This window comes from Pipistrellus hanaki (genome assembly GCF_964339955.1).
Source record: "Pipistrellus hanaki genome assembly, chromosome: 11".
Lineage (NCBI taxonomy): Eukaryota > Metazoa > Chordata > Mammalia > Chiroptera > Vespertilionidae > Pipistrellus > Pipistrellus hanaki.
Genome location: NC_140513.1, coordinates 14228659 through 14298669, shown reverse-complemented (window position 1 = coordinate 14298669; position 70011 = coordinate 14228659). Strand labels below are relative to the sequence as shown.

The following is a 70011-nucleotide window of genomic DNA, read 5'->3' as shown; positions in this document are numbered from 1 at the left end:
CGCCGAGGCAGTCCCGTCTGGGTCCCCCGGCGGCGCGTCCGAGCTCGCCCGGGAGGCTGAGGCTGCTGAGGCTGTCGTTCCAGGTGTGGTTTCAAAACTGCCGGGCGCGCCATAAAAAACACACGCCGCAGCACCCCGTGCCGCCCTCCGGGGCGCCGCCGTCCCGCCTCCCCTCTGCCCTCGCCGACGACATCCACTATTCCCCGTTCAGCAGCCCCGAGCGGGCGCGCATGGTCACCCTGCACGGCTACATCGAGAGTAAGTGACGGCGACGCCCGGCCGCCGGGGCCGCGGGGGAGGAGCGCGCGTGGGCGGCGGCGGCGGGGGGAGGCCACGGAGCTCCATTGGGTGAAGCTGTGGGCTTCGCAGTGTCTCGGGGGTGGGGAGAGGGGCTGTTCCCTGGCCCTGCCTCAGAAGCAAACCTTCAACCATTCAACAAGTCCTTTCCAAGCGCTGGTTCAGTACCGGGGTCGGGGGGGACTTAGGGAAAGAGCAAGATGGGTCAAGTCCTTGTTCTGGTGGAGCTTGCATGGAAGAGTAACCAGGTAGAGAGATGAGCGTGTGTGTTCATGGCCGCGATTCCTCTAGGAAAGGTGCTGGGTGGGAGTGTGGAGATTCCTATAGGAATGGTGGGGAGGATGAGTGAGACACAAGGCGTGGGAAATAGGAGTGCCTGGTGTCAGAGGAACTGGGTGTAGGCAGGTCTGCAGCCTGACACAGGCAGCGTGTGGCATTGGGTGCATCTGGGGTTGCAGAAGGCCAGTGTGGAGGGAATACTCAGGGCTGCGAGGCCCTGGGCAAATCACCCAACCACCTTAAACCTCAGTTTCCCCATCTGTAAACTGGGACATTAATAATGCCTACCTCGTTGTGAAAATCCACTCATATCCCGTAGTTATTTTTAGAGTGCCTTTTGTATCCTGAGCACGAGGATATACCATAGAACACAATAGACCAAGGCCTGTGGCTCATGTTCCAGGGCGGGACACGGGTGGAAAGACAATAAACTAATATGGGAGGGAGGGCAGGCATGGCAGTGGGCACTGAGCACTGTGGGCAGATGGAGGGCAGTCATGTGGAGAGAACCTGGAGCAGGAACCTGGAAGAGAGAGGGTGTGGTGATGTGCATTTCAGAGGGACACACAGCCAGAAAAATAAAAGTGGCTACAATATACTCACAAACTCAAACCCTCTTTTCTGTGGCTCTGGTAAAAGGAAGAGGTCAGAGAGACGCTGCTGTTTACTGAGCCCCTGCCAGGTGCCAGGTGCTAACTATGGTTCTAAACATTAGAGATCACTGTCCCATTATACAGGTGAGGGAACCAAGGGTGGGAACCCGTATTCTTTGATGATTGAGTGTGGGCTTTGACATTAGGCTTAAGATCCCACCCCTGCCACTTCCTGGCTGTGTGACACTGGCCAGGCTTCTTAGCTTCCCTGAATACCAGTTTCCTCATCTGTAAAAGTGAAGACAATAAGAATACCTATCTCAAATCAGTGTTGTGAGCATTCAGTGAGATCATTGACTTAAGTCTTCAGCCTTTGGTAAGTGCTGGATAAGTATTAGCTGCTCTGTGATAGCGGCGGTGGTTCAGGTTGGCAGAGCTGAGGGTGCAGAGTCCTGCCCGCTGTACCAGCTGCCAGTCGAAAATTGTCTCTTTGTACTGTTCCAATTCTGAACCATCTGCTCAAGTAGGAAGAGATGGGTTTCTCCCTTTCTCTTTTACACGATGCCTTATGTTCAGGCTACACAGAGCCGGTAGGAGATCTGGTTCTTCTGTGAAAGCCACCCAGGACCAAGGGCTCTCTAGGAGCCAGGAGTTTGCCCTGCCAGTTAGCATTTGCTGTGGAGTTCGTAATGGATCTAAGGGATTCCCTTGAGAGGGGACCATGGCCTCCAGAGTCATGCCAGAACTCTGCCCTCACACACCGTAGACCAAAGATCTGCCTTTGATGTCCAGCTTGGAGCAGGAGCTGTCAAGGGTATTTGGACCTGCTGCCTCTTGCTGCGTGACTGAAGGTCCCCCTTTGCTTTGCAGTTAACTAAATCCATAGGACCCGAGTTTCCTGGACTCTTAGAGCTTAGTATCTGATTTAAAAAAAACAACAACAAAAATCTTTGGAATCGGACCCCAGAAAAACGCGCGCGTGTGCGCGCGCGCACACACACACACACACACACACAGTTTTCCAGGTCATCACAGGCTGTTCATGGACTCCTAGAACACCCCAGGTTAAGAATTCCCAATCGGATTCAACAGACGAGGGAACTTGGCCTAAGAAAGGCACAGTGACTTGTCCCAAGTTACATTCCAATTGTAAGTCTCTGGACAGGGCTCTTTTATTGTTGTTGTTACCAAAGTAGATGAAGTGCGGGGAGGAGGAAGCCATGGACTTCTCTACTGCAGTGGTAAAGAGGCTGAAACATGAGCAATTTGGGTCAGACATTAGGACGGACTTTCCCTCAAGTTTTAGAGGATAGACTAGGGTATGGAGACTTGCTCAACAAATATTTAGAGTACCTGCTGGATGCCATGCCTCATTCTAGGTAATGGAAATCCACAAAAATCTAGAAACAGGAAACAGACAGAAATTCCTGTCCTCACTAGAGCTCGCCTTCTAGTTGGCAGAGATAGGTAGTGTGGGGGTGGTTGGGTTGCAATTATTAACAGGGCGGCCAGGGAGAGCGTCATGAAGAAGGTGCCATATGAGTGCAGAGTCCTCTCAGGTGTGCTTGGAAAGCTTCGGTGATACCTGGGAGGGAGATAAGGTACAAGGCACCAAGGGAGGATCCTAATAGATGGGGTACAGCCTTGCATGTAGGAGATGTTCAATATATATTCATTTGTTTATCAGTCAGCTGGACAATTACATAGAACTTCATAGGTTATAAAGCCTTTCACATAGACTCTATGTCATAGAGCGTTGCAATCAACCGTATTGAAAATTTCCCCAGGGTCAATCAGCTGGTAAGTAGCAGAGGTGAAGGTGGTCCAGGTGGGATCCTGCATGGAGGCTGGGCATGGGCTCCAAGGCGTCCTCTCATCCACAGGTCAGGTACAGTGCGGGCAGGTGCACTGCCGGCTGCCTTACACCGCACCCCCCGTCCACCTCAAAGCCGATATGGATGGGCCGCTCTCCAACCGGGGTGAGAAGGTAAATGGAGCCAGGTTGGGTCTGGTGGGTCAGAGCCATCCTGCGGGGAATGGGTTTCTGGCAGCATCCCTCATCATTGAGCAGGCACCAGGCCTCTCTGCCCAGCACGCTCTGTGCCACCCAGGCCGTCACTCCAGCAGGGGCCAGTGTGTTCAATGTGCACAGCCCTCCTTGAAGGTCTGCACTGTCAGCCGGCCGCCTCTTTTTCCGGTTTCTGAATTTAGTTACTTTGCTAAACTTTGTGGTTCCAGAGAGGGCTCATATGACACACCACCCTGCCTCCCACCATCTTTGGTACCTCCTGCTTTCTCCTCTGTATTCCTGTCTGCTGGGAATAGCCCCAGCTTGTGAAGCCCAGGATGGCAGGCAACAAGGGACCTTGGTCAACTGGCAAGGTCTCCTTTGTGGTCTCCTGGTTTCTGGTTGTCTCCACCCTTAGGACTACATATGCAGAAGGGTGCTTCGACAGCACCGCCCAGGGGCTTGAAAGTTTTGTTTGTAAGCACTGGAAACCTTTGTTAAACCTTTTCCATAATCCATAATGGAGATGAAAGTGAATGGAGCTGCTTTGGGTGAAACGGCAGAGGGAGTTCCCCACTCCCCAAGCTCTAAGACACCTCCCACTGAGGCTGAAAGCCACTGCTTTAAGACACCTACCCCCATTTTTGAAAGGGGAAAATCAAGGCTCAGGTAGCTCAAGGTCACAGAGCTTGAATGAAAACCTGTGCAGTTACTCATTCATTTGTTCATTTATTCCCCTGACATTTTCTGTATGCTGACTGTGCCCAGGAGCCCTGCGTCAGTTGCCAAGAGCACAGAGATGAGGAAAGCATGGTCCCTGCCCCTGAGGGGGGAGCAAAGGGAGCACCTACTATGTGCTGGGCTTGCTGCTGGGCACCATGGGGGAAGGCAAATGGTATGGAGGTACAGATAACCTAGTTGAACAGATAGGTTTATAAGTAACGGGTAGTGCTCAAGACAAAATCCCACAGTACTTGGTGATGGGTGAGCGTGTCCCAGGAAGTTCCCCTGTGGGACTGCCATACTCACAATAGGAGCTGCTCCTCTGGTCACGGCAGAAACTTACACACATTGTCTGATGCCTCCCAACCCCTCTGTGGGTTTGAGGACGGCATCCGCATGGTAAAGATAAGAAAACAGAGGCCAGAGAGGCGACGACGACTTGGCCAGGGATGTAACCAGTCTGTCGGACTCCGGAGTCCATCTCGATCAGTAACCACATCCTTTCACGGAGCACTTTACAGTTTACACAGCCCTCTCTCTGACCGTGGCCCCTGGGAGGATAGTTACATTGACTCCGTTTCACACCCGCTGACACTGGGGCTCAGACAGCTGTACTGGCCCAGGGCCACAGAGAGCGTGGGAAGGGCTGGCATCCATCCTAGGACTGCCTGCCTCAGAGCTGCCCCTCGTGCAGGAGAGCATTCGCCTCACCAGACCTGGTACAGGCCTGCAGAGGCCAGCTGGCACGGCCCCGGTCCTCTGGGAATGTGTGGCTTAGGGCAAGCAGAGGGTAGCTGCAACCCAGGGTGACAGGGCACTTGAGGTGAGGGATGAACATGGCCTTCAAGGACCCAGAAGAGGGAGTGAAAGTTCTAGAGGAGAAGCAGGGGATGAGGAGAAGGGCATTCCACATTGGGAGCAGAGAACATGCTAGTCACAGAGGCATGCATGGGGGAGTCTGGACTTGAGGGACTAAGGGGTGCTTAGTGTGACTGAGGCCAGGGAAGTGTGTGTGTTGGGGGGCACAGCGGTCACATAATGATGGGCTGGACTGTTGGTGAGGGGCTCGGGTGTTGTCTGGAGGGGGTTAGCCTTGGGGGTATTCAGGGCTGCGCTCAGCTTGGAGAGGAGCCCTGGCCTTCTGGTTGCTCAGCTAAGCTTGTGGTTATGTCTGGTTCAGCCTGAAGGCGAGCCAGCCAGGGCTCTGGCAGCTTTGGCTGTAGAAGGTTTCTGGCCCCTGGGTTTGGCTGCTGAGCCAGAGCTCTCTTGCTGGGATGCGTCCCCAACTTCACATCCAGCAGCTCTGCAGAAAAATGCCCTCCCCCCTTCATGATCTTTCTCCCTCTCACTGTCAAGCCTTCCTGCCAGCTCCAGGGGGCCTTTCCTGTCCACATCTTGACAAATTCCTGAGGGCTGGTGGGCTGTGGGTGGTCAGTCGGTGCAGAACTGTATGGGCTTTCTCCCAAGTCATTCCAGGCCTGAGCCAGCCTAGCTGTAAGGAGACTTAGTGCCCCCTGGGGCAGGCCCCTGACCCCACTCGTGGAGAGCATCACTGGCCTGGCCAGGAGAACGGTCCCTGAGCATTCAGGAGTAGCCACCTCTGCCCCCCACCACATCTTCATTTGGCCACAAAAACCAGAGCCACATTTCTTCCAAATCATGGCCCCCCAGTCCCACAATTTCAGAACTTAGAAGGTGCTTAGAAATCAGGGCCGAGCTGTCACTGATAAGATGGAGAGGCTGAGGCCCACAGAGGGGAGGGGTCTTACCGGAGACTGTCCTTTAATAAGAGCCCAGAGCCAGGTGTCCCGGAGCCAGAGGAGAGCACTGCCTGAGGCCGGGTGCGTGGATGAGGCAATGGGGTGTGAGCTGAGCCAGGCAGACTCAGAATCCCAGCTCTGCCACCTCTCACTCTGAGACCTGGGCTTCTCTGAGCCTCAGTTCCTGTAGCCGCAGAATGGAGAAAAATAACAGGTCCCACAGCCAAGCTTGTTGCTGAAAGCAAATGCAGTAATGTATGTAAATAACCTAGCTCAGCCCAGCCAGTGTGTCTCAGCGGTTGAGCGTCAACCCAGGAACCAAGAGGTCTTCAGTTCAATTCCCGGTCAAGGCACATGGCCAGGTTTTGGGCTGGATCCTCAGTTGTGGGATGTGCAGTGGCAGCTGATAGATGATATTCTCTCTTATCAATGTTTCTAAGTCTCTATCCATCTAACTTCCTCTCTCTAAAGATCAGTAAAAATATTTAATGGGGAAAAAAAGAACCTAACACAGTGCCTGGTACACAGAAAGTAGCCGTAGATGGTGGTTATTGCTATGCTTTCCTCCATCTCCTCCTCACGGTAACCGATTCGGGCAAGTAACCTTCCTGATCAGAAAATGAACAGCCATATGGCTCTACTCACTTGATGTCCCAAGAACAATTAACTGTGGTCCACCTGACCCTTTACGGAGATATCACATTGACCAGACAGCCAGGAATCCTCAACCTGACCTTCAGGGAGCTGGCTGTGTCAGCAGCATGAGAAGTCGCCAGGTGCTTTGGGTGGAAGAGGAGAGGGACAGGGCCAGGCAGTCCCTGATCACTCGCCAATCACTCGCCGTGTGTCAGGTACCTGGCCTGTCTCAGCCACCTGCCTCTCGGCTTTGTGAAGACTAAGTGCACATGTAGTGCTTGGCCCGTTGTGTGGTGTGTTATAAGCATGATGACAGCTTCTGTGGTGATGGTGGAGAGGTAGAGGCGGTGTGACACAATGGAGAGAGCCCACTCTGGAGCCAGGCCTGGGCCACAGTGCTGGGTCCTCCTCCTCCTAGCTGTGGGACCTATCCGCGGCTCACTGACTTTCACCTCTCTGAGCACCAGTGCCCTCCCTCTAAAATGGAGATACCGGTGGGACACCTTCGAGGGGTTGTGATGAGGCTCCACAAATGCAGGTCAGGCGCTTTCCGCAGTGCCGGGTGCCGGATGCAGCACCCAGCAGACCTTTGCTGCTGTTCTCGTTTCTCACCGAATCCTCCCCATCCTGAGAGAGAGAGAGAGAGAGGTCTTGTCATCCCCATTTTACAGAGGAGGAAACAGGCTCAGAGAGGTGAAGTGAGTTGCCCAAGGTCCACAGCAGGTAAGTACCAGAGCCAGGATTTGAACCCAGATCTGGGCCCTGGGCCATCCGCATTCTCTATGCCTTCAAAGGACCTCTGGGGAGCTACTGGAGGGGCAGGCCCCCCGCTCAGCCACCTCCCACACCCTCCTTCCGCAGGTCATCCTTTTTCAGTACTGACGCTCCCTGCACTTGCGCATCTGTCCACGGGCACCCCACAGCTGTCCCTCAGCCGCTGAGCGCTGCCAGGAATCCACCCACCTCTGCATCCACCCCTCATCTGCCACCCCGCCTGCCACCAGCTGGGCCCCTGGGCCTGGCTGTTCTCCCCTCTCCTGCTGAGAACCAGAACCCGCCCGGAGCACCGTGGAGTCCTCCTCTTGGAAGGCAGAGCTCCCTGAAATTTGGAATCAGGGTGACAACAACAGCCCAGTTTTCCCATGTAGACAGGACTCATCTTCAACGAAGCTGATTACCATAGCAAAAGGCCGGATTGAGTTGTGCAACGCCAACAGCCTTCTAATTTACAGGTTTTCTCTCCTCCCATGTTGGCCTTTACTCACTACTTCCTTGGAACCATCTCTGAATTCTGAAAGCCGAAAACCCCCAGTGTCGTCCACTCTGTTGCTTTTGTCTGAAAAACTCTACAGTGTCTGTGGGATGTCCCCAAAGGAAAGCTTACGTTCTGGTTTTATCATTTCCATCTGTCTGGTTATGTCAAGTTAAAGAGAGAAAAGAGAACACTGACCAACCCTGAGAGGCCCAGAAGGGCAGACATGGAGGCCTGCCCAGACCAGGGGGTGGGGACAGGCAGGGGCTGGGAGGCACAAAGACACGCATTGGTTTGGAGCTTGAGGAGAAGGATGTGGCACATGGGGCTGGGAGAGGAGAGAGAAAACTCGGGGTATAAGTGGGAGACCCTCTTCCTACCTAGTTATCCAGTACATATGTATACAGATGACATCACAGGGATGGTGTATGAACTATGTGATGACATTTCCAAATGTTTGGGCAGGTTAGAATTGGGGGCCCTTTTTGGCCACTCATGGAATCCTAGTAGGGGTGCTGGGGTCACGTCTTTTTTGGGGGGACCTCTCATGGAGGGCTGGGGAACAGAGTCCAGGGAAATGGCAGTCAGAATGTTAACTCTGGACCTATATCTGAATAGAGAGAGGGTGCCCTATGCCTAGGTGAGCGTGCCAAGCCCGAGATTCCAGCTGGCCCTCTGGGCTTCCCCACCCACTGCCGAGAACAGAGGCCAGACACAGCTGTGCTCCTACCCACCCTGTCCTGCTGCAACTCTTCAACCCCAAACAAAAGGGCTTGGGCTACACAAGACCATAACTTATGTTTTCGGAGGGACACCCATTTGTCCCAAGTTTACCCTGTGATTTTACAAGTACTTGGTGTCCTGGTGCGTTTCCCACTAGAGGCTGCCAGCAAGCCTGGCTTAGTCCAAGTCCTCCTTCCCGCCCTGGTGAACCTGGTACTATGTTGCCTTTGGAAGGAGGCTCTAAGATGGGGAAATCAAGCCCCTGGCACCTATGCATCGACTGTCCCTGCTCTTTCCCAGGGCAGACTGTGCTAGTCAGTTACAGTATCCTGTGTTACTGAGTCTGGAGACGGTTTCAGAATTCAGATGTTTGAAGTTGGCACTTAACCATGAATGCCTACACAATATGTCACCCTTTCTCTGAGATCTGGAGGAAGGCAAGGCCTGGGTGCAGCCTGAGAAGGGGACCTGCTTCCTTTCCCTTCTGAAGATCGTTCCGGATGGCTCAGGGCAAAGAGAAGGCGCCACTCGGAACACGGTTAGCACAGCTGAGCTCAGAACTCATCCGGTGAACGTCTACTGGCCCTGTCCTGGGGGCTGATGGTAACAGGAGCGGAGTGGGCCTGATCCCTGGTCTTCGGGAACTTGGATTTTTGCTCCTGAGGCCTCAAAAGCAACCATGTGGTTGATGGCCAGTGGCACCTGACCCAGGGTCACCCAGTTCCCACTCCGCCTGGGGCTCCCCCGGGGTCTGTTCCTTGCGTGGATCATGTGGTCGTAGCATGTTGCAGTTCAGACATGTCTCCACTAGCCTCTTAGAGCAGCCTGGGAATGTACAGGCCATCGAGACTATTTATTTAAATACAGAAGGGGGAAAACATACACACACATACATGGAAAAAATATTGTAAGCACTTTTTTGTAAAACCAATGTTTGTTTTGTTACATACCTTTCATGTTGTGCTTTGTAAATGTCTTATTTGTGTAATAAATAAAGTTAATGCAAGTAGAAGTGCTGGCACTGAAATCCAGAACGCGATGGGATTCCATTTCTTTCCTGCTCTCTTCAAGGCTCAGGCCCCTGGACCCCAGTGCAGTCCCCTTCCTGGAAAATGGGTGCTGTTTCCCCAGTTAGTAAACTGATTGTCATAAAGGCGTGACCGTGTGCTTCTTCTCGAAGTAAGCTTTGTAGGAAAGCTGGCTGCTGTCCTCTATCCCACTCCTGGGCTGGCTCGCTCTGTGGGACCCTAAGAAGAGCCAAGCTGAGCCGACTGTGCCCTGGAGGAGCTCTTGATTTGGCAAATGCTGGGAACAGACAGATCCCACCAACGTGGTGTGAGAGCCAAAGGGATCTAATTGGATGAGGAGTTCACAGAATAACTGCAAAAGAGGTGTTGGGGGTGGGGGGCAGGGTTAGGGAGGGTGGCACAGAGGAGCCTGTTTGGAAGATGGGGGAGAATTTGATATGTTGATGTGAAGGGAGCTAGGGCTTGGACTTGGGCACAAGTCCGGGTCTCATGTTGGCCTCGCTGGGTTCCAGAACCACCACGTAATATGTAATCTGGGGAGTGAGAGAGTACCTTTCTGCTGGCTGCCGCCATCATCATCATCATCATCATCATCATCATCATCAGAACAGTTTATTCAAGCCAAAGCTCTGCAGGAGAGGAGAGGCGTGGCCTGTCTGGTGCGGAGGCTTCCCCAGCATTTCCCTCCCACATGCCAGGCGCCATGGCCCTGCGCAGTCGTCTGTAAACCTCAGCTCAGGGTGTACAAGGCCATCGCCCCTGCAGGCCCCCCCTTTATTTTATTAGTTGTTGCACCTCTCATCCCTGACCCCATCTCTGCCTCTTCCCCCTCCACCCATCTATTTGTCAGATGTAGATTTAGATATATATGTGTCTTTGAAAATAGTTTAGTTTTGTGTGTGTGTTTGCATGAATGGGTGTAATTTCTGTCTTCAAAACCCAGTTTGGAACTCCCCAGTGGAGCTCCACTCTATCATTCTACTGAGGTGGTGTTGCACCAGAGGAGAGAGGTGACCCCCACCCCCACCCAAGACCCCTCCGTGATGTAGCTGAATGGGCCCAAGCTGCCCTTTGACTCCTGACTCTGCCCCAGCATGCCACCTCTGGCTCCCTAGTTTGAGAGCCAGTTTCCTGGCTCCACCGAGTCCTCCCTGACTCCCTCTTGGGCAGCTCCTGATGAGCCAAGGGACAAGGCACAGGAACCTGCAAGATCCAGCAGCCTCTAAGGAGGGACAGCTGTACAAGGATCCAGGATTCTTGTGGCCCTAGAACATGTCACTGCTTCCTCTTCTGGCTGTCAGCTGGCATGCGATCTCTGGGGGGGTGATACATTATTCTTTAAAGCAAGCACTCATTGAATACCTGCTAAGTGCCAGCTCCTTAGATTATCTCATTCAGTCCACACAGCTACCCTATTGTTTTCAGCATCATTATACCCTTTTCACTGATGACGAAAAGGCTCAGAGAAGTGAAGTGACTTGCCCAAAGTTACATGATACCTGTGGTTGAGCTGGGATTTACATATAGGTGTGCATGATGCTGAAGCTGCATTTGTTCTATAGCACCACACTGATTCTGTGCTCTGCCAGAATGGAGCAGCTGCCAGAGGGAGAGAGAGCCCTCGGGTAATCATTCCTGGGCCTACCCAAAGGTACCAGCTGGGAGTCTGGGCACAGCCATCCCATTCTATTGCCCTGTGCGACCAAGACTGGTAAGTCAGGCAACTCAGTATAATAAAAAGAATCCTTGTCTTCAGAAGGACTTGGATTCAAATGCTGGTGACCTGGGGTAAGTCACTCAGTCTCTCTGAACCTCAGATTCCCTCTCTTGAAGGCTGTAGTGAGGAGCAGAGATAATACACACACATACTACCTGCACACATTAGTATGTTGCTCTGTCAATTACATATATCTATTATTGTAAGGTGATAGTTCTCAAACCTCCACGTGCATAGGGAATACGAGGAAGTGCAAATGGCTAGACCCCATTCCCAGAGATTCGGATTGGCAGGAATATGTAGTCCACAGATTTGACCAGGTGATTCTGATGCAGGTGAAATGAGGATCCTGTTCCAAGAAATAGTTTAAGTACACTGGAGCCACTAACTGCAGAAAGCCTTTATTCCCGAGTCAAGTTCAGGTTCTTAACTACAGCCTGCCACCAGGGCCAGCCGATGCCAGTAGAGCAGAGGGAAGCCTCTGGCCGAGGTAGCCACCTCACAGCAGAGCTCACAGCGTGGGCCTGTGACCCACAAACTCGTCCCAGCCCTTCCGACACGTCCGGATAATCCACTCATGCTCATCATCATCTGCAAGGGAAGAGGAAGAACAGGTCATCACGGGGGCTCACAGTGTGTGTGTGGGTGAATTCCAGCGCCCCGGGGTGGCCTTGGGAAGGAACAGACCTTTCACTATCAGTGGATCCTTCAGTTGCCCGTGAGTGCCTGGCCTTGGGGGAATTGAACACAAAAGGGTTTATAGCTGAGGGATGCTGCTGATGGAGGTAGGAATGACATTGTCTGACCACTCTAAGCTGGGCAGCCTAACAGGTACTCACAGGGCAGCTCGCTCCGGCATCTGCCCAGTTTGACATCCACAAACAGCACCCCCAGGACGGTCCAGGTCCTGCTGGCAGTACAGGGAGCCAGAGCTTGCAAGTACCTGTGGTTCCCAGGGGGCTGACACCCTGTTTACTCAGATCCTTCCAGTGGGCAATGAAGAGCATCTGATGTTCGTGAAGGCCCGACGTGTATTTATCTCTTAACTTAATCCTGTGACCAAATGACTGCAACGACCCCACCGTTCTGCACATGGACAAACGGGCTCAGAAAAGTCAAGCCACTTGTCCACAGCCAGTGTCAGTGTGCGGAAAGCCCGAACTCCAACCTCGAGCTGTTTGACTACAAGGCCTGACCTGTTCTCTAAACCTGAGAGCGCGCTGAGCGTAACCCGTTCTTCAGCCCACAGCCCACCACCGTCATCTCTCTATTCCAGGCCCCTCTGCAGACTGACTTGATTTTTATTTTTCCCCTTATCCCCTCGCCCCCAACCAGCCCCAGCCCCTCCCCATCCGTGACAGAGACTCGAATAGTGGGATATGTACCCCTAAATATGCATGCAGGTCTGTACAATATGTACGTTTGTTTTGTGTGCGTATGTGGTTTTAATTTACACAAATGGCATTGTGCTGTGCATTTCATTGTCTTCATTTTTTCACTCAGAGGTACATTTTCAAGATCTGTTCTTGTAGCTACACATACATCTAGCTTGTTGCTTCTTGTGCTTATGCTGCTGCATCGGCTCTGATCCTGGTGACCCTGTGAATGAGTGAGGGCCACACTGCCCTGTCCCAGCAGTCCTGCTCGGCTCCTGTAGATTCACACCTATGGCTTCTTTCACAGAGCCAGTCCATCTCATATTTGTCTTCCTCTTTTCCTGCTGTCTTCTGCTTTTCCCAGTAGGATTGTCTTTTCCAAAGAACCCTGCCTTCTCATGATGTGTCTGACAGGACAGCTTCAGGTTTGTCATTTCTGCTTCCAGCGATGCTTTAGGCTTCATTTGCCCCAGGACCCACTGCTCACCAGCGCTCCCCTACAACACTGTATTTCAAATGAATCATTTTTTTTTTCCTGTCAGTCTTCCCCACTGTCCATCTTTTGCTTCTGTACATAGTAATTGGGAATGTGAGGGGGTGGATGATCTTAGCCTTGGTCTCTAATGACACATCGTTGCTCTTGGTGATCTTTCTTAATTCTTCCATTGCATGGCTTTTTTTTTTTTTTTTTTTTTTTTTTTTTTTTTTTTTTAAAGTGCTGCCTAATATTCCACAGTGGACTTCCATCATGTGTTGTTATCCATCCTCCCAGTGTTGGACATGTAAGTTGCCCCCGGCTTCCGTTACCAGGAGTAATGTTGGGACAAGCGTTCTTCGGCACACCCCTTCATGGACACGTGGGAGAACTTCTCTGGGCTACACTCCATGAGAAGGGTCATCGAATCTTACATGTGCTTCCTTCTCCACGTTCCCAACTAAACCCTAGTACCACCAAGCTGTCTGCCTGCTGGCCCCCCCTCATCCCTGCTTCCCCCTGTGCCTGGCCCTGGGGACAGAGAGAAGCAGCCCAAACCCCTGCCCTCAAGCAGTTCTCAGGGCTACAGCTCTTGCCTAAGAGAGGGAGGAGAGGACCAGCTATCTTCCTTGAGTGACAAATGGCGGTAGCTGGAGAACCAGGGGACTCCCTGAGAGCAAGACACAAAATTCCTGCCCTCAGAATCAGATCCCCCTGCCCACCGTCCTCTGCTGTGGAAGCGCCATGTCCAAGATCAGGGAGAAAGCGGCATACCGACAGCCTTCTGTGTGCTTTGTGCTTTACAAACACCTGATCTCACTGATTCTGTGACCGCCCAATAGGGCAGGAGAGATGCCCCCCATTTTACAGAGGGGATGAGCCTCGTCCCAGGTCTGCATCCACTGGAATTCAAACCAAGGCTCATCAGCCTCCAAAGCCTGACTCCCCGCTCCAAGGCAGAAGTGACAGTGACGGTGTCCCCACCCCCACTGTTTCTTCACGGGTGGCCTAAGGGGAAGGCTGGCTGCCCCGCATGCTTGGAAGAATACCCTAAGCAGTTAGGGGGCCTCAGTTTCCCCTGGGGAGGCTGCCTGGGAATCTGAGAGCGGCTGCCAACCCCGGGGTGGGGGTGGGGGTGGGGGTGGGGATGGGGTGGGGGGAGAGTGGCGGCACACAAGGAGTTAAGCGCTGGTGAAGCCCACTTTTGCCACCACACGGAGCAGCCTGGTTGGTAATTACAGTTCTGAAGTCTCCGGGCTATTCGAATCAGTGCAGCTGCAACCTCTTCAGTGGTAACCCCTGAAACCAGACAAACCGGGCGCTTTGTGCGGAACCAGTCCTCGGCCCCTCCCTGATCGTTACAAATTGACAGCAATGGACTTAACAGCCCTCTTCACTACCCCTTTCACTCTCTACCTGGCGGCACAGCCACCAATTTGAATCGCAGATGCCTCCCCTCCCGGCAGCTGCTCACCAACCCTCCCTCCACCGCCCTGGCCCGCAGAGGCTCCGGGCCCTGCCACGCCAGGGTGAGGCATCCCGAGCACATTTCATCAATATTTAAAATGGAATTAAACCTGCCGCTTTGATTAATGCCTCCCAGATCCCGGGAGTTGTGATTACTATTTTGCGAACTGCAATTGTTGGAATATGTTAATATGATTGTCTGAGAACATCTTCACCTTCTCAGATAATTTCTCCCCTTTTGGGCAGGAGGGGGGAGGAGAGGAGAAAAAATGATGGGGAAAAACACCCCACAAACTCTTTAATCAATTGTAAATTATTACCCTTGGCACATTTGCTGGTGGTTCAAAGGGAGGCGAAGGGAGATTTCTGGTTTTGTGCATTTATTTTGAAAAGTTTTGGCCCCCTGGTCAGCCCAAATATTCCACTTTGGGACACTATCCTGAGGGAATAATCTATTTCGAATCAAGAAAACTGAAATAAGCTGCATTTGTAAAAACAGCTGAGTGATTACTTTGTCATATATTCATTCATTTAACAAATTATTTCCAAATACCAACGATGTGCTAGGCATCGAGTTAAATTGGGGAGCTGGTGGAGGAGGGGGACACTGAGTCACATTAGGGGATATTTAGCAGCAGTTGAAAATATATGGCTATGAAGTCTGTAGTGCAACATAGGAAAATGTTTTTATATGATAAATGAAAGGTGGGAAGAAGCAAGACACAAAATTACACAGCATAATCTGTGTAAAAACTGTGCACAAGAGAAAAATTAAAAATAATAAACTGAATGTGACTAATAGTCAGCTCTGAGCAGTAGGACTAGAAAGATTTATTTTTGGTAGTTTCAAGTCTCTCATTAAAGTGTTTCGACAATAGGAAAAAAATAAAAATAATCATTGGCTTTTTATTCCTGCTCTCCAACTAAATGCCTTGGTAATGCACTGTAGTAATTGAAATAAAATATCTGTAGGTTTCTCGAAATACCAATAGGGTGCTTGAACTTCTAAACAGTACAAAGACCCAGCAAAAAATGTTGATAACGCAAAAAAACCCAGAGACTAGGCAAATCTTCTATGTAGAAGAAGTCCAAGTGGTTTACGGGATTGTGCTACCTTCAAGGAGATGGCACATAACCCCACTGCTTCCGTGTGGGCTGCATAGCGACCTCCTCCCAAAGAGGACCCTCGAGAAAGCGAGTGGCAACCATTACAGGGAGAAACCTGGCAGGCGCACTCCAGCCAGGTGGTCAAGGGCAACACCAACAGTGATTGGTCGTACAGACAGTGTGTAGCCTGGATCTGACGTGATGCAAATGGCGCTTTCTCTCTATAGTCCCAAGGCTTGACTCCGACATTCTCCAAGTTTAGATCTGACTGTATTGGGGGCAGAAATATTTCTCTGTCTCCTTCTGCAGCTTTAGGAGTGACCTTGCTGCCACCTGCATATGCCCTCCTCCCACCTCCCACCCAATGGCTCTCACCAATCACTAGGAGAAACGGGCTTCTTACAGAGAAGAAAAGGAACCTGCTGCAGGAGACACCCCAAACCTGACCACGGGCTCCCCTCGGAGAAGCCTTCCCTGGAGAGGCTCTCCACTCCTCTGCCTGGGCTTCAGGGCCCTCCAGACCCTCCTGCTCCTGAGCCTGCCGCCCTCCCCCAACCTCCTCACACTGTAAAATGCAGCCACCTTAAGGTCTGCAGTTGCCCGTGGGTACATGCTCACCAGCGCCTCTGGGCCTTTGTCCATGCTGTTCCTCATTGGGGAACACCCTTCCTTTCAGACCCGGTTCAGGTGGAAGGCCTCTAGTATCTGGGCCTTAGTGTGTTTGTAAGGAAAGACCTAAGCGAGAGTGTAACAATTGTGGTATGTTTTACACATGTCCCCTTGACAAACAAATGCTTTTAACATAAGCAACCAAATGTGATATAAGAGTGTTATTTCAGTATTTCTTTCAAAGAAGTATAAGTCCACATTAGAGGCCATGTGACTGCCGGGAAAGGAGGTGTGAATTTAGAGTTGCCTGATACACGTGATTTTCTTTTAGTCCTGTCACAATCCAAACTGAAGGACCCTCATGAATGTGTGTGGCTGCGGCCCTGCCCTCCTGGCTGTCCTCTGCCCCCATGGGTCCTGCTCGGATGTCACCTTCCCTGACCCAGGCCAACGTCATGCTGTCAATCACAGTCACCGCCACCAGCCCGGGGCAGCCACATCTGATTCACTTCAGGTCTTCAGGCCTCAGCACAGGTCTGGTACTTAAAATGTACCTAATAAACATATGATGAATGTACTTTATCCATTTGGGGACATAAAAGCAATAGGCCTATTACCCTGTGGGATTTGGACAAAGGGGGAAGAATTTCTTCTCCTCCCTCAGCAAACGGAGCTCCTGAGGGCAGAGCACATGCCAGGGCCGCCAGCTGCTGTTTCCTTCTCTGACCTGAGGCCATGGATTGAGCAGCCCAATCGCACCAGGAGGACGGGTTGTCTGGGTTCATACCTGGGCGCCAACCACACTCAGAAAGCTCAAAGCCCTGGCGGGCCTGGGGCCTGCCTCACAGTGAGGGTGGGAGGGGCAGGCCAGCGCAGGCCACTGCGCGGGGCCCAGGTCACCCAGGGTGTCATTAGTGCAGTCTGCAGGTCAGTGGGCCGGTGGGGAAGGAGAGTCTGAAAATCTCACAACAGATGCGAGGCAATATTGGCCCCTAGCTGGGAGGCAGCGTGGCATGATGGGTAAGAGCCCAGGCTTGGAGCCCGTCTTTGGGTCTCTTCCTCATCTATGAAGGAGCCTGCCTGGAAGGTTTCTTGTGAGGAGCAAGTGAGATCATTCCTCAGAAGTACCCAGCACAGTGCGTGGTGATCAGGGAATGTTCCAGACTAGAAACAAAGGCAAAGGTTGTCTCTGCAACGTAGACGTCAGGGCCCGCGTGACAGCACAGCACGGCCTGGGAGTTCTGCGTCCTACTGAGCCCCCGTTGCCACTTTCTTGGTGACTTTAGACAAATCACTCTCCCTCTCTGAGCCGGGCTCCCTGTCTCTATGGGGGCTTTAACCAGCCTCCCGCAGAGGGCAGTGAGGACTGGTCAGGATGGATAACACGAGGGGGGCACTCAGGAAGTGGGAGCTAGGATCACCATTTTGATGGGTGCCTTCAAGGGTAAGATCTTGAGGGACTCGTCAGAGCACCCCTGGGACTTCTGGTTCCTTGTGGGGAAGGAGGAGACCTTTACACAAGGATCATCACCCTAAGGATGAAGAGCGGCAGCTCAGCTAATGGTTTTTGTTCAAAGCAAGGTGGGCAGGCTGGGGCAGGCAAGCCCAGAGAGGGCAAATGGGCGGGTTCAAGTTCATGGGACCCACAAGCTGAATCTGCTACCTCATGGCACGCCTTTGAGTCAGGCACGCCTGCGGTCAGCAGGGCTATGCAGCCCCCACCCTGGGGGTGCGGGGTGGGTGGGGCAGAAAAGGGAGGACGCCTAGATGAAACAAGACGTCTGGCTTTGGGGGAAGGGCAGAGCTCACGCTGCCCAAGCTCCTAGGAGGCGCCCAGCTCTGTGGGCAGAGGGTCATGTCTGTCCTCTCCTCGGTGAGTGAGATGGGGTTGTCCCCATTTCAGATGAGGAAACTGAGGCTTAGAGGGTGAATCAATTCACCCACCTCATTCCACCAGGGCAGAAAGTGTGCAGGTGCAAAATCCACACTCCGTGAGTCTGTGCATGGGCACAGACGGACATGTTTCCAAATGAGTGAACGCGAGTGAGAACCTGCGGGTGGTGCGTGTGCAAGTGTGAGTAGGTGTGTACTGTGAGTGTGCAAGTGGTGATACTGAGGTGAAGTGGAGAAAGTGTGACACGCAGTGTGTGGCTGGCCTGGGCAGTGTGTGAGTGCCTGAAGTCTGAGCATGTGTGTGATCAGATGCTGAGGGAGGAGGGACATCCAACCCGCAGAGATGGCTCAGTGCTCATCCAAACTGCCAGGCAGGACAGGCTCTGGGGAAGGAGGCTGTGGCGTGGGGGCTGCACTCTTGTCCTGGGGTCAAGACCTCTGTGTGAACCATGGCTCCACGCCAGCATGGGAGGTACACCGCAGACAGGTGCCCGACCCAAAAGCCGGGCCACACCCTCTGTGCAAATGCAGGGCTACGTGAGCTGGTGGGGCGAGGTCAGGCCCTGAGAGGGACCAGGGCCTGGAGTGAGGGTGGCCACACCCTCGTCACAACTCCTGACAAGAAAGAAGCTTTGAACTTTGCTGGCAGTGGTGGTGGCCAGAGGCCAAGGCCACAGCATCACCAATATTGGCTGGGTTTGTGGTCTAGGCACAGCCTGCAAAAAAAAAAAAGGGGGGGGGGGGAAAGAGGGGCTGCTCTTGCTTTTCCCTGCAGAGGAGCATCCTCTGGGTGTGGCGGGTGAAAGGTGGATTAGCCCCGGCTGCTTCGCCCACTGGGAATGAGAAGTGCAGGGTGTAGCACCCACAAGTTTTTCAAGGCCTGTGCAAATATAAGAGGCTTGGGAAAATGATTGGCTCCAAAATTAAAAGCTGAACTTAATGTTATAATTAATGCATTCAGGCTTAATTAATTATTAAATTTAGAAATCAAAACTATTTTATTACACTTGAAACCAATTTGTAGGCTTGGTTTCCTTGTTGTTGTTTTTTTTTAAGAATTCTCCAGTGTGCACTTGGCTCTTCAGAAGTCACAGCCGGATGTTAAAGTCTGGTGGTCACACAATTTACCAAGCAAAGTTTAAAAAACCCTTTCGAAGTGTTAAAGCAAAAAGTCACATTTAACGTGGTAGTGTGGATATGTGTTGTTTAAAAACGTTGAAACGATTGGGGAGTGGCCTCCAAGGTCAGACCCAGGGCTGGATTAGGGCTGTGGCTGGGGAGGGCTGAGTCTGGGCGAGGACCATGGCTACCCGGTAGTAGGAGCCACTTCCATGTCCAGGTGCCGTGCCCTGCCCTCGGCAGGCCTGACCTCACGCAGTCCTCATAAACCCCTCCGTCACAGGCACAGCTCGGGCAGCCCCAGACGGGAGCTTTAGGACCTTCAGTTGATGGGTAAAGGAAAAAGTGTGCATCGTCATGACGACCCTTGGGAGTCTCTTAGGAAGTGTCTGTGCAGTCATCTCATTGAATCCAGTGTTCTGACATTGTTGGAACAGTTATTTCTGTGAATGAGGTCCAGATGCAGACCACATACATATCCTCAAATATTAGAGTCATCTTGAGTGTGGCAAGGTGCTCACGTGACAGGAGGCATAGAGGGCCCAAGACCAACTGAGCCATGTCTCCCCCATTCACTCAAGAGCAAGTGTGTGCTGAGCCGAGGGAGGGGGGGATACGGCGGGGGGCGGGGGGGGGGGAAGTGGGCGGAACAAGGGGGAATGAGATCACATCACCAACATCAGCACCACTGTTGCTATTCTGCTTGCTTCCCCGATCCCCACTGTTATTTTTCAAGCACTCATAACTGAATTTGCATGCCCTAAACACACTCATGATGCCACTGCACACAGGCAGCTCTGGGGGCAACGTACCGGGGCCAAGGTCACTCGCTTGGCCTGACTCTGACCTCTGCTCCCTTCTGTCCCTGCTCTCCAGCTGGGTGTGGATGATGGACCGAAGGGCAGAGACCTGGCTGTTGGGACCTCTGTCTTCCTGCTGGCAGAAGCTGAGGGCTGAATTAAGGCTGGGGCAGTGAGACATTGGAGCTCCGTGAAGGTCTGTGTCTGGGGAGACCCAGAACAATGCTGAGGGTTGGAGAGAGAGCGAACACCCGCAGGCCTCCAGTCCAGTCTTTGAATCAGAAGCAGGTGGGTGGAGGTCAGAGGGCAGTTTGTCAAGGTGACACTGGCTCCTCCCTTTGGAGCACAGAGTTAAGGAAGCCAGCACCCCCACACCAGGTGTAAATAATGGCAACTGTGATCGCTGATGTGCACTCAGCTCCTCATGGACCAGGCACGGCTCTCGCTGTGCCCCCTGCATCATCTCAGTGATGCTCACCACAGCTAGGAAGGCCCTAGGTTCTACCCCCATTTTTCAGATGAGGAAACAGAGGCTCAGAGAAGTTAAGAGACTCCCTCAAGGTCACACAGCTGGCAAATGGCAGATCTGGCTGTCTCTAAAGCCGGCCCCTAACCACGCCTGCTTCTCCTGCCCTGAGGTCTAGCAGGGCTCTCAGCCAACTGCCTTGACTCCCAGAGTTTTGGCTGAGGAAGAGAGGTGTGACTTCTGCCCCTGCGCTCCGGCCTGGCATTCTCCTGTGACTTCTGAGATGACTGCACGGGCACTTCCTAAGAGACTGCAGTGCTGGCCTGGGTGGACTCCAGCCACGGAAGGGGAAGCTGCGTCCTCTGGATGCCTCTAGGAGGCTGCTATAGGGGGAGGGGCTGTTACCAGAATCCGATGGGCACAGGATGGAAGGGGAATTTCCAGGAGGGCAAGGGGCAATTCCCGAAGGTCAGGCAGGGAGAGGCAGCGAGCTGGGGCAGGTGGTTATTCCTGGAGCAGGGATCCCGGAGGGGCTGATTCCAAGCTCTGTGGGCAGAATTCTCTCTGTGGGTTCAAGTGCACTTCTCTGGGGAGGCCCACAGCGCTGCCTAGATTCTCAAAGGGGGTCGTGACCCAGAAGAGGCCACAGCACATCCTGTTGGTTCAGAGCATGGCCTCTGGTGTCAGGGAGACCTGTGTCCAATGCCAGTTCCTCCTTTCAGTAGCTGCACCCGCCGGTAAATAACTTACTCTTTGATCCTCAGTTTCCCCCTCAGCCTGAGGGATAGTGATAGATTCCTGGGAGGACTGGGAAGGGAATGAGTCCCTGGCACCATGGAGGTACTCATCCTCTTCCTTTGTACCCGCTTTGCTCGTCGCCGATGCCCAAGCATGCTGGCGGGAGGTGTGAGCTGTGCGGGCATTTTACTTGGCAGTTACAAGTGGGATATTATCCCTCACAAAGCCTTCATTATGGCGCCGCTAACAATACCACAGATAAGGCAGGGACGCTCCTGCCTGCCAGCCTCCAGGTGATTATACATTTAGGTAAATTGCCTTTTGTCTTGCTGAGAGATGACAGCGGGAGGGGCTGTGCGGGAGACTCACTGCCCCCCTCCCCCCCCCACTACCCACAAGGGAAGCCTAGAGACAGACAGGTTTGCAGGAGGAGGCCTGGCTGGCGGTGGGAAAGCGGGGCCCACGCCACGGCCGCGGTCCCGCGGGCAGGCTGTGTAAGGTCAGGCCGGTGTTTTTTCCTCTCTGGGTCCCCAGTTTCTCACCCACCAGGTGAAGGCAGTGGCTTCAAGATGAAAGGAGTCTGGGTTTGTTGGTGGCATGGGAAGACCTTCTTTTTCTTTGGCTGGTTTGAGCAATAAAGTCGGCAGAGATCTCTAGAGTAAGGTGACCAGACGTCCCGATTTTGGCGGGACAGTCCCGATTTTTAACAATTTGTCCCGCATCCCGCAGTGTTTTAAAAAAGTCCCAATCTTTAAAAAAAAATTGGGACTTTTTTTGAAACACTGCGGGACACGGGACAAATTGTTAAAAAACTGAACATCTGGTCACCTTACTCTAGAGAGAAAGAGTGCCCTATGGCCATCTTATCGTCCTGGGGTCTTTTTGTAGGTCTGGGCTATCAGGAAGGTGTTCCCTCTGGTCTTTCTTTCATTAGTAAACTACAGCTTCTTGTTCAGAACCAGCTAAACGTCATCTTCAGTTCTGAGTCAACTGGACCTGCGTTCCAAGGCCAGCTCTGCCGCCTATAACCTGTGTGACCCTGGGCAGCGCATTTCACCCCACCTCCGTTCTGTCGTCTGTACGGTGGAAACGCTGTGATCAGGACCACTAGTTCACAGCACAGCCATGAGGACTGGGTGAAACCAAGTTAAATAAAAGATGGGAAGTGCTCAAGCCAGGGCCTGGGACATAGTTAGTACTCAGTAATGCTGACGGTTAAGCTGTCCTGCTTTGTCACCTGCATAAACTATGGGCACCTCTGAGTATTAACAGAACCATTTCTTCACTCCCATGCTAACGGCTGCATTGCATCTGATGCTAAGAACATACCATCTATTATTCAATCAGTTCCCTCCTGTTGGGCATTTGGGATATTTCTGGTTTTCAACTGTTTAAATAATCCCGGAGAAACTTCAGAGGGCCACGTGCTCTTTCATTTCTAGGGGTTCACTCTACAGCTTCTCTCCGGCTGGATGGGAGCAGAGACATGCCACTGTCTGGGAGCACCACGCCCTGCCTCTGTGGACAGACGATCCTGGAGCTGGCCTGGCCAAGAGGGAAGAGGAAAACCTCTCGGAGCAGGGGATCCCACTTCCTGCCAAATTTCCTTGGGAAATTCTTTAACCCCACGGACCCTACTTCCTCATTGGTCAGGCAGGGATCATGCCAATATTCCCTTCCCCCTTAGCTGAGTGTCCCGGGCCTGGCAAATGCTCAGTCAGAGTTGACTCTCACCACATGGTGATCTTCATCCTCCTTCTGCATCTGTCCTCACCTGGTGAAGCTGGAGTTACCTCCCGAAGACAGCAAATCACACAGGCCACGGGGTCCCTGTTGGGACCCCAATTCACACCCTTTCTTCCCATTGTCCATTTAACTGAGCACACATTCAAATGAGGCTTGCGGTTTGATTTTAAATTCTGTCTGGAACCCACAGGTTCAGGCACAGAGGGGCCCTCTCTGCAAGTAATCACCCGTATGTGATATTTTTAAGAAGCCAAATCCATTGTTTCTGATTGAAGGAAAGTTGGTGCTATTTTGAAGAGAAGCACGATTAAGATTAAGCGGTGGCGTTATCTCTTTAACCATCGAATTACACGCTGTTTGAGAGATTTGTGAGCTCTAGGACATTTGCCAGATGTGCTTGATTCGACATTTCAGACAACAAAGGGGATAATGTTGGTGGGAATCTTAACGGCATTTCTGATGATCAGGATATTCTTTGAGGCTGGTACTGAGACCTTTCGGGAAAGAATCTCAGCTTTTACATAAACTAATTTGGGATGCTCACTCGCTGTCTTCCACAAAGCAAATTTAGTTCATTGTTAGCTGTATATGTTAAAATGGTTATGAGGGTTTTTTTTTTTCCTTTGAATATTAATAATGTGCCTTTCAGCTGAGACACTCGCCTGGGGTGTCATTAATTGCGGGGAGGGAGGAAGGATTAGTGGTGCAGTTATTCTGTAAGTGATTTCTGCTAGTAGCATTGAGGCAAGCAGCAGCTACATGAAGAGATGTGTGTGCAAGCTGCCAGCAGCTCTGGCTGAGCCTTCCTGGGAGGAATGAAAGTGGGGGGTGGGGGGTGTGCACAGAGGGGAAAGGGGCAGAGTCCATCTCTCAATTTCCCACCATATTAAAGGTAATTATCCCACATACTCTAAGTGCTTCCTGATTGGCCTGCAATGTGTAAAGGACCCTTTATAAAATAAGATAGCATTTCGGTTTGGGAACTGCATGGTGTTTTTATCTTACGACTCTAAAATGGACCTCTGCATTCATTTAGGAACATTGCTGTGCCAGGATCTGTGTGTGGTGGAGGAACAACTGTGAATGAGTTGTGTCTAGGAGCGGAGATAGCTGAGGAAAAAAATAAACTACAGAACACGGCTGACAAGGAGAATGATAAGAACAGAGTTGGGACCAAGTTGGGTTCGATTCTGACTGTCACCAGCCGTGTGATGGGGAGCAGGTTACTAACCTATCTGGGACCAGGTGTCCTCACTGCAGATAACCCGCTGGGATGGTAGAAAAAAGCAGAGATAAGTAGGTAAGGTGCTTAGCAAAGGCCAGGCAAGGATCCCACGGGGGACCATTCCTTTCCCTGCTTCATTTCCCTGAGCTGTGGATGGGAGGTGCTGGTTTGAGACCTCTGATGGCTTAAGCTTTCAAGCTTTTTGAGGTGCAGAGAACTATACAGTCATGTGCTGTAAAACAACCATGAACCACATATTCAATGGTGGTCCCATAAGATTACATAATGGGGCTGAAAAATTCCCATTGCTTAGTGACAACATAGCCGGTGTAAAAGGTCGCAGTGCAACACATTCCTCATGTGTTTGCGGCGATGCTGGTGGAAACACACCTGCGCTAATTGTATAAAAGTATAGCAGGTACAGTTATGTATGGTATGTAATTCTTGATAATGATAATAATGACTGTGTTACTGGCTTATGTATTTACTATAGTTCTTAACATTATTTTAGAGTGTACTCATACACCTCATGTTTACCATGTCTCTTGATTGCATTATTTTCTCCTGTGACTGATTCAATCTGCATTGTTTTGTACAGTGACATGCTGTACAGGCCTGTAGCCTGGGAGCAATAGGTTATACTATACGGCCTGTGTGGTGGGCTAGACCATCTAGGTGTGTGTACGTGCACTTTGCAATGTTGGCACAACAATGAAATCACCTAACAATGCGTTTCTCGGAATGTATTCCCTATTGTTAAGTGGCACATGGCTAGGATGGGCTGTTTTTATTACTCAAAATAATGCGTTGCTTATTATGTGCCCGGGGCTGAATTTTATATGATTTGTTGAAGAATAAAGGTCCTCTGCCCCCTTTCCTGCTTTCATAATCAGCTCTGAGTCATGAGACCTGGGTGAGGTGCCAGGGACCCAGGGATGAATCGGACATAGTCATATAATCTCTGCCTTCAGGAAGCTCCCACTCACGTGGGGGCGATGAGCAAATAAAGCCACTCTGTCACAGGCTAAGCGCCATTAGTGAGGTTGTGGGGCACAGCGAAGACACACCTAACCCAGACAGAAGGGTGGAGGAGGGAGGAAGGAGGACAGATTGGTTAGGGAAGGCTGCCTAGAACAATGGCCTATCAATGCTGGCCCTGGCCCTTGGGGTTGTGAAATCAATTTTGCAGATAGCAACCAGCACTTTAAAAAATTAAATAAAATAGAAAATATCATAGTATATCACATGTAGAAAGAATACATGCATATGTCTGTATGTGTACTGAGCCATGATATAAATCTTTCCTCACTGCCAGCCAGGGTCTAAAGGTTTGAGAGTCGCAATCCCAGAGAATTCTTGCCTGCCTGATCGGCGACATCTGACACATTGTAGGCACTCAAAGACGCTTTGATGAGTGGAGGGATGGATTTCAATCCTCTCAGCAATCCGGCAAGCAGGAACCATCCTCCCCAGTAAGAAAGGCATTCTTGAGAACCCAGACCTAGCAAACCCTGACTGGTCAGGCGTGCTTGCAGTTTGCAGCTTAGCAGTCCCGCGCTTTCCAGTCTGGCCTAAAGCAAGCTTCTCTGTCTGGGAAAGAAGCTCAGGCAGTTCCGAGAGGCTCCACGGGCAAGCAACCCTTCTTGGTGCCCCACCAAGGTGGCATGTGCTCAGGCCACTGTGTTTACTCTGGGTTGGCCTCAGTCACCTGCCTTAGACCTGCATGGTCAGCACCCTTGTGCCTCCAGGATGCCAACAGGAAGTACTATTTATGGGGACAGACCCGAATGCAGGAGAGAAAGGTCCTGGGGGAAACAGAAGATGGACAGAAGCCCGAATCAGTCCCTGGCAGGGTGAGTCAAGGCTAATGACTAGGTGGCACTCACAGAGACTTCCTTTTAGTGGTTTTCCAGGACACTCCAACCTTGATTTGTCCTATAATATCAGGACCAAAATATCCCTTGGCTGCCTTTCTCCTCCATCATAGACTCTTCAGGTTGGGAGGACCCTAGAAATTACCCACCCAAAGCCCTCATTTTACAAAACAGAAGAGAAAGGGGTCCAGAGAGGGAAAGCATTGACCCAGGGTGAGCCAGCAAGGGTCAGGGTGGGGAATGGAGGGGGTAGGGGGATGACCTTAAACCCAGGTCTCAAACCCAGGGGTATGGGGTCATTCAGATGTCCCTTTCTTGATATCTTGCCAGAAGGATCTCCTATCCAATTTTATCCCCTTTGTCCTCTTCTCTATATGTAACCACAGAAACCTTTCTAAAGGGTAAATCAGTTACTTCCTACCTGCCTGAAACCTTCCCTTGCTCCCCACTGCCCTTCAAATGCAAAGACACCCACAATCTTTCCTATTGTCCTCACCCTTCCCACGTCTCGGGCTCCTTCCCTTGCTCTTTTTCCTGACACATTGCTGTCTCACCTCCAGGAGAGATGTGCCCCTAGAAGTGCAGGGTTCTCCCCCATCTCTCCTTTCACGTGCTGGCCCCTCTGCCTTTAACACTCTCCCCAACCCGGCTGCACTTGTCTGCTCGTATTTAGGTTGCACATTAGATCTTGCTTTTCTTGCAGGCCTCCTGGGTTAAGTATCCCTGCTAGCTTCTCTTGCCAGCAACTTGGTGTTGTTATGATCCATTTTACTGTCAGTTTCTCCTGCTTCCTGACAGAAGAGGCCAAGCTGCTGCTATCACCTTCATGCAGAATACAAAGCCATGGCAACTGTTCAGTAAGTATCTGTTGACCAGACAATCATCAATGTCTGTCCTTCTCCAAACTTCCTAAGAATGGCCTTCCCTTCCCATGATGCAATTTTAAGACTTATTTTTTTTTAGAGCAATTCTGGGTTCACAATAAAATTGAGATGAAGTTGCGGAGGTTTCCCATGTACCTCTTGTATCACACATGCAGAGTCTCCACCATGACCAACATCCCCCACCGGAGCTGTACATTTGTTACAACTGATGGACCTATGTTGGCAGATCACAAGTACCCAAAGTCCATAGTTTATATTAGGGTTCACTCTTGGTGTTGTACATTCCATGGGTTTGAATAAATATACTGTATAATGGCATGCATCCATCATTATAGTATTCAGAGTAATTTCAGTGTCCTAAAAATCCCTGTGCTCTGCCTGTTCATCCCCCTAAATGCTTTTTAAAGTTTATCATTAAGCATAGCTTTTGTCCACAGGATTCTCGGAACACAAATTCTGATTTCCCAGCCACACCTAATTTTTACATGCCTCTGTGTCTTTGTACATGCTGTTCCCTCTGCCTGAAATATCCTTCCAAAATATTCCTGTTTATGAACTCCTTACTCATCTTTAAGACCCATCACTTCTGGCACCATTTTTTTCTGACTGACACCCTCCACCACCTCGGCCAGGTGATTAGTTCTCCCTCCTCAACACCCTTTCCTCCAGGGCTTCCCCTGACCAGGGCCCATATCTCATTACATGGTGATTGTATGTTTCTGTGTCTATCTCCCCCACTAGACTGTGAATCTCTTTGGGACTACGATGTCACCTCAGTGAGATAAGACCAGAATACAATTCAAACCTAAAAACCTGGAAATGAATCAGTTGCATTATACCACAACTGAAGAACGATTTTACCAATGCAGAATTCCCAAAATATGTCCTTGGAACCCTAGTTCTATAAAAATGCTCCCAATTAATTTATACAGTGCGGTAGAGGGGACATTGTCTTACTGTGTACATTTCTCTATGGGAAGAGGCTCCTCTCATCAACCAGGACAGGACTTCTGGTCTACCTGGCAGTTTCTTTCTCTTTATAGAACTGAGTTTCTTGATCTGGGTCTTTAGAGAGACTATCAACCTCTTAAGAATACATGCAAAATACGTTTATATATGTGTGTGTATAACATGTAGGCTTGTATGTGTGTGTGTGTGTATGTCTATGCATTTTTCTAGGAGGAGGTCCATAGCTGTTATTCCTAGTGAGTCTGACTCTAGACAAGAGAAAGGTTAGGAATCACTGTGTTAAAGGAAAATGCTCATGTTCTCACTTGTACGGGGTGTCCCAAAAATATATGCATACTTTAACAGCTGATAATTTCTATTAAATTTTGAAAACAAAATGTATTTTAATAAACACTGCCTTTATGATTATTCAAAGTGTGTATACATTTTATTTTTGGATACCCTCTATACTGGCTTCCTGCTGGCCTGGTCACTGTCAGTCAGTCCTCCTCAGTCTGATCAGTTAGTGCTCACTTACCAAATTGAGGTTGTGGAACCTCCCAGGTCCTCCCCTGGCTGAGGGGCCACCGGTCCTCTTTGACCACATGGTATCACTCACATCTAGGCCTTTGCTGTGATGTCTCCTTTGGCTGGAAAAACTCTCCCTGTGCCTTATGATCAACTGTCAATTATTCTTTGGGTCTCAGCTTAGCTGTCATTTCCTTCTTGAGACCCTCTTCAAATTTCCAATTCTGGATTAGGTCCCCTTCTTTGTGCTCTCACAGAAGCATTCCCACCTCTCTGACCGCATCCCCTATCTAGGGCCATATTTTTCCCTTTCGTTGTGCTTATTCCATGATGTAGTCAACTGTTTGTAGGAATTGTCTGCTACCTGTCCAACTATAAACTCCATGAAGGAAGGGGTTTGTGTCTAGCTTTTCCATGTTTTGCTGCCCACACCAACCACAGTGTCTAGCATACAGTAGGTGTCCATTAAATACTAGTTGAAGGAGACCATGCAAAAATAAGTACCTTAGCCTGGCTGGTGTGGCTAAGTGATTGAGCACTGGACATGTGATCTGGGAGGTGGCTGTTTGATTCCCAGGGAGGGCACATGCCCAGGTTATGGGCTTGATCCCCAGTGTGGGGTGTGCAGGAGGCAGCCAATCAATGATTCTCTCTCATAATTGATGCTTCTCTCTCTCTCTCTCTCCCTCCCTTTCCTCTCTGAAATAAATAAAAAATATATTTTTTAAAGTATCTTAAGCCTTTCGGTGCTATACTTATGTGCTGTCACAGTTAGACCACTAATGTCCTTTCCCTCACTCTGAGACTATGTATAGAATTGATAGTTTAAGATTTTCAGTTAGTGAAACATTCAGATAATCAGTGTTTGCCTTTTATCGGCAAAATTTTCTTTCTCATCCAATGTATGTGCATACACACATGCACAAACCTGAGTGTGGAAGAGAGAAGAGAGAACATGTGCCACAGAGTGTCAGAATGAACATACCGGCATTTCGCAGAAAACGGTTCTTATAGTCCCTGATGACCCTCGTTTTCGGGTTGTAGAAGCCATCTCCACAGTCATAATAGCCTGGAGGGATTTTTCTAGGCGGGTCCATATTGGACAGTTGAGAGATACCTTGAAAGGATAAATAATGGATAATTAACTCGTCACCAAGGCCAAATTCAAGCCCAGCCTCTGCCAAAGTCCACTTTGGGCCAGTTGCTCATGTGAATATTGGTACCACCGTTGGACTAAACACTCCCCATTGAGGGCCAGGAGCAAAAGCAGCAGGGGCAGTACCCCAGAGTAGTGTCCCAGAAATGGCTCAATGAGGGGGTGTCTTAGGAACTGGACCCCCATCTCTTTTCTTTACCCCACCTTCCATTTCTAGGGATTCCATGATAAGGAGACATTTCTGGAGTCGATGAGACCCTGAGGATGCCTCTGAGTTGGCCATATGGATAGAAGGCATGTGAGGAGAGTAATGGCATTCAAGGTGCTGGCGGAGGCCAGAGCAGGTGCTTACACCTCACTCAGAAGCCCGTGGAGTCAGGCACGTATAAGGAAGAACAGAAAGAAAGAAATGGGCCAGGTGGGCAGGGATAAGGTAATAGAGAACCTTGACTCTCACCCAATATACCATCATAGCCGCCATTTATTGCTTATTATGTGCCAGGTATTTGACTATGCGCATGACTCCTACTTTTTTACTTCATTCTCACAACAATTCTGTGGCCCTGTTTTACAGGTAAGAAAACTGGGGCTCCAAGAGGTCCAGTGGCTTGCTAGAAAGGTTATCCAGGTAGGAAGTGGGTAGATACCCAGTTTGTAACCCGAATATTAAGTTTCTGCTATCAGGGGAGGAGAGGGTCTCGGCACGACTCCCAGGACTAGGGACACTAGAACCACCACGAGCTGGTGCATCTTTTAGGTCATGTTGTACATCTTGGAATATGGAGGCCTAAGCAAAGGGGACAGGGTTGGGATGAATAACTTCCTGGGTTTCATTTAATTTGTGGTTCTTGTAATTCCCTGTCCTCTAGCCCCATGCTCAGAGCTCAGGGTCCTGCACACTGTAGGCTCTCCTATGTTGGTTAACGGTGATCGCTAGGTACACCATTGACTAACAATTACTGAGTGCACTCTCCACGCCGAGCACTTTCTAGCCATTCTCTCCCTGAAGCCTCTTGCACATGGCCATCTCCCAGATGCTCAGAGAGGTGAAGGGGCAGCCCGAACCCTCTCCCTGCCCTAACAATGCCTGCCCTGGCACTGAGGGGAGGCTGTTGGAGAGGTCTGCAGATTGCTGAGTGACTTGGGGGGAAGGAAGTGGGTGCTTAGGATCAAGCTGCTCTGCTGGGAGTCACAGGAGGAGAGGAAAGGGTGCAGGAAAGATCATCACACTGCCTTCAGGTCTGAAGAGGCCCAGCTTTGGCCAAACCAGCCCCTATGTGAGAGCTGGGGCCTGTGGCCAGAGAGCTCTTTGTCTCTGTTGGGGTGAAGAGCCCATCATCACTAACCCAGGAGGAGCCATTTATAAGTTTCTCAAGTGGCTCCAGGTCCTGGCTCTCGTGTGTTCTGTGGCCCCTGCTCCTTTCCTCCTCTCCTTTGGGTTACTTCAATAGGCCACGCCCACTTATTGAAAACTGCCTTTCCTCTCCCTCTCAGTTCGGGAGTGAAGGAGCCTGAGTACCTGTAGGCTTCAAGCCGTGGCAGATCTCTGTGTAAAACCTCCGGTCATAGCCGTCACAGTAATGCCAGTTCTTTCCGTCATACTGCAATCCGTCGGAGAAGGTGTACGTGCCCTGGACGACAAGGAGCACACAGGTGGATCTGAGGAAGACCTTCTTTAACCAAGAAGGACAGAGGCCAAGGGAAAAGGTGACTGTCTAACTGCCACAGAAAAGAAGTGATAACTTTTGCAGCTGATGATAAGAAATGGATGTACAGTGCTGAGCTTGGTGCCTGACACTCAGAATATGGCTAAATGTGACCTTGGGCAGATGACCTACCCTCTCTACCCCTTTGTTTCTTCCTTTGTACAATTAGGATAACAATAGTACATATTTAATAGGGTTGATTCCGTGAAATTCAAGGCAATAGTAGATGCAAAGCATTTAGCTCAGTGCCTAGCATGTAGTAAGCACTCAACAGATGTTTAAAGTTATTATAACTCTTTTATTGTTATCAAAACTCAAAAGGTCAGAGCCATCTGTCACAGTCCTTTGTCCAAACACATCCATTCTGCTTCTGCTGCCTTAGCGCTAAAGGAAGAAGCCCCAGGATGCAGACATCGCATTGGCCTGAGCATCAGGAAACATGGGTGGAAATTCCAATACTATTAACTCACTGTGTGACCTTGGGTAAGTCACATCCCCTTCCTGGGGCTTTGATTCTTTAAGCCATAAGACAACGGGTGTTTCTTAATCTTTTGTAGGTCATGAGCCAGCCTCACACACACCTTGGTGAGTCTGATGAAAGGTATAGAGATCCTTTCCCCAGAGAAAAATATAGTCCCATACACACAAGACTTTTCTATATAAATCAGGAGCTTTCGCTGGCTCCCTGAATTCTATTTGTGACGACCCACAAATTCCAGGTTAAGAATCCTTGGATTAGATGACTTAACATGATAGTATCAGTGGTTACTGATTGAGTGCCTACTGTGTGCCAGATATTGAGCTAAGCACTCACATATACTTCATTTACTCTCATAGCCATCCCAGGAAGTGCCTGATACTATTGTGGCAAGCTGAATAATGGTCCTCAAAAATATTCACATTTGATCTCTGGAACCAGTGACTATGCAGACTGTACGTGGGAAAGGGGACTTTGCAGATGTGCTTAAATTAAAGATCTTGAAGTGTCAAAATTATCCTGGATTATCTGGGTGGGGGGGCCCAATGTAATCAGGATCCTTATAAGAGGGAGGCAAGAGAGTCCAAGTGATAGAAGATGAGGTGATGACAAAAGCAGAGGGAGAGGTGATGTAATGATGGAAGCAGAGGTCAGAATGATGGGTGACCATGAGCCAAGGAATGTAGGCAGCTTTTAGAAGCTGGAGAAGGTAAGAAAATGGATCCTCCCACAGAACCTTCAGAAGGAATGCCGTACTGCTCACCTGTTTCAGACTTCTGACTCCAGAACTGTAAGATACATGTTTCTGTTGTTTTAAGGCACTGACTTTGTAGTGATTTGTAACAGCAGCAATAGGAAATTAATAAAACTCATCCCCAATTTATTAGATAAGGAGCATGAGCCTCAAAGGGGAAGTCATGGGCTCAAGGTCACACAGTTAGTGGCTTAACAGGATTCAAACTCATCATGGCCTAACTCATCAGGGCCTCTCCAGGGGCCCTTCTGGATCCAGAGGGAGAAGACCCCAGATCCCTGGATGTCAAGAGGAGGCACCGAATAGGGAAGGCAGGGTGTTGTGTGTATGTGTGCATGTGTGCGCGCGCGAGCGCGCGCGTGTGTGTGTGTGTGTGTGTGTGTGTGTGTGTGTGGTGGGAGTCCTGTCTGAGGCTTTCTCCTCTGCAGTCCCCCTCCTAGGCTAATCACCTTAACAGCCAATCCCTTCTCCCAAATAGCATCGTATCGGCTCCCGTTGGGGAAGTACAGGGTTCCTTCGCCGTGAAACATGCCGTCCTTCATTTCCCCAACGTATCTTGTTTCAGTAGGGAGGATGTATTCGGCATTACCCTCCATCCTGTAAGGACAAAGGAAATCAATGAGCCCTGCGTTGAAGGGGGAGGATCTGAGCCAGCAGGCACAGGAGAGCAAGGAGGAACCTAACTCCGGGTCCTCAGATGTTATCATCCCAGCAATATTCTGCTTAAAACCAAAAGTTCTGTGTTGTTTCCCTCAGAAGCTCAAAAATAAGAAAAGCTGATGGAGGGAGGCAGAATGTGATCTGTCCCTCCTCTTCCTCACAGAGAGGCTGTCCTGAAATACCCATCATTCCTGGAACATCCCTGGATAGGCTCAGAGCGGGGAGGGGTTTGCCCAAGCCACACAGTAAGCACTGTGAAGCAGAGACTTGGGCTAGGTTTCCTGGCGACTGGCTCTGTGTCTTTCCTGCTAAGACCAGCCCAACTCTACCCATCACACTACAAGTAGGATATTTGGGAAAGTATACAATTTGGACAGGTTACCTGGGTCTGCTTAAGAAATATGCTTTCATTCATTCCTTTACTCATTCTCCATTCTTCTTCACTAACTGAAAGTCACTGCTCCTAACTCTGAACTTCTTTAGGCTTTTGTTTGTACCTCTGTTGGACGCTTGCCTAGTAATTGTATATTTCATCTCTCCTATTTAATCAAAGCATCTAGGAGGAAGGCCTCGGTATCCTCAACTCTTAGAATCATGTTTCTTCTTAAACAGATGCTCTATAAACATCTACTGAGTAAGAAATGAAGGAAACAGAACGGTCAGTGAGATGACTGAACGGAAGATAGATGCCACTGAGCTCCAGTCCCAAAGTGTGAAAGCACTGGTTAAAGCACAGTTTCTGAGCCATGCAGACCTGGAGTCCAAGCCTGGCTCCCCCTCTTTGTGCCTGCATGACCCTGGGAAAGCTCTTTCACCTCTCTGAGCCAGTTTCTCATCTGAAGAATGGGGATAATGACAACAACCCCCTAAAGGTGTTGGGTAATTAAATGATGGCTACACACTGTAGCAGAATGCCTGGCATATACACAGGGTTCAAAAACTATTTTACCTAAAGTCTTCCTTTTTCTTATACCTCTTTGCTTGAGATTACATAATTTCTTTCTTTTTAAAAAAATATATTTTATTGATTTCCTTACAGAGAGGAAGGGAGAGGGATAGAGAGTTAGAAACATCAATCAGCTGCCTCCTTCACACTCCCCACTGGGGATGTGCCCGCAACCAAGGTACATGCCCTTGACTGGAATCGAACCTGGGACCTTTCAGTCTGTAGGCCAACGCTCTATCCACTGAGCCAAACCAGTTTCTGCCATAATTTCTTTATTTTTGAAGTTTACATTTCCTTTAATTCTTGCTCTTGTACTTGGCTTGTGATCAGGAAACATAAGTTAATAAACATGTATCCTTTTCTCTTTTTTTTGCTTAATCCCATCACATCATTTCTAAGATTAGTTTCCATCTAATCCTTCCCTGAGATTATATCCCCTTTTTATTACTGCACATTGGACATCATTGTCTTTCTATAAACCTTCAACAGACATCTCCAGCTCACCCAAAATGGAACTCAACCTCTTCTCTTCCAAAGCAGCCCCTCCTCAGAGTTCTCATTTTTCGTGAAATGGTATCAGAATTCTCTAGATTCAAAACTTGGAGCTCTGGGCACTGGGCTGGGGCCGGAAGCAGTCTCTGAGTAGGACCAGGAGCCAATCAGCTGCCAGGCCCTGGCAATGAAATGCCCAACCTGTTACATGTTTCAATTTCCTGCAGACCCACTGACTCTGCCTTGGTCCAAGTGTATATGGAATGAATGTATCTCAGCTTTGACGCTTGAGCAAGTTGCTTCTCTTCTCTGGGTCTCATTTTACTGAACTGTAGGGAATAAACAATCCTAACTGACATTGTTGTTCTGAAGGTTAAAAGAGATAAAGTTTGTGGAAGTGTCTGCTACAGGGTCCCTTTAAAAGGCACAGATGTCCAAGACATAATGAATCAAATGAGGCCCTTACCTCCCATCTACAAATTCTCCAATATATTGGCTCCCCGTGTACTGCATGGCGCCTGCCTGCTTAGAGTTTCCAGGCCGAGTCTCAGTGTACACCGCGTCACTATGACAACCAGGAGGGGTGGGCGGAGCCAACGCGCACGCTCAACTTCCTGCTTTGCGCACGCTCCCTGGCTCGCAGACGCGCAGAGTAGTGCGCCTGCGCGCCGCCAGCTGCGCATGCGCATGCGCAGGCGGCCCTTGGCGGTCGAAAGGGGAGTTCAAGGAGACGGGGGCGACGCGGCTGCGGCTGCCTCGTCTGGGTCGGGGTTACCGACATCATGCCGGGGATAGTGGAGCTTCCCACTCTGGAGGATCTGAAAGTGGAGGAGGTGAGACTTGTCCGGGAGGCAGGCAAGCGGGGCATATGGCTGAAGTTTCCCGGTCCTGGGCCCAGCCCTGCTGTATGTAATTCAGCGGACCCTGGGCCCAGGTTCCCTTACCCCTGACCCCCCAACACTAACCGGTCAACCCCCCCGAACGCCCTTCCTCAGCTCCGGGAGTCGCCACTTCCTCAGCTCCGGGAGTCGCCACTCCAGCCCGCTGTGGCTCGAGAACTTTCCCCCTCCCCTCCCCCACGGCGACCTGCTTCCTTACTGTGAGTTACAGTGGGTCCATTTTATTAAGCACCAACCAGGGGCACTTCACTTACTTTATATCACTTAATACCCAGACCTCCCTGCGAAGTAAGTGAGCAGCCCGGGCTGCTCACAGTCAAGGGAAAGAGAGAGGCACCTTAAAGTAGCATCCTCGGTGCAGAGTGCATTAGAATGGAGGTAGAAGCCCGCAGAAAAAGGAGATGATGGTATTGGAGAGTGAAGTTGCAAGCAGCAATAGGACATTGAAAGCACTCAGTTATTCAAGAGGTACTATTTGAATAATTACCGAATGAACATACACTGGGAAATAACAGGTAATGTCCCTGCCCTCATAGAGTTTATAATTTAATAAGGAGAGAGATGTACGAGGAGCCAACTTTAGTACAGTGTGGTTAGCGCTTTGAGAAGTGAAGACAGTATAATACTAATTATAGCACCTCTGAGCAAGCCTTTTCCAGGTGCCACGTGGGATTTCCGTGCATCCTTCCAGCAACGCCGAGGAAGGATGTAATTGGTCCGGCCATGTTGTAAGTTAGGAACAGGTCATGAGAGAGGACATGACTTGCCCAAGGTCACATGGCTGGTAAGTGGATGAGCTGGAATAGGAAGCCAGCTCTGATTTTAAAAGCCATGCTTTTAAATGACTATTTTGGGCAGACCCTTTTCTATTTAGGAAGACAAGTGCTATTTGACATGTCTCTAGTGTTGGTGGGAAGCAGCAGTCGCTGAGCCGGAAGAGAGACCTGGGTTGAGGCGGGACTGGGAAGCAACTTCCACAAGGCCAGACTAAGAATCTTGTTCCTTATCCTATAAGTGAGGCAATGGGGAGAGGTGGGAGGTTTAAGGCATAGGACTGGCAGGATCCGGTAGAAGAAACGATCAGGCCACATTGAAGGAGAGAGCAGCAAGACTAAAATTAATGTGCCAGAAATTATATCCCAGGCGCTGTATTAAGTGGTTTACCTGCATTACTCCACTTAATCTTATATGGCTGTGATATGGCAACTATTATTTTTCTCAGATGGAGACATTTTTAGTTGTGTTGAGGGTCGTCATCAAGTGAAATTTGCTATACAGTGGGGAGTGGTGGTGGGGGCGGGGGGGGAGGGGGGTTCATCAAGTGAAATTTGCTATACAGGGGAGGAGTAGGGGGTGTTGCTGCCAACAGTCAATCTTGTTTCTTGCCCCATGGAGGCGAAGCTGGTTTACAACTTGCTGTGTTTTTCATCGGAACTTTAATTTGGTACAACAAACAACAGATTTCACTTTCTGCAAGTATCCTCTATCTGGAATAAATTTGCCTTTAGGCTTTACACAGTTAAATTGAGAAGCAGGTAATCACATAAATAACTAAAATACAAGACAGTATAATTAAATGCTATGGGAGAGGGGCAGGCATGGTAGCAAAGAGAGTATGATTTGCAGTTGTAGCTAAATTCTAGGCCTAACTGCTCAGTTACCTTGATTAGTTACTTTTAGCATTTGTGGACACCGTTATTTTATTTGTAAGGTGAAGTGATTCCAGCTGTGTAATTAATTTCCCGAGGCTGTAAAGGGAACAGAGAAAACACTTCTTGGGCATAACGTAAGAATTACAAGCAGAGATGGAGTGAAGAGCTTTCTAAGCAAGGGTAGGATCTGAGCGAAGGTAAGGAGATGGGAGAAGGCAGCGGACCAAAAATGGGTGCTAGGACCAAGGAGTTCAGTGTTCTGAGAGAACAGCAAGAAGCTCCCTTTTGAAGTGTCATGGGTGGAGGGCTTGAAAGGTGACTTGGATTCCCTAGGCTTTGAGTACCCCATAGGAAGTTCAGGCTTTTTGCTTCTGTTAAATCCGAATCCTTCCAGGGTTTCGTTGTTAATTTGTTTCAGTAGCAGAGTAAACTAAGAATTGTCTTTTAGAAAATCTAATGCTCTACCTGAATTTGAGAGGACACGAGAAAGAGGGAGGCTAGTCTTGGTGGCTAGTTATGTTGACCCCAATATAATTGGTGACTGTGCTTACAGAGAGGAAAGAACAAATTTGTCTAGAATTGATCAAACTTAGCCAAAGCTTAAGGTATCAGAAGCAGGAAACGTTGAGGAATCAATGTCAGATTTGCAATCTGGCATTGGGACCGAGAAAGCCAAAGGAGGATGAGGTTGAGAGGCAAGTTAAACACATTTCGGAACTCACTGACTTTGGAGTTACAGTACATCCTATGGAGAAGGTAGTCAGAAGCTTGAGCTGGAAGACTCTTGTACACATTGACAGTTTTCAGTGAAAAATACAAGCTATATAATACGATGTGCTTTCTCTGTGCTAGGCACTGTACCCAATATATTAATCATGACAGTTCTATCAAATAGGTACTATTATCCTTCATTTTACAGAAATTAAGTAAAATGTAAGCTATAGTATAAATTAAGTACTATAAAAAGAGGTGCTGCCGTGGTTTAAGGAAGAGAGAACAGGACTGGAAGATTGGGTGTAGATTGTAAGACTTTTTCTCCCTCTTTTCCACACCTGCAGACGAATATAAACCTGTGCAGTGAGGATGTTGTGAGGATAAACAGGAAGGATGTTGAAGTTCTGTGTTCTTTGAGACAAAGGGAGCTGAATGGATTTGAGAGGGTATTCACCGTGAGCAGCTGTGAAAGGAGGTTGTTTCTATTAGAATTCGTCAGTCTCAGTGAAGAAGCAGGTGGAGGAGATGATGACATTCCAAGTTCTGGGCCACCTGAGCACATCTGTTTTTCCTCAGGATAGAGTCAATGTGTGGTTCTCTTTATTTCCCTGTGATAGCAGATGTTACATGCTCACAACATGGGTGTATCTAGATTTTGGTAGGACCTCGACTTTCATAGGAAAGTAAAACAAAGAATTTCATTGTCCTTTGGGGCATGATAGCTAAGAAGGCATTTGAGTTATTAAATCAGCCATTTAAAGATTTTTAAATATATATATTTTATTGATTTTTTACAGAGAGGTAGGGAGAGGGATAGACAGTTAGAAACTTCGATGAGAGAGAAACATCCATCAGCTGCCTGCTGTACACCTACTTTTGGGGGTGTGCCCGCAAACAAGGTACATGCCCTTGACTGGATTTGAACCTGGGACCTTTCAGTCCATGGGTGATGCTCTGTCCACTGAGCCAAACCAGTTAGGGCCATTTAAAGATATTTTAATACATTTGACAAAGAAATAAATATAGCTAACTTAATTTTTAAAATATATTAAGCTTTAAAAAAAAAATTTGCATCTTGATTTTTATTTTTCCAGTTCTTTATAGGTAATATAGCAAAACAAGTGTGTACCACTTACTTACCCTAAATAAACACTTATTAATACAAATTTTTATAGATTTTTAAATTTATTAGCATTGCCATGGCAAATTTCACTTATACTATATCATAAGTAATTGCTTTGATAATTGTAACAATTGTAATATTAATAGACATGGTCATTACTTTATTTTCCTCTTCCTCTAGTATATAGATGAATTATTCTCTTCATCTTTCTTTGCTTTTTAGCTTAGTAATAATTAAAGCTAAGCTCGGTGAAATTCATAAAATAAAATTATATAATTTTATTATAGAAATAATAATTATAAAATTTTCACATAAAACTCAGTGGTATCATAGAACATAATACACTGTGACATTCTAAATTTTATTCTAGATACAATGGGTCAGTTTTAGAAAATTATTAATGTTCTACCTTACATTTATAGATTAATGAAAAGGAAACCTGAACATTTCAGTCTTTCCTGGTGGAGAAAATAACAGTACAACTAAACCAATTAGGATTAGAAAGAAGCGCTCTTAATGAGGAAAATCTAAACAACAGTATCCCAGATACGAGCAGCAAATGTCATTCCAAACTTTGAAGTTAAGAAAAAGGCATAGATGCTGCCGCCATCACTGTTCATCTGTGCTATCCTGGAGGTTTAGGTCCAAGCAATAAGATGGGAAAGAGAACAAGAAAGAAAGGGTAAATATCAGAAAAGAGAGGAAGCAGTTTCTATTTGTAAATAAAAATTTTTCATTAATTCTCTTGAGTTTTGCATCAGAATGTACAAGAATTCAGTAAGGTATAGCTAGAGAGAAGAGGCAATGTACAAATAAGCATGGACCAATTTGAAAATCTAATAGAAAAAATATCCTTGTTTATTCCTCAGTACTTTAACTGAGGAATAAACAAGGAATGTGCAGGGTTCGTATATGAAGGAAACTAATTTTAGCCAAAGGACACAAGAATGACCTGAATAAATGTAGTGACATACTGCATTCTGGATGAGAAGGCATAATTCATGTATTCTTACCTTATTTGTAACTATCATATCCCAGGTACCTGGCCCAGAAGTGAATATTCAACAGTTACTTCTGCTGGATACTATTTTGGGTGCTTGGTGAACCAAAGTAAATGTTACAATTTCACTATCGTTTGACATCTTTTTGGAATCTGTGTTGAAAAATCCATATCCTCTTGGACCTTACATTCTAGCAGTCACCCACAGGGTGACCGCTGATGCAAGTTTACATAGGATGATTAGAGGGTGGAAAATTAGAACAGAGACCCAATAATGTAAAAATTCTCCTTTAATTTAATATATAACTAAATATAATGCAGTTCCATTGTTGTTGTTGTTTTTTTTTTTTTTTTTTTTTTTTTTTTTTTTTGTGTGTGTGTGTGTGTGTGTGTGTGTGTGGAGGGCAGTGTTTGTCTGGAAGAATAGCAAAGACGATTTTGAGAAGGAGGAATAATGGGAAGGATGGTCTTCCCAGACAACAAAAGGTTCTAATAAGTTACAGTAATTAAAACATTGTGGTACTGGCCCAAGAAAAGGTACAGAAGGCCAGCAAGGCCGTGGCTGCAGCAGCTGGTAGATAGGTCAGTTGCTGCGCAGTTCCTCAGAGCCACTGTAGCTGCCCTGGTGCCTCAAAACAATGCTCTGGAATCAAGTGAGACTGACCTAGTTGTAGGGATGCTACCTGGGATATACGCTATAACTTTTTAAAATTCACATTTTTTAGTACTTTATTATTAGTAATAACTTGCTGGATGACATGATCGTACTGATGCTTTCTACTCTCTCATCTTCTGTGATTCTGCAATCTTCTGGGAATTTTAGATATCTTCCTACTATTAGATATATTCTACTAGTCTAGTACCTGTATTAGGTAGGTATTAGGTAATATTCTTGTGTATTCTGATATTCTGTCACTTCTGATCCTGGAGAGGAGACTCATGAAAGCTCCCCAGGGTTGATTTCTCTCATTATGCCCCAAAAGCCTCCATGTTTCTTCAGAGCTCCCTTCTTTGTCATACAGACTAAGGATTCTGTTAGGGCTGCCATTTCCATGTCTCAATGGGGATAGGAACATCAACCTAAAGAGATGGTCATGAGGTGTATAAAGCCATGGATGTGAAAGAGCTTTGTGATCTCCAAAGCAATGTAGGTCACCAAGGCTCACTAGGACAGTCCCCTTGTCTTTACTTTTTTTTTTTTGGCAAAGTCGTAACAGCTATCTTTGTGTCCCCTCTGATCTGAAGACTGAGGTGAAGTTGAGGAAGCCATGCCCTAGTCACAGATCTGTGGTCTTTCTCCCATTGCTCCTTTCCCCAGGTGAAAGTCAGTTCAGCTGTTCTTAAAGCTGCGGCCCATCACTATGGCGCTCAGTGCGACAAACCCAACAAGGAGTTCATGCTGTGCCGCTGGGAAGAGAAAGACCCGCGGCGGTGTTTAGAGGAAGGCAAGCTTGTCAACAAGTGTGCTCTGGAGTTCTTCAGGTAAATGTCTTTCACATCAGTGCCTATTTGATTGAACCATCCAGGTATATGTATCTCGGTGAACATCAGCTCATTAAAGGGAAGGATCATTTTTGTGACTAATGCAAGTAGGCAGAGCAAGTCTTTGAAATCAGAGAGACCAAAGTAAGCACACAATAACTGTTAGTTTTGTTATTTGTTTTTGTTATTTGGGAAGATTTTAATCTTCATGAATCTCAATTTAAAAATTATAGAATAATACCTATCTTATACAGAATTGTTAAGAAAAATTTGAAAAGGCACATAAGAACAACTCAGCTCAGTGCTCACTAGCAGGCATCCCTAGTTTGTTATCATGGCCATTACTATAGAACACACAGTTAGGGTGGAAAGAAAAGTGTGTTCAGAGTCAAGTTTTGGGTAGGCCACTGTGCTTGATACTATAAGTAAAAAATTCAGATTGTAGTTGTAGAAAAAAATGTTTTACAGCCATATTAATCAGATCTCTACTAAAAGGGACTGGAATTTAATGCCAAGGGATTTGACTCATGCAACTGTTAAATCCAGAAATAGGACTGGCATTGGGCAGGGCTGGATCCAAGGCCTTAAATAATTTCAGAACAACGTGATGTTTTTTCCTCTCCTCCCCCGATCTCTTAGTTCTGCTTTGCTCTGCCAAACTCATTTTCAAAGAGACTCTTTCCTTGCTATAGCAAAAATGGGCACCAGCTATTCCAAGCCGCTATGCCACTTGCTTAGCAGATGTAGACACAGAGTGCCAACTTTCCAGTAATATGAGCAGACCAATAATATGGACTGAGTCTGGTTGGCCTGGCTGGTTGACTCCATATGCCTATCTTTGAATTAGTTGTGTTGCAGGAGATAAAATGCTATGGTTGGTCTGGCCTGAAGTGGGAGTAGACTTAGCTTCATCTAAACCACATTGCTGAGAGATAGGAAGGGGTTGTTTCCCAAAGGAAAATTAGAAGGATGTTACAGAAGAATGGGGAATGACTGCTGGCGAGGCAAAACCCACAGATGTCTGCTAAAATGATGTTAAAGGAAAAAATCGAATTTTGTCACATAATAGCTGGTTTTCTTTTTTTGTTTCTGCTGTCTTTGTCCACATTGCAAAGATATTTTTGTGGTTAAAATAGCGTGTCTACATTTTAAAATTGATTTTTCACTTGAAACTGTTGGGAATGTTCTTTCAAGTTGTTATATTTTCTTCATGGTCATCATTTTTACTGACTATGTAATATTCTATTGGTGGATGAACCAACCATAATGTACTTGACCAGTTCCTGTTATTAAACATCATTGTTGTTCCAGCTTTGATTGTTTTGAACAAATGTGCAGTGATTACCTTTGTGAGTAGGTCTTTTTCATTTTTAAATTTGTTCCTTGACATAAATTTTCCAGCGGTGGGATTATTTTATAAAAGGCTTTAAACATTTTTACATCCTCAGCACTGTATCTAGGTATACCTCACCAGCATTACATGCTGTTTAAATATTTGGTAGGTACAAAATGGTATTCTTGCTTGAATTTGCATTGATTTGATTACAAACATTGCTTATTTTTTAAATAAAAAAAAAATTTTTTTTTATTAAGAGTTTATATGAGCCAAAACTGATGACATTGCCAGGAAGCAAGATCTCAAATGCTCCTAGGGTTTTTATTTTCTTTATTATTTTTTAAAAATATGTACAATATATTTACTGATTTTTTACAGAGAGGGATAGAGAGTTAGAAACATTGATGAGAGAGAAACATCGATCAGCTGCCTTCTGCACACCCCCTACTGGGGATATGCCCGCAACCAAGGTACATGCCCTTGACCAGAATCAAACCTGTGACCTACAGAGCCTGCAGGCCGACTCTCTATCCACTGAATCAAACCAATTAGGGCCAGATTTTTTATTTTCTGAGAGGATGTTGGAAAGCATTTCTCTTTTGGCCCAGAGTTAGTACATTGAAGTGGGAAATATTTGTGTGTGTTTTTGTTTTTCTTTTTGAAGAGGGAAATATTTGGATTCACGAGTTCCTGAGCTGTCTAATTGCCTCCAGGAGAGGAAGTTCTCACTGGTGAAGTTGCTTGTTATAAGTATTGGTAGATGACTATTGGGTATGGGTGCCAGGGCCCAGAGCAGAAACTAAGTACCAGAGTAGTGGGTTTCAGACCTTCTTCTACAAAACTCCCATTGGAAACAGTAGCTCACTGACAGTGATTCGCAGTATCACTTGCGAATCACTTTTGTGCACCATGGAAATCCAGCCAGGTGAGGCTACAGGAAAATCAGAAGAGTTAACTAGGGCTTTCATAGTCCTTCTTTCTTCCTGTTGCACACTCCATCACCCCCAAGGTTATACTTGTACTCAGAATAGCTGGAAAGGGTACGTAGGAAACCAATGCTAGTGGAACCAAGCAGAAATACAAAGCAGATTTTTCTGTTTCTGTAGACCATCTCTGAGGCTCTTTCTGAGCCCTGATAAATAAGATTCCTATGTTGAGTGTAGAATATGTTGAGTCTTGAATATGACAAGCAAGTGTTCAAAATTATTCTTTTTGGGACAGGCGATGTTCTGCATTTCTTCCATGGCCTCAAATACGGCTTTTACATGAAATAATGGTATTTTATTTTTGCTTTAACTTGCATTTATTTGATTACTAGGAAAGCTGAATGGTAAGAGAAAGGGGATTCTGAAAAATAATTAATATGCTACTTTGCTTCTTTGTAGAGAGCACCAAATATAATTTAATTTTATTACTGACAACAGTAATCTCTGATTATTGTTTTGTGCATTAATAGAATGAGGACCTTGAACTTTTGAGGAGTGTAGGGCATTCTGCCTCTAACCTGGATGCTCCCAGGATCTTCTGTTTGGTAGTTTGTATATTTGCTTTTTATAATCTGTCTCCTTTGCCATTATCTGTCAGCATGCCCATCTCCGCTTATGCCTCTATCTCTTCTAAACTTGCTAAGTTGATAATCTTTAGAATTGGGTCTAAAGAATAAATAGGATCCAAGTGAGGAGGTCTGGTTTGTTCCTATTTCCCCCACATTTCTGTTTTTCATCGTTTTTCCCCTAACCTATCTTCTTTTCCAGGCAGATAAAGCGTCACTGTGCAGAACCTTTTACAGAATACTGGACCTGCATTGATTATAGCGGCCAGCAGTTATTCCGTCGCTGTCGCAAACAGCAGGCAAAGTTTGACAAGTGTGTGCTGGACAAGCTGGGCTGGGTGCGACCTGACCTGGGAGAGCTGTCCAAGGTATAAAGGGTGTCCTGCTGGCAGCTCACTCTGCTCACTTTCTCACTAAGGGGAGGTTAAGGAAGGAGTTGGTCAGAAAAAGGTTCTCTGCGAGTACAGGTATGATGTGAGAAATCCAAATTTACCTAATAGGTTAATTAGGGAGTGATTATACACAGTCCTGAGGGAGTTTGACAGAGATGCTCCTTTAAATAGATCTTCTAGCATGTGCAGATTTATTTGTGGGTAATTAGCTAATTGAAGAACAGAAGGGAGTAGATGAGGATAAACAAGTGTTAGGGGACAGACACATTGTTGGTTGAAAATATTGAGGTTATGGTGGAATTCATTGGGGAAATAGGATCGGGGTTATGCCAGATTTTTCAGGATCATATCTAAGGTTAAAAAAAAAGAAAAAAAAAAAAAGTGCATGCCTGTAGCTTAGACAGTAAGTTTCCTACCCTTTCTCCTGTTTTTCCTATCTCAGTTGTGATACCACCATCTGTTGAAACATCAGAGCTGGAAACCTGAATGTTGTTTTTCTTCACTTCCACTCTTTCTCCCTTCTTCATACAGTCATCATTCCTATAGATCAGCAGGAACATTTTTTTAATTATCTCAGTGTCCCCACTTCTTGGCCAGGAGTTCCTCACCTGGGCTACGTGAATTTCTGGGAAGGGAGGTAGATCAAATCGGATTTTAGAAGACAGTCCATCCTCTGACATTGAAGAATTTAGGAAATAATTACATCTTCATGATAGGCATTATCTTGTGGAAAATAAATGTCACTGTCTTTAAAAAAAAAAAACTTTTTAGGGGTTCCCTGTTGCCTGCTAGATAAAGTGTCCTCTCCATATCCTGGCATAAAAAGCCCTTTCTGATCTGACCCATCCCTGCTTCTTGAGCCTCATCACCCTGCAATCTCTCTGGGACAACATACATACCAAGGCATGGAGAGAAAACTCAGGTTTTGAGTGGAGACAGATAGATTTGAATCTTGGTTCCACTTCTTAATTGCTATAGGATCCTAAGCAAATCGGTTAAAGTTTATTATCATATTATCACATCTGGCACTTGTGTTAATCCCCAGTATTCTGTGAGGATTAAGCGAGAGAGCCTGTGCGAATCTCCAGCCTTGTGCTGGGCACACAGACCAACAGTTACTGTCTGTTTCCTTCTGTGAGTGTGTATTGTCTGTGGTCTTAAGCTCCGGGTCATAAGAAGATGGATGGCTTAGCAATTTGTTTTTGTTTTTAGTACCTGGCTTGATTATTTTATTTCAGATGCCTTCTTTTGCTGCATTGAACAAATTTTTTTTTTAATAGTTGATAATTCTAAGTTGGAAAGAGGTGGAACTTAAATATTTAATAAAATTACCTTTTCTCATTTCTGTCTTTCATGAAGAGAGAATTAATAAATCATGCTGTTAAGAAAGCATATTTATTTAGGAGTCTGTGTGTTAACATTTTTAAAACCCTAAAAAAAAGGTATTATTTCCTTTTTTCAAAAGTTATTTCTTTAAGGAGTCATCAGTTTTAGTTATGCTGAAATCCGTATTCAGTCTCCTATCAGCTGGACAAAACCTGACTTTTAGCTCTGACATTTACCATGTACTTTTTTTTTTTTTAAGTTGAAATTTATCCTTGTTTATTTTATTTTAAATTTCTTTATTGATTAAGGTATTAATCATGTTTGTCCTCATCCTCCCATTCCCATCTCACACCCCTCCATGCATGGCCCCACCCCCCTGTTGTCCTTGACCACTGGTTAGGCTCATATGTATGCACACAAGTCCTTTGGTTGATCTCTCCCCTTTATCTCCACCTTCCCCTACACTCCCTCATTTACCGTGTACTTTTGTCTTAGGCAAGTTAGCCTCCCTGTCCTCATCTGTGAACTAGAGATAATAATGCTTCGTTGGGTGGTTATAGTAATAATTACTAATTGTGTACATAAAAGCTCTGTTCATGATATAGGAAGACTAATCTGGTCATGTTATGTGGAGTGACTTAAAAGTTCAGACCATTAGATAACCAGACAGTAACTGTGGCCTTGTTGTATCTGTCTTCTCTGGGCCTGTTTCCTCATCTTTATTTATTTATTTTATTTTTTATTTATTTTATTTTTTTAATATATTTTATTGTTTTTGTACAGAGAGGAAGGGAGAGAGATAGAGAGCTAGAAACATCGATGAGAGAGAGTCATCGATCAGCTGCCTCTTGCACACCCCCCACTGGGGATATGCCCGCAACCAAGGTACATGCCCTTGACCGGAATAGAACCCGGGTCCCTTCAGTCCCCAAGCCGACGCTCTATCCATTGAGCCAAATCGGTTTCGGCTGTTTCCTCATCTTTAAAATGAGAACAGTTTCTGCTAGGTTTTCAATAGAGATTTTTGTGGCCATTTCAGGGGATAATGTGGGTGTAAACACCTTCCATCTCTCTCCCTGTTCTATAGTTCAGGGTTCCACCCTCTCGCCTGGCCTGTGAGCTCAGCTCTCCACTTCTGTCCACTTCAGCTTCTACACCTTTCAGCCTGCAGATGTGATTGAGTTACTTCCCTGCTTCATGTTACCATCAGGTTAAAATTCAAACACCTTGGCATATCCTACCCTTCATCATCTGGCCCCTGCCTACAGTGTAGCATGCTATGGAAAAGCACAGGCTTTGGATCTGGCTTTGGGAATTAGCTAGGTAGCCCCAGTGAACTCTGCAGAATGCCCCAGGGTGTGAGAATGAGGTGGCACAGTGTGCCCAGCATCATTTCTGTCAGCACTGGGTGGGGTTAGGTGGGTGCTCTGTTTTCCTCCACTCTCCATGCAGCCTTTGCTTTGGCCATTGTAAAGACACACCTCTCTACCTTCATATGGACTGTTTACTGGGAATCTTCCTGCTGGCTCCTGGTCATCCTTCAAGGTTAAGCTAAACATTGCTCCCTCCCCTCCTGAAATAGTCCAGGCCCCTAGCCCTCAGGACAGTTAGATGTGTGGAGTCCTTGCCATTCTAGCACTCGGTTTGTGTCTCTGTTACTGTAATTCGGTTAGGAAGTCGTTGTTGATTTTCTTGTCTGGCTCCCTCACTAGACTGAGCCCCTTGATAGCAGTGTATATCTTGTTCCCTTCTCTGTCCCAAACTTCTACCATGTGGAGTGACACAAAGTGAGCTGTCTTAATGTTTACTCAAGGGTTAAGTGAGTGTAATTGTGATTTGCTGGCGCTCAGAGAAGAGGAGTAGTTGGGGCAGAGAAGCAGAGAGGAAACAATGGGAAACAAGGGGGTCACAGCCACTCCACCTGACTTTCACCTTTGCATCTTTTCCTCTTCGCCCCTCGCAGGTCACCAAGGTGAAAACAGATCGACCTTTACCGGAGAATCCCTATCACTCAAGATCGAGACCAGAGCCCAACCCTCCGATAGAAGGAGACCTGAAGCCTGCCAAATATGGCAGCCGCTTTTATTTCTGGACCATGTAAAGATGGGTCCATGGCCCCCACTCAGCCACACACCCAGACAATGGATGAAAACTCACATGCAGTTAGCATCGACTGATAGAGCTCTTTCCGGGTTCACAAACATTAACAGAAAGTTAATTTATGTGACTTGGCAGTTATTCTATACCATTTCCTGGCCATTAAAAATTTTAAAGGAAACAGTTGTATTTTATTATGTTTTATATAACCTTTTGGCCTTTAAAGATGACTTCCCCTTGTGTTTTCTCCTTGTGGCCCTGCCTGTTCCTCTCTCTCTGCTTTAAGTAGACATTTGCCAATGTGGCAATTTGGTGGTAGAGAAATGGCTATGATGGAAAGGCTTTGTTACCTGAGACAGCTGCTTGGGACAAGTGGGGGAAGGCATTCACACATTTTGGAGTCTACTCTCTTTCCAATATGACCTCTGAAATGGATTTCCTTAAAGGTCATATAAGGGGAGCGTCCTGCATAGGAAAAGCAAAGAAATGTTTGAGCCTGTGACTCAGGCCACGGGAGGGGCCTCCTGGCTGAGTCCTAGGCAGTTTTGCTCAGGCTTTCTTAAAGAACCAAACTTCCACCACTTCCCCTTGATATCCCATCCTCAAGCGTTATAACCCAGATGTTTTTCCTGATAGACCAGGGAGGTGGACGCTGAGCTCTCAGCTCCAAAGCCAGGAAGTCGGGAGGTCTGAGTGTCAATTCCAGCCTTGGGTGTGTTCCTTAACCTCTTGTGAGAGGTTGAATTTGAGGACAAACTAAAGGGAACATGCTTATCTACCTCCTGAGCAGGTTAAAGCCACAAGTATTTATAAAACTTTGGTTCAAAGCCCTATTATGTCTTTATTTTCCCCTTTCATTTGGTTTCTTTTTCACTAGTAGGCTATTTCCTCTACATCTGACTGGGTCACTTTACACCTGGCTGTGGCTTGAAATTGCATACGACCCTGCATGTCATTTCAACTCCCAGGGTGTTGGTTTCCAATGTGCAGAGTTCAAAAATATGAAATCATCATATAAGAGTCTTTCTGAAGACCATTCCAGCTCCCCTTCTGGATAGTCTAAGTGGGGAGATGCTGAGAGGCCCTGGGCGGATGAGGTGCAGGACCCTTTGGCCCAAGTGTTCGGACACTCAAGACAAAGCACTGCATGGTCTGCTCTCCTCTATCCTCACCCTGTTTGACCCCACAGTTGGGATCATTTTAGGTGACCCTTCCCCCCTCCTATTCTGCAAACATTCCTTGCCAGCTGTCTTTGCCTCATTCTCCAATTTAAGGAAGAAAAATAATTCTTCATTAAAGAAAAGATTCTTACATTTATAAAATAGCTTTAGCAACATCCCTTAACCTCTTGGAGGCCAAGTAATTGGGAGTCACTGATGTGAAAGTTTGGAGATGGCTCCAAGTTGGCATTTACATGATGCCTCAAGTTATGTGTTGCTTCCTAGGTCTCTTCTGCAAAGGAACCTGGGGCTTGCAGTGTGTGCTTTGTGCCAAATGCTTTACATATGTCACCTTCAAAGCATAGAGCCTGTTGAAAACTATTCTATTTGCCATGCCCATTTCACAGATGAAGGCACTAAAGCTTAAGGAGAAGTTAAGCCCCAGTCTTCTATGAGATGCAAACGAAGATTGTCTGGTTCCAACGGCCACACTCTTGTCCTTCAGAATAATCGGTGGCTTTCAGCCTTGGGTGCAGATTACAATCACGTGGAGACCTTTAATTACTGATAATCTGGATCCCACCCCTAGAGACACGGATTTAAAATGTCTACCTGGTGGCCGGGGTATGGAGTTTTTAAAAGCTCCCCAGGTTATTCTAAGGTGAAACCAAGGTATAGGGCCACTGAGGCAGGTCCAGGAGGCTAAGTGACTATGCTGAGATATAAACCCAGATTCATCTGATACCAGAGCCCATACTTTAAATATATGCCACGGCTTATGAATCACCTGGGGATTTTAGAAACATGAAGATTCTGATTCAGAGGGTTTGGAGTAGGACTCACTCTTTGCTGGTCTGCAGACTACACTTTGGGTAACCAGGTGATAAACCATACTGTTTCTGAGTTCAGAATCTATGAATATCCTGCTTCAGTGTCCAGCCCTGGACACTCCCCGAGTGTTGGTTTACCTCAGAATCAGAGCAGCAGGTCCTAAACTGTTAATGTCTTTAAATTCAATTCTAGGATGTTTTAACTTTTGCCCAAGTTGGACAGCAGTTCTTGCCTTCTCCCCTCCGCCCTCCACCCTCCCCACCTTGCTTTGAATTCCTTGAACAAAGAAACTAGCTTTTGGCTTTCCTGTATTCTTGATAGAATTATACCACATCATAGCCTTCTAGGACCAAAGAGTCGATAAGTAAAGATAAAATTCCTAAATTCTTTCAGAACAAATGCATCTTGCAATTTCAGTAAGCAAAAGGTCACGGGACAATTTGGAAGTAGAGTAAAGGATCCCTGAGCAGGGCTCCAGATAATAGAAAAATCTTCCTGCTTGAGAATAATGAGGCTGATTCCTCACATTCCCAAAGGAATTTTATCTGCCCCCTTTCCTCGGCCAAGCCTGTTCCTGTCTTCCCTGAGTTAATGGTGTCTCCATCCTTCCAGTGTCAAAACATGAGATGCACCTTTGACTCCTGCTCACTCCGGTGCCCGGCCCTGGTGAGTTCCTACTGTTATCTCTCACATTGGGACTTCCTCTTTTATCTCACTGTCACTGTCCTGGCCTGTTTTTGTCCCCTTGCCTGGATTTCTAACACTATTTCTGATGCAGTCTCCTGCCTTCGTCTCACCCTCCAGTCAGTCCCTCCTCCACTTGCGGCATGTGCCTCTGCTGCTCAAAAACCTTTAGTGGCTCTTGAAAGGCCATTAACTACCGCCAAATCCTTACTGGAACGTGGATGCCCCGCAATCTGGCCCTCGCCTAGTTCATTGTCCCCACTGTTATCTTACTTCTCCGTACCATGTACTCTGTAGTCTCCCAAATGTCGTTTCTCAAGAGTATTTTCCAAATTCCAAGTCTTCAATAAAGCTGCCATCCACTTGCCAGGAAACAATTCTTTTCCCATCTCTGCCTCTTGAAAGTCTACCCATCTCTCAAGGCAAACACGAGTGCTGTCTTCCCCAGGAAGCGTCCCCTTCCTACAGCCAGAGTGGCCTTTCCTGCTCCTTTGTTCCCTTGGCACAGGATAGCCTGAGGGTTGAGCACAAGGGCTCTGGAGTGGGCTGGCTGGATCGGAATGCAGGCTCTGTCAGTTAATAGCTGTGTGATCCTAGGCAAGTTACTTAGCCTTTCTGTACTTTATTTCCTTCATCTGTAAAATGGGGAACAATAATAGTACCTACCTCCCGGGATGCCTTTGAGAATTTAATGAGTTATGCAGATGAAATGCATAATATTGTGTTGATAAATGACAGCAATTATTATAACACTTTATTTTTGTAGCACTGGTCATGGCGCTGGGTCTCAGTCTTGTAAGACCTGGACTTCCACCTTATTTATATGTCTACATTTTAGTGCCCAGCACATGCCAGACATGCAGGATATGATCAACTGATACACCAGGTTTATCTCCACCACCCCCACCCGCCCCCCCACAATATATTTTTGTTGATTTCAGAGAGAAAAGGAGAGGAAGAGAAAGATAGAAACATCAATGATGAGAGAGAATTATTGATTGGTTGCCTCCTGCATGTCCCCACTGGGGATGGAGCCCACAACCCAGACATGTGCCCTTAACCAGAATTGAACCTGGTACCCTTGAGTCCACAGGCCGACGCTCTATCCACTGAGCCAAATGAGCGAGTGCTATCTTTCCATAGAACATCCAAACCTCCTGGCCACAAAACAACAAATTATGTAGAGATAGGAGTGATTCTTTGAGATTAAACTGCCATTTTGTAAGTATCAAATCCTCACTGAAATGTTTTGGGTATAATAACAGATACATTCTTATACCCTGAAATGGATCATGATATACGTATTTTCCAGCGTATAAGACGACTTTTGAAACGAAAAAAAGTCAACCGAAAATCGGGGGCAAAAGACCAAAATTGCACAAAAATTACCTGCAGATCTTGACGGCAAAGTAAGTCTTTTCTTTGAAGTGGGGGGTATTCTCATACAGCGAATATAGGCCTAAACCTATGTTTTAACTGTGAAAATTAGGGGGGTCGTCTTATATGCCGGAAAATACGGTACTTGGGTTTTAAAAAGTACCAGCTGCCTCAGTTTGGGGGTTGTGACGTCTTTGTATGTCATTTATAATGTGTGTCCCATGCTATTTGTTTTAATAAGACAAATACTGACATTTACAAATTTACTTACTTTGCAAAAATAAAACAAATTCAAGAGATTCAGGAGAGGTCCAGGAGGAAGCCCTGGGTGTCACATCTGAGAAGTGGTCTGTGTGGGAAACAAATGGAGGTTGTCTGCTTCCAATGGCCTTCAACGTCATTGAATCTCGCCTTCAGTGCACACTGGAATCACCTGGAGACCTCCAAATACTGCTGTCTGGTTCCCACCCGTGGTTTTCCGGTTTAATTGGTCTGTGGTGTGGCCTGGACATACAGATTTTGTAATAACGATTATGACTCTTGCTCATTTATACTCAGTCTTTCTTCAGTGGGAGAAAAGGGAATATAGTTGCAGCTAGAACCTTGGGAATCTATTGATTAACTCTAATCCATTGAGCCAATATTTTACAGCCTGCCAGGTGCTAGTTAGTGTGCCAGACATGGGTGATGAGCAAGACAGGCAGGGCCCTGCTCTTGTGGGCATCCAGCCAGTGGTAGAGGCAATGACTAGGTAAATACCGAAACAAGGTGGTTTCAGATGCAAAGGAACCAAACAGGTTCACATAAAAGCCAGGAGCTCAGGGATGCGGGAGGGTGTGTTTAGGAAGAGAGGCCATGGAAGCTCTCAGAGGAAGCACTGTTTGCCTTCCTCCCAAAGGGTGAAGAGAAGCCAGCCAGCTCAAGGAAGAGTGTCCCACTCTGAGGGAACAGCAGAAGGAAAATCCTGAGGCAGGATAGGGCTCGGTGCTTCAGGAAGTCTGGCTGCAGTATGTTTTTGTGGGTTTAAGCATGTTTTTGTGCAGTTGTGGCTTACTTCCCCATCTTTAATCTGACAGGCACACTTCCTGACAGGTGTCTACACAACGTTCTGGATGACATCCACACTGCTCAGTGTGACAGTCAGTCTCGCCAGAGTCTGGCTCAGATTCCTGCAGCTTCATCTCCTGCGTGTCTCCCCCCACACTCGATCCAAATGAGCTCTCCTCTGTGCCATTTCCCACAGCTCACCTTTCCTTGTGCTGGGTCCTCGACCCAGAGGGTCTGCCCACTGCTTCTTGGTGAAATGCAGCTCAAAGTCCCACAACACTCCCCCTCTCCCCCCCAAGGTAAATGGCTCCTAACTCTGTGTTCACGAGCATTGTGCCTTCTGGCCATTGGATGCATTATGAGCAAGAACCGCATCTTGTTTTCCATGGCATCTGCCTCTTCACAGAACGGCGGCTAGGAGATAGTCAGCACTTGGTAACGACTTGTTCAGTGAATGTCACCCAGCCACCGGCCTTCCCCAAAGAGTGTAGCCTAGTTAAGCATTAGATGTGTGTCCTTCTGTGCAGAATAAACATGGGGGTGTTTTCTATTCAAAGAGAGGCTCAGGTTTCCCCTGTAACGATTAGCACCACTGCAGGGGAAAGAGAACACTCAGGGTTTTTAAAAATTTTGTTTCCATTTTATTCCGAAAGAGCCTCCCAAATCCCCATCATGGTCTCAGTAAAAATGCCGTCTGTGAACTGAAGGGGGAAGCGGGGGAAAAAAGGTCAGACTCGGCTATGCTAATAGGAAATATAATTGCATGCGTATTCCTTTAATTTGAGGATTGAATGCAAATTAAGCAGATATGCCCTTTCTGGAAGCCTCGTTTTAATCAACTCTGCTCCTCTGTTGGAGGAGTTGGAGCAGAAAAGAAAATAATAGGAATGCTTCTTCCATTTGCAAACTAAGGTGTCACGTGATGTGACCGTGGTTTGATGTACAGGCTTTATTTATTTATTTGTTTAGATTGTGGAGCGTGGAGCACCTTTGTGGTCCAGGGTCATTCCCAAGGATCGGAGGTTCCCAGTGGTGAACTCAAACCAAAGAACTTTCAAGAAAATTCTTGAGCAGCCTTTCTTCCATGTCAGTGTGCTGGATAGCAGGTACCTGTCTCTGTCTCCATCTCTGACCTTGTCATATGACCTTGGCAAAACACGTTCATCTCTGAGCCACTTTGTTTAGCAGTAAAACAAAGTATTGAGCCAAGAGGGTAGCTAGGCTCTTTTCCATGCCAAGGGTTATACGAAACATACTTTCTCCACTGGCCAACTTATTGGGGGAGATGGTAGAGTTTTGATGATCTTCTTGAGGTAGATCTAATCACCTGGGAGGTTCATTTTGAAAATTTTATTAAAATGAGAAGAGCATTTTGGGCCCTTTGTTGTTTTTCTAAAAAGTCACCCACACTGACATTTAAAGACATGACAGGGAAGAGGTTCAGGGATTTTGTCATCCATCTCCCTCATTAGGAATCGTTTCGTGTAACTTTCTTGTTATCTGAGCCTAAGTTTGTTCAGAGGATTATTATGAAGGCTTTGATCTTAAAAGTCAAAGGACAGAAACCCTTTGGAGATCACAGCTAATTGAACCACCTTCTGACTGGGCCAAGTCCAGTCTGAAGCCCTTAGCCCTTGTACGTTCCGTTGGCTGAGACCTCAGGGTGGTGATGGAGTGGGAAGTCCCCCCCCGCCCAACCTCCCCCGGCCCTCCACCTCCCCCACTGAATCAGACAGCAAGCTCAGGAGTAACAGAGGGGAGCTGAACCAGAAGCCAAGGAGCTTGGAATGAGATAAACTGAGTCAGGGAGTGGTTGGGAGACAAGCATCTTAATAGAAACACCTGCAAAGGCTGTGTACTGGCAGTTTTTGAAAGAGAAAACCAGAAGGGCCACTAAACATATGGAAAGACGTTAAACCTCACTAGTAGAACAATGCAAACTAAAGCCACAACGAGATGCCAATTTATTAGTTCAGGAAAACCATAAAAGGTTGATAATATCAAGTATTGATCCAGATATGGGGAAATGGGTATTCTCTTACCCTGGTGGGAGGAGTATAAACTGATATGTTTGGAGGCCAATTTTCTGCACCATTCCATACCTGTAAAAATTTATACTACAGAAGTGCTGATTCAAGTATTTTAAGATGTGTACAAGGTTATTCATTGCCCGTTGCTTGTAAAAACGGACACACAGGAGGAAACAACCCAAATGTCCTTTGGTCATAGCAGAGCAGTTGAATGAGTTGCAACAGTCAGACAATGCAATGCAGTCCTGAGCAGCCAGTGAACAGAAAGGAGTGACTTTCTGTTCACATGAGAGCTATGAGATATGGCTCCCTTTCTGTTGAATTATACAGTGATTATTTGTCCCCAGGTCTACCTGTCTTTCTTGTCTTGAGCATCTCAAAAACAGGAATTGTGTGTATGTTATCTCTGGCAGAAGCAGACTTTAAACTGAGACCTGATTACCTCCAAAACCTGGGGTCATTGCTTCACTCCAGGCTGAGCTGTTGGTTTGGAGTTGGTGAATGGGAGAATTGGAAATGGGGGGAGAAAGAGGGACAGGAGAGAAAATGGAGAGAAGTGGCTTGCCCAAGGCCCGTCAGCTCTCTCCACTTACTTGGCAAGCAGGATCCAAATGGCTGCTCCATCTGGTGACTAATGAGATGGTTCAGTCCTCTGCTGGACTGGAGAATACTCCCCTTCTCTGAGGTTTAGTTTCCTACTCTGAGAAACGAGGGTAACAAGCGTGGCTCTGTTGATTTTGGTAACAAGATGATCATACAGTGCCTGGCACCACATGGATGCACAGTAAATGTGACCCCCTCAAGCTGAGAGGTGCACCCAGCAGTGAGGTTGATTGACAAGCTGGACAGGCAGGGGAGCCCAGGTTTTCTAGAGAAAGGGGAGGAAGGCTGATGGAACACAATGCCCCCGGAAGGCATCCCCTGTGCAGCGTTCCCTGTGAGTCAGCTTTGGGCTAATTGGCCCACAATGATGCCAATGAAAAGGCCATGTTCCAAAACAAAAACACCCACCCAGCTCCCAAGCCTGGAGACAGCTTGACTCAGTGGATAGCTCTCACCTTTGGGGAGGATTCCAGCCTGTGGGTGGACAGGGGATGCAGGGGCCCTCTTGTGCTGCAACTAGCCTCCCACTTGTTGACAAATCCAGGGCCAGAAATCTCACAGGAGACTGGACTAACTCACAGGGCATCAGAAGAGAGAGGACTTCAGAGACCAATACATTCCTTTTACTTCACATATAGGGAAATTAAGGTCCACAGATGGGACAGACTCAGATAGCAGCAATACTAGGACTGAGCTTTGACTTCCAACTCCCTACTTTGGACTACCTGTGGGGCTGCAATCAGAATTAAAAAGTTGTGCTGAGCTGGTTGTGTGGACAATAGACAGGAAGGACTTGCCTGCAGGGGGAACAGCATGAGCCGAGGTCTGAAAGTGGGAGGCCCCTCATGGAAGCGGTAATAAGCACAGCTAACATTTGGTGCCTACTCTTTGCTGGGCACTGAGCCACATGTTTGACATTTATTGGCCCATTTACTCCTCATAACGGTGCCGCAAAATAGGTATTCTTGTTGTTCCTATTTTGCTCTGTTTCAGAAGAAACTGGAGCTCAGAAGTTATGGCATTGTCACACAGCTCGAAAATGGCAGAACTGGGATTTAAACCCAATTTCGTCTGACTCCAAAATTGTAAGTCTTTCTAAAATTTGTATTAAATTTGTTGGGGTAACATTGGATAATAACATTATATAATTTTCAAGTATACAATATTGGAATTTGATATCTGTAAACACGATAGCTTGCTCACCACCAAAATTCTAGTTTCCACTAGTTTTTATACATTTGACCTCCTTTACCCAGTGTTTCCTTGTGCCTTCTGGTAACCACCATTCTGTTGTCTATATTTATGAGTCTGTTTTGTTAGCTTGTTACTTTTTTGTTTTATATTCCACCTATGAGTGATATCACATGGTTTTAGTCCTTCCATCTGACTTATTTCACTTAGCATTATACTATTGAGACCTATCCGTGTTGTAGCAATGGCAGTATTTCATCTTCTTTATGGCTGAGTAGTATTACCTTGTGTATATACATCTTCTTTACCCATTCATCTGTTGATGGACACTTAGGTTGTTTCCATGTCTTGGCTATTGTAAATAGTGCTACAGTGAACATAAATGTGCATATATCTTTACAAATTAGTGTTTTCATATACTTCAGATAAATATCCAGAAGAATTAATGGGTCATATGGTAATTCTATTCTTAATTTTTTTAACTATATTTTATTGATTTTATACAGAGAGGAAGAGAGAGAGATAGAGAGCCAGAAACATCGATAAGAGAGAATCATCGATCAGCTGCCTCTTGCACACCCCTACTGGGGATGTGCCCACAACCAAGGTACATGCCCTTGACCGGAATCGAACCCGGGATCCTTCAGTCCCCAAGCCGACGCTCTATTCACTGAGCCAAACCGGTCTCGGCTATTCTTAATTTTTTTAAAGACCCTCCATACTGGCTGCACTATAACTCTTCACCAGTCTTAACACCCCAGATATAGATAATGTGTGTGGAAATGCTGGGCACTTAGTAAGCTTGAAAAAGGTAGTTGACAATTTCCATGATTCAGTCAAACTCACGTTTTCCAAATGACTACTCAGTGCCCAGCTCTCCCACATGCATTATCTATGCCTGGGTATCAATTACAGCTTCTGCTACTACTGTTGTGATTGCCCACTTGGGTCAATGTGCCAGTTCTTCTAGGTAAGGATAAATTCCCAAGTTCTAGTTGGGGAGAGTGGGGAGCTGAGGCCCAGAGAAGTTAGGTGGCCTCGTCACAGAAACACAGCCAGCTGGGGACAGAGTGAGGCATCAGACTCAAAGAGATAAGCAAAAAGGATGGCCTGGCCAAGTCTCAGGAGGTGGGGAGGAATGGGGCAGGCCCAGGCCCAGGGCAGCAGCCCCTTCCTGGCTTCCTGACAGCGCTATTGTTTGAAGCCTGTTCTTGGACATCCAGGAAATAGGCGACATCACTCCCAACAAAGGAGAGGAAGCTGCTTGAATGTTTCAGCTCCACCTCACGCGCTTGTCCTGGGGCTGGAGATGGGAGGCAAGCCAAGGCCGCCTGACCCCTCATCTCAGCCAGGCCATCCATCCCCCACCCTCGTGTCTCCTCTCTGCCTGTCCAAATCCAAACTCTTCAATCCCTAGGAGCCGTCACTAGAGCCCCATTGGTGCCCCTCGTGGCGAAGGCCTATAGCCCCTAAAGTCCTGTTCCGTGGAACTCCCCTTTCATTCTGGCTCCGGCTCTGGCTCTTCCTCACAGGGCCTCAGATTCCCCATCTGTGTGGAGGCAGAACCGATCAGGTAGGACTGGTCTGGATCAACTCAAAGGGCTCTTTCACCTCTGATGCTCTGGAATTCTGAGTCCAAGAACTTCCCTGCCTGGATGAGAGGGAAAAAGTATCATGGGCAGCACATGGGACCCCAGAAAGAGGAGTTCCAGGGAGCAGAGCTGCCATTGCAGGTGGGACGAGGCAACTGCATAAAGCAGAAATCGGGAATGGTCGTTCTCCTGGGCTCTGGAATCAGATAGGCTCTGGTTTCAAATTCCAGTTCTACCATTTACTGACTGTGTGAACTTGAATAATTTATACCACCTCTCTGAGCCTTTGTGTCCTCACTCATGAAATGCAAGCAGTAAGACCTACTTGGCAGGTTGTGGGAATTAAATGGAGCCATCCCTGGGCATAAATGGGGCACGAGGCATGTGGCAAGAATGTGGTGCCCTTTTCCTCACTTCAGTGACTTTTCTGGCAGGAATCTGACTGAGATGGAGACATAGACACTGCAATATCCTAGTTAAGAAGCTCGAAGCTCGGGGGCACGGGGAGAAGAGGCATGTTCTGTTTCCTGACTCTCTGAGTGTGAAGCATGGCCCATCAGTCCACGGGAGAGGTCTGTGTCTGGCATTTCCCAAGATCACAGGCCACTGTGGCCCAGGGCTGCCGTGTCCCCTGAGCGTGTCTTGGTATAGAACAGAAAACACAGCCTGTAGGATTGGGACATGCCCTTGAGGGTCATCTGGCTCACCTTCTAAACTAGAACACAGTGAGGCCTAGAGATGGCAAAAGCTCCTTCCCCCGAGGTCATAGAGCCAGTCAGGATGGAACCCAGGCCTCTAGCCTCCCAGCCCCAGGCTCTTACTGCTGCGGAGGGCCCTGGGCTCTGAGAGGCTCCCTTCACTCCCCAGCTCTGGAGGAGACTCTTGGCTGGAGAAGGGAGGGAGGCAGGCTCAGCTGTGCTGGTGGAGAAAGGATGATCCTGAGCCCCATCCTTCCCAGAGAGCCTTTCTCCTGGGGCTCCCCTGCGTTCCTGACCTGGCCCATCCAGTCGAGGCTGGTGACTCCACCTCTCTGACCTCAAGCTCCTCTTCTGTTAAACAGACACCTTGAACCCTGTAAAGGCAAGGGTTTGTTTTAGACCTTTATTGTTGGTTACCTCAACCTGAGTCAAAGAACACCTGCCAGGGCCACCCCCACCAACTCTGAAGTGCCTTAGGCATACATCCATTAATAACCAACTCACCCAACCTTCATCCAGCCAACCATTTTACCTGAACTCCTTCTCTACTTCCAAAGAAGCCCCCTCCCCAATACTACACTGTCCCAGCCTGGCAATGGTGCCATCTTGGGGGTGGGGGAGGGGTGTACAGGAGAAGAGAGGAGGGTTGGAGGTTAGGAGCCCCCTACCCTCAAGCCTCCCGTCACAGGGAACAAATCTCCAGGAAGCCCAGCGGGGTGGCCAGGTCCCAGCGATAATTACAGGAGATGTCAGGAAGGCCCAGCGGTTGCCATGGCGACTTCCTGAATTGCAGTGCCTGTGCCTGCTGAGGCTTTGGGAAGTTGAGACAGCCTGGGCAGCCCCTGCGCCTGGCTGGGCCTCTGGGAGGGGCGGGCGCATGGGAATGTGGCATGTCTACCCACATAGAATCCGTGGGTGAGCTGGGGCAGCAGCGTGCGTGTGGCTGAAGCACACACTTGGGCCTAGGATACGTGACCCATCCAAACCCTGACAGTGAGTGGAGCCTCTAGGGATGACAGCAAGCGAAGGAACAGAGAAATCCAGGAAGGGTGTTCATGGCAGAGGGAGCGGCAGGGGGCGCTAGAGAGCCGTACAGGGAGTGGCTGGTTGGAGGATAAAGTTGGAGGGGCCAGATCATGAGGGACTTTGCATGCCAGTCTAAGGAGCTTGGACCTTCACCTGGAGGCCCTGGGGAGCCAGAGAGGCTTTCAGGGAAGGCGGTAGCATGGTTGGACCCAAGATCCCTCAAGCAGCCCAGGGAGGGCAAGTGAAAGGGGAGAGAATGAAGGCAGGTGGACTAGTGTGGGGGCTGTTCCTTCCTACCTGGCTGCATTTGTTTTTAATAAGCATCTATTTTACTAATTATTTATAATGGATGTTGTTTATTTTCTATCTTCCCCACTTGGATGCAAGCTCACAAGAGCAGAGGGGTCTGTCTGCTTCATTCATTGATGTATATCAAGCACCAAGAAGAGTATCTGGCACATAGGTGCTCAATAAATGAATGAGGCCTGGACAAGAAGTGTGCAGAAGGGATGGAGAGAAATCTACGGGGAGAGAGAGGAGAGGTACCAGGTAAAATGGTTGGCTGGATGAAGGTTGGGTGAGTTGGTTATTAGTGGATGTATGCCTAAGGCACTTCAGAGTTGGTGGGGGTGGGCCCTGGCAGGTGTGCTTTTGACTCAGGTTGAGGTTGTGGGATGCAGGATACTGGGGCCACAATGAACTAGAGGACCATATGGGGAAATTGAGCCAGGCTCCATGTGCTGTGTGCTGGGCCTGAGGGCACTGGGAAGGAGCCTTAGGGTCACCAAACATCCAGAGTCTTCCCCTGAGTCCTCTGGGGTTTGCCGTCTTTAGCCTCTTCTCGATGCTGTCCAACGAGAGTCATACCATGTCATTTGAAATGGTCTAGTAACACACTACAAAACTAAAAAGAGACAGGTGAAGTTAGTTGAATAGCACATTTTACTTAATCCAATGTGTCCACAATATTATCATTTCAATAGGTTATCAATATAAAGACTTGTTAACAAGATACTTGACATACTTGTTTTTGGTACAAAGTCTTTGAAAACAGGTATCCGTTCCACATTTAGAGCACACCTCAGTTAGGACTAGTCACATGTCAAGTGCTCAATAGCCATATGTCACTACTGCATTAGACATCCCAGTAATGAGGTCCTGGGTGGGGCTGAGTCTGTAGAGGTGGCGTGGGGACACCAGCTGATTAGGGATTAGGTGGGGGGAGGGGAACAACATGGGCCAATGCCCAGACTTTTTCTGCTGCTTTCTTTTGGTTCAGCCCTTCTCACTCCATCACTCAATCATGCAACACACGTTTAAGGAGCAGTTACTATGTGTGAGGCTTTGTGCTAGGTGCTAGAATAGTGAATTGGGCATGGCATAGCAATTCTTACTACAATATTAAGTGACAGGAATATCACCTAGATGAGGAAGCAATAGCCAGAGAAGTTGAGTGTCTTTCTGGAGGTCACACAGCTAGTAAACCCTCTGAACTCTTTCCCCTGCCCCATGTTACATGGATCACCTAGAAAATAAAACCCCCAGGAAGGAGGAGGCTGGGATACAGGTGGGATCTATAGAGATCTTTCCCAATGAAATGCATTCTTCTAGGTTCTACACCTCCCCGGAGACATGCTTCCTCTCCTCCCTCCTCAACATTCCCACCCCACTGCCCAGCTTTCATGCCCAACTTTCAGAACCAGTATTTCCTGATTAACCTGGGTTTAGGCCATCTCCTTCCTGGATCACACTCAGTCCAGCAGCCCCCAGAAGGGACAGAGATTGGTGGCTTTTGCTGACTTTTGCTGACCTGGTGACAGCTCCAGAGGCTTGACTGGCGCCAGCCTGGATTTCCCCAACTGAGAGCACTGTTCTTAGTGTTCAAAGGTGAGGGTTCAAGTCCTGATGCCTTTTTTAACCTGTTGGTGACCTTGGGGAAGAGACTTTGACCCTCAGGTGTTGGGTCCTGCTTCCACATTAGCAGAGCAGCCTGCCCCTCAGGATGGGACCACTCGATGGCCCCAATCACAGTGTCCATGCGAGGGGTCACACAGGGCTTGGAATGAGACAATTTTTCAAGAAAGACAAACTGGTATGAGTTTTGCTTAGATACCCTGACTCAGTGACCTTCAGCAGCTGGGGGCCTGGAGGGAGGGCCCCTTAGGAGGAAAAGCTCTGAAGCACATCCCTGGCCTCTGTGCTCTGGGATAGATCTGGGTTCCTTTCTTTGAGCTCTCCTTCATCCTATCATTTACTAGGAACCTAGTGCCAAGTGGACACCAAGGGAATTAAATAACTCTTCTTTACAGGTGAGGAAACTGAGGCACAGGAAAGCTTGGCAAATGCCCAAGGACACCCAGCCAGGAAGTAGCGGAGCTGGGCGTTAAGCCTTGGCCTCCTGGTCCAAAGCCATGGCTGCTGGCCTCTGTCCCGCACGCCAAGGTGCCAAGGGCTGGCCCCCAGGAGTCGCTCCCGGCAGCTGCCTCACCGATAGCCTGGGTCCCCTGAGGGCCGGGGTTAGCCGTGCAGCAAGACACTCGTGTGGGGCCGAGCGTGGCCGGATTCACAGGTTGAAGACTGTTCCTCTGGGCTTCCGGCCTCCGTGCCTTCCCCCACAGCCCCTTCCCTGGCCGCCTCCCTTCCTGGCCCGGTGCTGGGGGTGACCGGCGGGTGGAGCGGTATCCGGGCTGGGGCTCGAGCTGTGAAGAGGGTGTCTGGGCAGAGACTGATGGCCTGTCAGTTGGCTGCCAGCACATCCTCAAATTCTTTGTCTCTGCAGAGCAGGGACTATGCTGGGGGGTGGAGGGCAGGACACTGCAGAAGAGGGGGGGATGTCAAGTGGCGGGAAGTGGGATATCTCCATAGCCTGCAGTCTCTGTTCTCAGCTAGTCCATAGGCTTGGACGGTGGTGTGTGTATGTGTGTGTACACACAAATGTGTGTTTGTGTCTGAGGAAATCAGGCCCCTGCTCCCTGTTTGGGGGCCAGACAGACAGGAGTTCACATTCTGGCTCTGCTCCACACTCTGGGGAACCTCAGGCAGGGCTCTTTCCCATTTGCTGTTCCCTGTGGAAAGCTAAGCTGATGAGAACCTTTGGCCCTGGAATTCTGGAAGCCTTGGGGTTCTCTCAATGAGGGGAGCAGCAGGCGCTGGGTCCCACAACTGGGGATGTGAATCCTCCAACCCCACAGGGTCTGTCAGGAGAGCAACGGCTCCCCTGCCCAGCCTGGGCGTCCTGGCTGCCTGCAGGGCAATGGGGCTGAGGGAGGGGCGGCCAGGGAGGAGGTGGGAGAACAGAAGCTGTCATCAGACCTGAAAGAAACTGCCCCCCAGCAGCGCTTGAGCCAACCACATACCCGGTCCTGCAGGTCACCTGGCTGTAAAGGAACCCCCGTCCCCCCCCCACCCCCCCCCACACACACAGAGTCACATAACCCTGATCACACAGCCATCCCTTACACACACAGACACACTCATCCTGCCACTCAGCTCCATGGACTCCCAGGGAGGGAGCCAAGCAACCGCATACACACACACACACACACACACACACACACAGAGTTACAGGACACATGGTCACAACCACACAGGTACAAAGCCTTTTGTATAGTCACATGATGACTTGCAGAATCGTAGGTGCCCTGGGGCACACAGACCCTGCTGCCAGCAAGCATGAGGTCCACACAGGCAAGTGTGCCCCTTTGGGGGGCAGCCACCCTGCGCCCAGCTCTTTGGAGAACCAGGGTGAAACCTCATAGACCCTCAGTGTCACAGGGGCCTGCTCTGGGCGGGGCCTGGGGTCATGAGGAGCCTTCTGCGGGACCCTGATCCCCCTCTTTAATATATAAAAGGGGCTGGATGCCCCCACCCCCACCATCAGAATCCAAAGCACTAGGTATCCTTTCTCCCAGCGGATGCCTCCTCTAGTTCTTGGGGGAGGGAGGGGAGGATGCAGTGAGCGCTTCACGGAGGGGTAGACAGACCAGGGAGGAGGAGGCGGTGCCCAAGGACACAGCCAGGACATGTCAGAGACAGGACTCGAACCTGGGGTGGTGAGCCCGCAAACCCGCGCTCTCCCCGCCGCCCTCTTCCCACCTGCTGGCCTGGGGCCTCGCCGCGGGCTCCGCGCCCCTCCACCCAGCACCCACGGGCCTCGGGCACAAAGCCACTTGGCGGCGCTCGAGGGGGCGCGCGTGGGGGAGCGCGCGCGGGGGCCCGCGCCTCCTCCGGCCAAGATGTTCCCTCTCGGCGTGATTGACAGGCTCGAGTGCCGAGAAACAAAATTGTTTATGCGCTAATGAATAAGGCCCTGATTGCAAGATCCTGTTTGGAAAATTATAGTGCGGCGGCAGCGGCGGCGGCGCGGCCGCGGCGGCCCAATTACAGCCCGCGCTGCATATTCATTTCGTCTCTCTCCTTTGCATCGAGATGAACGGGCGGCCCCGCGCCCCGCAAAGGCAACGCCAGATTCACTCCCAGGTCCCGCAGGCCTCCGCGCCATTGTCTGTCCCGCCACCTGCCTCCCGCCGCCTGATTGCGGGCACCGGCACCGGCGCGGCCCCGAGGTGCAAGGAGGGCGGCCCCGAAAGTTCGCCCGCCCCCGCCTCTCCTTGCGCCCCTTCCCTGTACTCTCTCTGCCTTTCTCAGGAGCCCGCCTCTGCCTCCCTTTCTCTTCCCGGCTCCATTTCTCGCTGGTGTCTCTCCCTCTTTTCTTTCTCGTTCCTCCGTGTGTCTGGCACACTTTCTCGGACTCTGGCTCCCTGTGTTCAGCTCTCAGGTCTGGAGCCTCACGCACAGGGACTTCCAGCCGCTTCTCCCCTTCCCTGCTCCGGCTGCAGAGATTCTCTGGCTCCTGGGTCCCTGGGAGCGGGGATGGGGGCCTGTCTGTCCTGTGGAGGCCCCGGAGGTAGGAGGTGGATTGCACCACCACCTTGGCCTTGAGGATGGGGTGGCTGGGCCAGTCCCCCACACCAGGCTGCTTGGGAGAAAGGTTCTGTTAGCTCCTGTCTCCCTCATGTGTCTCTTCCCCCCACCCCACCCCACACACACACACATCCTGCATCCCAGGCACATGGCCTGGCAGGCTATGCTCTCTCCTCGCTGATGCCTTTGCACAGGGCTGTTGTTCCCTCACAGGCAACCCTCCTGTCCTCCAAGACCCTCCTAAGCAGCCACAGGACAGCTGCCTCCCCTAAGCACCCCGTTTCCAGGCCAGTCCTTCTGTTACAACAATGGGCAGGGGCACACACATCTTTCTCCAGGGGCTTGACTCATGGGGCCTGGGGACTGGGGCCAAGTCACCCTGGTGCCCAAACTAATACCGCCTCTGTGATATGGGGACACAGTCACCCATCCTTGTTGTAGGGTGTTGGTGGGCAGGGGCAGAGGCTGGGAGGGGGGCCTCATGGTTCCCAGCCCACCTGGGCCCCACAGGCCAGGATCAGCGGTGCCTCCAAGCCTTGGACCTCAAGCCACCACAAGCACGACTGCCTCTTCTCATTGGAGTTGGTGCCTTAGTTGACAGGCATCTGCGGCCCAGGTGTGACCAGCAAATCTCCTGGTGATGGTGATGGTAGTGGGGGCTTTTCAGAGGGTGAGGACCACGCACACGGGAGGTTGTTCCTCCCTGGGGCCTCCTGGAATGACCAAGACACTTCTTCTTGGGGTGGGATTGAGGAACTCAGATGTACACAAAAAAGGACTGCCATGTACACCAACTGTTCTAGACAAACATTCCTGTCAGACACACACACACACACACACACACACACACACACACACACCCTCCCTGAAAGACCCACACCATCTGAGGCTGGTCCCAGGGGCTGTGTATGAGACAGCACTGCCACCTGGTGGCTGTTCTGGTACATTCTTTGTCAGGCCAGACTGGCTTCCTAGAGTCACAGCTAAGCCATAATGGGCGCACCCAGACCCAGAGAACCGGGACTCCCGGCGAAGAAAAGGCATGCAAGTGTCCCTGAAGACGAGTTTCAGTTCCCTGCCCCTATTTCCATGTTCCCCAGGAGCATACAAGCTGAGCTGGCGCCACCTGCAGATTGTTGGCCTGTAGTGGCAGAGCAGATAATCTTGTAAGTCATCACCAGCTTGGGATGCTATATCCAGCCTCATACCCCACCCAGCCCAGACACCCTCCTGTTCACTTTGTTCATGAACCATCAAGTCTGAGAGCTTCTCAGCACCCGGAGCATCGGTGTGGCATGGGTGCTGGGAGATGCAGTTGCCAAGGGTGGCAAAGCCATATCTCAGGGACTTTCAAGGCCAGTCTTAGGAACATTGACTTTATTTGGGGGTAACAGGGACCTGGGGGCAGGCTCAGACAGGGAGGTGACATGTTCAGATGGGCATGCAAAAGCCCACTAGTGAGAAGAGGGTGAGTGCAGGAGGGCCAGCTGGGTGACAGCAGTGGCCTGGCCAGGGCAGGGGTTTGGCGTGGGTGGTGAAAAGGATGCAGATTCCAGAGCTATTAAGGAGATGGACTCAACAGGCTGTGGTGGGAGGAGGTGAGGGGAAGACATCATGACAGTGAAGTCACCTCTGGGGATGTCAGTGCTGGATGGGGGTTCGGGGAGAGATGATGAGAACAATTTGGGTCTGTTGAGCCTGAGAGCCAAGGGCACATCATGGGAAGGTATGCAGAAGGCAGGTGAAGTCAGGTCTTGTGGCATTCCTGAGGGAGTTGGAAGGCTATTGGTTGACAGCGAGTGAAAGCAATCAGTAGGTGAGGTTACACAGGCAGGGCCCTTAGAAGCCCTAAGCACTGAAAAGTTGACGGCGCTCACCCTCCCTTCATTAGTCAAACAGAAGGATGCTAAATGGTAGGCTATAACGTTTCATGTGTTATACAAATGCCATTATCATCAAACGGATGGGATCATAGAAACTGGCATTTTCCTCTCCCTCTTCTTGGTCTGATGGCGTTCTGCAGCTATCTGCCTGCCTGCTAGGTGAGCCAGCTACCAATCTGGGCAAGAGCGGCGAGGTCAGAGGCCCCAGAAATATCAACTGTCAGGGTCAGAGGGGAGCAGGTGTCACAGTCTGACAGGGAACAGTTGGGGAGTGTCACTTAGTTGGGGACCAGGGAAAGAGAGAATTTTAAGAAAAGGAGTGTGATCAGTCACGGAAAAGCCAGAGAGGATAAAGAAGTGAGGGCTGAGGATGTGTCCCAGATGTTGCAATGGGGCTACCAGGTGGGCCCTGATACAGACACTAACTAGCTCAGTATCGCGAAGCTGGTCCTCCCTCTGGTAGGTGTCCCTGCCTAATGAGACCAGCCTTAGGTGGGAAAACCTGGGTGCTTTGATTTTGATGTCCTCCAGCCTGAGAAACTGGATGGGATGGGACCCCAGGGCAGGGGTTGAGGGAAGCTGGCCTGGGAAGGAGAAAAGCAGGCCAACCAGTACATCTATGGACCTACATTAGTACTCCAGGGGAGCGGCTGGGCAGCTGGTGGCAGTCCTTTCTTTACCACAAGAGGGCAGCATAAGAACAGGTCATGTCTTGGCCCAGCATTCTTCCATCTAAGGACTGTATTTCCTGATCCTGCTGTGTGATCTTGGGCTCGCCTGGATATCAATTTCTTCCCCTGTAAAGTGTGGCAATTGGACATCATCATGTCCTGGAGCAGGTTGGGGATCCCCTTCATTTCATAGGGAGAAGCACAGACTTGAAAAATGCGCACAGATCCTGTGTCATTAGCGTGCACATGCATATATGCACATATACATACCAGCTGAGGCACACACTGACTCATGCTCATGGGCACACGTGGAGAAACAAGCAGACACACGGAGGGATGTGCCTTCCTCAGAGCACACCTGCAGGCATCCCTGCATCCCGAGCAGACATGCCCCACCCCTTGGCAGAGGGGGGAGGGAACTTCATCTTCTTCTTGGAATGGACGACATGGAAGGTGTCTTGGGTCCCATCTTGGATAATGTCCGGAATGTCTGTAGATCCAGGGAGTCGTTGAGATTTTGGTGGAGGGTGAGGTGCAAGGCATGATCTACAGCTGAAGCCACCAGGCCCCATGTGCTTCCAGCACCCAGGGGCTGAGGCTGAGCTGAGGGACCCCCAGACCTATGGGTTCAATCATCCAGCATTAAGGCCAAGTTCTCATCCTTTAGTGGCTTTGGCCTTGGCAGAGAGATGAGAGGAGTCCCATCATACCCTGGGGTAAGGGCTACAGGGCCGTAAGCCACTCACACAGGCAACTAACAGACCCAGCTAGGCTCAGCGGGGACAGGAAACATTAAGGGATGCCTGAGTTTGCCATGGGGCTGGAGTCTTTTGTGGATACCAGGGCAGCTGTAGGAGAGCCATCCAGCCCTGCCCTGCAGATAGTCCTTGGACTGAACCAGGATTGGCTGTGGCATTGGCCTCTGAGGTATAAGGGCGACAGACAGATCCTAGCCTTGGAGGGTGCTAGGAAGGGAGGGATCTAGGCAGGCCAGAAGCTGCCCCAGGTCCTAAAGGGAGCCAAGCTAGCTGTTGCTGGGGTCCGGAGAGTTCCTCCTCTGAGTGCCCACTTGGGGCCTGGTGCCTTGCAGCCATTGCTCATTTAATTTTTACCAAACCTCACACCAATTCACATCAATAATTCCTTTGTTATTTTAAAAAAAATTGAGATACTGCCAAAATAGATTTGGCAAGCCGACGCTCTGCGGACTGAAGGGTCCCGGGTTCAATTCCGGTCAAGGGCATGTACCTTGGTTGCGGGCAGGAGGTGTGCAGGAGGCAGCTGATCAATGTTTCTCTCTCATCGATGTTTCTGACTTTCTATCCCTCTCCCTTACTCTCTGTAAAAAAATCAATAAAATATATATTTATAAAAAATAAAAATAAAAATAAATGAGATACAATTCACCTACCATAAAGGCACCATTTTAAAGCATACTACTCAGTATTTTTGTATATTCACAGGCAGGGCTAGAGAGTCTGGTGGGCTCATCTGCCAGGCGCTGAGCCCCTCTGTGCAGCCCTGGAAACTAGGAACTCATGGGAAATGGGCCAGGAAGTAAGCCAGAGGGACGGGGATTGTGCAGCAGGCCAGCTGGGGGAGCCACCGCGGAGAGAGGCAGAGAATTGGTTGCTGTCACTACCCCAGCTGAGATGTGACTCACACCCAGGATGTGAACCCTGGTGGGGACAAGTCTCAGGGTCTTTGCATCTGAGTACTTGGGGGTTGGGGGGTGTGGAAGCCCGCCCTCTCCTCTCTGTGTAACCCTGAGCTAGCCCCTGCCTCTCTAGATGCCACTTCCCCATCAGAACTCTCTGTTCTGGGACAGCACCCTGCGATCTGAAGATGGAGATAGCCACGGAGTTCCTCAAGTCTCCTCCACTGCATTTACCAAGCACCTACTTTTTGCCAACCACCGTGCCAGCATTGCCTCCTAAAACCCTCTCCACAGCCTTACGAGAAAGCTGAGGCTCAGAGAGGTTAGGCGGCTGGCCGGAGGTCACACAGTAAGTATGTACTGAGATAACATCCCAAGGTCTTTTTTCCATTGCCCCTTTCATCCTCCAATTCCATGGCTTTTAAGTGCCTCTGCTTTGGAATGTGCTTCAGTTTGTCTCCACATTTTTAGGAATTTTTCCCTCCCCCACCTTCCCGGTTTGGTTGCAAAAGGAGGGAGCATGGAGGGGGCAGAGGTTGCTGTCAGAGAGGTCTCCTCTGCCTCCCAAATTGCCTCTGAATTCTTCCATGGAAGCCTGGCAG

At 48.5% G+C, this 70011-nt stretch overlaps 3 protein-coding genes across 5 annotated transcripts in view; 2 read left to right on the top strand and 1 right to left on the bottom strand.

Moving 5' to 3' along the window:
• Positions 1 to 9353, top strand: part of LHX6 (LIM homeobox 6) — a 23474-nt gene extending 14121 nt beyond the window's left edge. The window contains exons 8-10 of one of the 2 annotated variants that reach the window (XM_084899242.1): positions 84 to 258; positions 3053 to 3156; positions 7158 to 9353. In XM_084899242.1, the coding sequence (XP_084755368.1) occupies positions 84 to 258; positions 3053 to 3156; positions 7158 to 7178 (300 nt within the window). In that variant the 3' untranslated portion in view covers positions 7179 to 9353. The remainder of the gene's footprint in view (positions 1 to 83; positions 259 to 3052; positions 3157 to 7157) is intronic. The other variant, XM_084899243.1, reaches the window with a different exon arrangement.
• Positions 9354 to 11397: 2044 nt separating this feature from the next.
• Positions 11398 to 35026, bottom strand: MORN5 (MORN repeat containing 5). 2 transcript variants are annotated; one of them, XM_084899278.1, is made up of 5 exons: positions 34930 to 35026; positions 32815 to 32962; positions 30947 to 31058; positions 29257 to 29388; positions 11398 to 11607 (listed from the first exon to the last, which is right to left on the bottom strand). In XM_084899278.1, the coding sequence occupies exons 1-5, from the start codon at positions 34974 to 34976 to the stop codon at positions 11528 to 11530; spliced, it is 519 nt and encodes a 172-aa protein (XP_084755404.1). In that variant the 5' UTR covers positions 34977 to 35026; the 3' UTR covers positions 11398 to 11527. The 2 variants fall into 2 exon arrangements, with proteins under 2 accessions (XP_084755404.1, XP_084755403.1); XM_084899277.1 differs by lacking the exon at positions 11398 to 11607 and adding an exon at positions 25403 to 25842 and having other exon boundaries at positions 34930 to 35023.
• A 76-nt stretch (positions 35027 to 35102) lies between these two features.
• Positions 35103 to 48217, top strand: NDUFA8 (NADH:ubiquinone oxidoreductase subunit A8). The gene is made up of 4 exons (XM_084899279.1): positions 35103 to 35296; positions 41170 to 41333; positions 44424 to 44589; positions 47903 to 48217. The coding sequence occupies exons 1-4, from the start codon at positions 35246 to 35248 to the stop codon at positions 48038 to 48040; spliced, it is 519 nt and encodes a 172-aa protein (XP_084755405.1). The 5' UTR covers positions 35103 to 35245; the 3' UTR covers positions 48041 to 48217.
• Positions 48218 to 70011: the final 21794 nt, after the last annotated feature.

What these genes read in the sequence shown, in the direction of transcription:
- MORN5 (XM_084899277.1), bottom strand. Translation starts at nt 34,976, where the DNA reads ATGCAGTACACGGGGAGCCAATATATTGGAGAATTTGTAGATGGGAG. An exon ending in GGAGAATTTGTAGATGGGAG is followed by an intron (nt 32,963 to 34,929) that starts GTAAGGGCCTCA and finishes TTGTCCTTACAG; the next exon opens with GATGGAGGGTAATGCCGAAT. An exon ending in CCGTTTTCTGCGAAATGCCG is followed by an intron (nt 25,843 to 29,256) that starts GTATGTTCATTC and finishes TGTTTCCCCCAG; the next exon opens with GACCTTTCTCTCCTGCATTC.
- NDUFA8 (XM_084899279.1), top strand. Translation starts at nt 35,246, where the DNA reads ATGCCGGGGATAGTGGAGCTTCCCACTCTGGAGGATCTGAAAGTGGAG. An exon ending in AGGATCTGAAAGTGGAGGAG is followed by an intron (nt 35,297 to 41,169) that starts GTGAGACTTGTC and finishes TCCTTTCCCCAG; the next exon opens with GTGAAAGTCAGTTCAGCTGT. An exon ending in TGTGCTCTGGAGTTCTTCAG is followed by an intron (nt 41,334 to 44,423) that starts GTAAATGTCTTT and finishes CTTCTTTTCCAG; the next exon opens with GCAGATAAAGCGTCACTGTG.